General features: G+C 45.3%; 3 protein-coding genes across 3 annotated transcripts; 1 reads left to right on the forward strand and 2 right to left on the reverse strand.

The window, feature by feature from the left end:
* Positions 1-33,354: 33,354 nt before the first annotated feature.
* On the forward strand, positions 33,355-37,125 carry LOC123101820 (uncharacterized). The gene is made up of 6 exons (XM_044523098.1): positions 33,355-33,757; positions 33,841-33,896; positions 34,853-34,978; positions 35,371-35,514; positions 35,849-36,112; positions 36,274-37,125. The coding sequence occupies exons 1-6, from the start codon at positions 33,355-33,357 to the stop codon at positions 36,622-36,624; spliced, it is 1,344 nt and encodes a 447-aa protein (XP_044379033.1). The 3' UTR covers positions 36,625-37,125.
* A 3,057-nt stretch (positions 37,126-40,182) lies between these two features.
* LOC123106070 (tubulin beta-2 chain) lies at positions 40,183-42,164 on the reverse strand. Its single transcript, XM_044528277.1, has 3 exons — positions 41,667-42,164; positions 41,260-41,529; positions 40,183-41,149 (listed from the first exon to the last, which is right to left on the reverse strand). Exons 1-3 carry the CDS (start codon positions 42,058-42,060, stop codon positions 40,470-40,472), a joined length of 1,344 nt encoding a protein of 447 aa, XP_044384212.1. The 5' UTR covers positions 42,061-42,164; the 3' UTR covers positions 40,183-40,469.
* A 5,576-nt stretch (positions 42,165-47,740) lies between these two features.
* LOC123106071 (transcription factor RAX2-like) lies at positions 47,741-49,019 on the reverse strand. Its single transcript, XM_044528278.1, has 3 exons — positions 48,884-49,019; positions 48,369-48,498; positions 47,741-48,281 (listed from the first exon to the last, which is right to left on the reverse strand). Exons 1-3 carry the CDS (start codon positions 49,017-49,019, stop codon positions 47,741-47,743), a joined length of 807 nt encoding a protein of 268 aa, XP_044384213.1.
* Between the last annotated feature and the right edge of the window lie 14,520 nt (positions 49,020-63,539).

The following is a 63,539-nucleotide window of genomic DNA, read 5'->3' on the forward strand; positions in this document are numbered from 1 at the left end:
GAACTCTCCCCCCCCTCCTCTGCTTCCTCTCTCCCTCACTCGCCCGAACGGAGCCGCCGCCACCGACGAGCTCCCTCGCGGCCACCGCCACCCCTAGCCTCGCCGATGCGCTCAAAGGCTCCGCCTCGACCCCCTCTTCCTCCCCACCGATCCACGGCCCTCCGGAAGCCCTGGATGCTGCCAGCTTCGCCGTTCCCCTCCTCGGCCACCGCGGATCGCCGCCGTCAAATCCGCCCCCGTCCGGCCTCCCTCAAGCTCGCCGTCCACCTCTACAGGGTCTACGTGAGCTCTCCATCCGTTTCCCCCTCTCTGTTTCGTTGTTCGCGCGCCGTAGCTAGGTTATCCACCGCGGCCGAGAGCTTCTCGCCGCCGGCCATGGCGTGGCCGTGGCCACAGCCACCGCAGCTCGCTCCCGAGCCCACCGTCGTGCTCACCGCAACCCCAGGAGGCCGCAGCGCCCTTCCGTTTCCCCTCTTGTGCACCGTAGCGCCGTTCCCGCCAACGCCCGAGGTCCGGCAGCCGCTGAGCTCGACGCCGGCGAGGATTACGGCCGCCCTAGCTTCTCCCGTTTGCCCTGTTAGATGCGCGCGAGCCTGGGCATTCCGTAGATGCCCTCCGCCGGCCATTTGGTCGCCGGAGCAAGAAACCCGAAGGCCTCCGCCGCCTCGGCCTCGCCGGCGACTCAACGCTGGCGGGATTGAGTCGTTTGACCAGGGGTTTGACCTCCCCTGGGTCTATGACAGGTGGGCCCCCACCATCAGGTGATTAGTTTAAGCTAATCACCACCTAATCTAACCCCCTGACACTGACATGTGGGCCCTAGTGCCCCTAATCTTTAATTAAACTAAACTAACCCCCCCTGTCTAACCTGTGTCACTGACGTGTGGCTCCCACACGTCAGGTTTGACCCGAGCCAGCCCAGTTGACCCTGCTGACGTCACAGTGACGTGGTGCTGGCGCCATAATTCATTTCTGGATTTATTATTATTCAGGAAATTCAGAAAATGCCCTAAACTTCAATAAATCATAGAAAATTAACCGTAACTCCAAATTAAATAATTTATATATGAAAAATTATCAGAAAAATTCAAGGAATCCATCTGTACCATTTTCATGCATGTTTGAACAATGTTTGTCCTCTGTTTTGGACAAAACAAATAAAGGGCATTTAAATAATCATATATGGAGTTGGAGTTTGAATCATGTATTCAAACCAACTTCATTTAAATCATAGCTAGGTGCATTAGCCCAAAACACATTCATATTGCCATGTCATAGCATGCATCATATTGTGCATTGCATTGATCGTGTTTCCTCTGTGTTTGCCAGTGTTGTTCCCCCTCGATAGACGTTGTACCAATGACGTGATCGTTGACACTGATGAAGACTCAATGTTATCTTCAGAAGTGCCAGGCAAGCAAAAACCCCTTGTTCATTCCGATACAATCCTACTCTCTCGCTCTTGCTCTCTTTTAATGCATTAGGACAACACCGATTCATCTGTTACTTGCTGCGGTAGCTGAACCCCTTTATCCTTTGCATGACCTGTCATTGCCACAGTAAATAGATGAAACCCACTAGCATGAGTAGGAGTTGTTTGAGCCCTATTGTGCCTACTCATTCATGCTTGTTTGTCATGCCTGCTACTGCTTAGAGTTGAGTCAGGTCTGATTCATCGGGGATGAAACAGAGGTGTGTGAACACGTCCTACTGTGTGTGAGCTAAGTGTGTGAACACGATTTGGTAAAGGTAGCGGTGAGAGGCCATGTAGGAGTACATGGTGGGTTGTCTCATTGCAGCCGTCCTCAGGAACTGAGTTCTGTGTTTGTGATCCATGATTCAGCTACTACCACGCATTGGGCCCGAAACCAATGGACCCTCTCGGCTTCTTAATCACCCTTGTCCTCTGTCCAGGAGTTGCAAGTAGTTTCTGGTGTTTGTAGTATGCTGGAGGCCGTGGGCAGCGCTGACCGGAGGGGTGGGCTGTGATGCGGTAGGCACGTGGCCGGGTATACCGGGCGCCCGTTTGGTGTCACGGAACCCTGCACACATCGTTTGGGGCTGTGAGCGAAACTCCGGTCGGATCTCCTCATGGATGGAACCCGAATAGGCGATAAACCTGGACTAGAGACTTGAGTGTTTAGGTAGGCCGTGGCCGACACCCACGTTGGGCTTCCGCTTGAAGGGTGCCGAGTACATGTCGTGTAAACGGCGGTAAGTGGTGAGAGTGTGTGTGAAGAAGTACACCCCTGCAGGGTTAACATCATCTATTCGAATAGCCGTGTCCGCGGAAAAGGACTTCTGGGTTGCTTATATCAGTTCATAGACAAGTGAAAGTGGATACTCTAAAATACGCAAGATAAGCGTGAGTGCTATGGATGGCGTTCTCGTAGGGAGACGGGAGCGGATCCATAGTGGTGTATTGCTATGGTGAATATGTGGACTCGTGTGCGCCACCTCAAAGAGTTACTTGCAGTCGTAGTTCAGGATAGCCACCGAGTCAAAGCTGGCTTGCTACAGTTAAACCCCACCATCCCCTTTGTTGATAATGATGCATATGTAGTTAGTTCTGATGTAAGTCTTGCTGGGTACATTTGTACTCACGTTTGCCTATTTTATGTTTTTGTAGAGAGACTTCGGTCTCACTAGTAGTTTCGCGTGGACTTCGACGTTTAGCTTGTTACCTCAGCTACGATCTTGTGCCCCGGCAGGATCTGGTAGATAGTCAGGCTTCTTAGCCTTTTTCAGTTATAGATGTCTGTACCCAGACATGATAGCTTCCGCTTGTGCTTTGATTTGTATGCTCTGATTGTTGGGTCATGAGACCCATGTTTGTAATATCTCGCTCCTCGGAGCCTATTGAATAAATTACTTGAGTCGTAGAGTCATGTTGTGATGCCATGTTGTATTTGCACATATCGAGCATATTGTGTGTATGTTATTGAAATGCTTGGTATGTGTGGGATCTGACCATCTAGTTGTTTATCTTTGGTAGCCTCTCTTACGGGGAAATGTCTCCTAGTGTTTCACTGAGCCATGGTAGCTTGCTACTGCTCCGGAACACTTAGGCTGGCCGGCATGTGTCCTTCTTCGTTCCTGTGTCTGTCCCTTCGGGGAAATGTCACGCGATGAATACCGGAGTCCTGTTAGCCCGCTACAGCCCGGTTCACCGGAGTCCTGCTAGCCCAGTGCTACAGCCTGGATTCACTCGCTGATGACCGACACGTTCGATGCTGGGTCATGGATGCCTGTCCCTGTAAGTCTGTGCCACTTTGGGTTTACGACTAGTCATGTCAGCCCGGGCTCTTTATCATATGGATGCTAGCGACATCATCATATACGTGAGCCAAAAGGCGCAAACGGTCCCGGGCAAAGGTAAGGCGACACCCGTGGGAATACCGTGCGTGAGGCCGCAAAGTGATATGAGGTGTTACAGGCTAGATCGATGTGACATTGAGTCGGGGTCCTGACACACAAGGCAGGGGGCGCGCCCCAGGGGGGTGGGCGCACCCCCTACCCTCGTGAGCTCCTCCTTCATCTTCTGGCGTAGGGTCCAAGTCTATCCGGTAGGTTTCCTTCCAAAAATAACTCCTCCGGTTGATTTTGTTTAGTTTCGACTCCGTTTGATATTCCTTTTCTTCGGAACACCGAAATATGCATAAAACAGCAAATCTGGGATGGGCCTCCGGTTAATAGGTTAGTCCCAAAAATAATATAAAAGTGGAAAATAAAGCCCAATATTGCCCAAAACAGTAGATAATATAGCATGGAGCGAACAAAAATTATATATACGTTGGAGACGTATCACTCGAGCTCCATCTTCTATGCCGCCTCCCAGCGAGAGGAGCTCGCTGCTCGAGCATGCACGAAGAACCATGGCGCCCTCCCGAGCACCTCCCGTGCGTGCCTCCACTCGTCCTTGTCGGCCATCCGCGAGAAGTTTTGGCATGGCCATGACCGAGAACCCCGAGCATTTTGTTGCCTCTGTGCACCTTCGTTCCTGGAGTTTTGGACCGTCAAGACTTGCTGCCGAGACATGAACCCCCACAAGACATTTCAAGGATCGCCAAGTACCTCGACACAATGATACGTCTCCGTCGTATCTAATTTTCTAAACACTTTTGCCCTTATTTTGGACTCTAACTTGTATGATTTGAGTGAAACTAACCCGGACTGACGCTGTTTTCAGCAAAATTGCCATGATGTTGTTTTATGTGCAGAAAATAAAAGTTCTCGGAATGACCTGAAACTCCACGGAATATCTTACAATAAATAATAAAAAATCCTCGCCAAAGATAAAGACCAGGGGGCCCACACCCTTTCCACGAGGGTGGGGGCGCCCCCTCCTAGGGCACGCCCCCTACCTCGTGGGCCCCCTGGAGACCTCCCGACTCCAACTCCAACTCTATATATCTGCTTTCGGGGAGAAAAAACTAAGAGGGAAGATTTCATCGCGTTTTACGATACGGAGCCGCCGCCAAGCCCTAAAACCTCTCGGGAGGGCTGATCTGGAGTCCGTTCGGGGCTCTAGAGAGGGGGCTTCCTCGCCGTCGTCATCATCAACCATCCTCCATCACCAATTTCATGATGCTCACCGCCGTGCGTGAGTAATTCCATCATAGGCTTGCTGGACGGTGATGGGTTGGATGAGATTTATCATGTAGTCGAGTTAGTTTTGTTAGGGTTTGATTCCTAGTATCCACTATGTTCTGAGATTGATGCTGCTATGACTTTGCTATGCTTAATGCTTGTCACTAGGGCCCGAATGCCCTGATTTCAGATCTGAACCTATTATGTTTTCATTAATATATGAGAGTTCTTGATCCTATCTTGCAAGTCTATAGTCACCTATTATGTGTTATGATCCGTTAACCCCGAAGTGACAATAATCGGGATACTTACCGGTGATGACCGTAGTTTGAGGAGTTCATGTATTCATTATGTGCTAATGCTTTGTTCCGGTTCTCTATTAAAAGCAGGCCTTAATATCCCTTAGTTTCTATTAGGACCCCGCTGCCACGGGAGGGTAGGACAAAAGATGTCATGCAAGTTCTTTTCCATAAGCACGTATGACTATATTCGGAATACATGCCTACATTACATTGATGAATTGGAGCTAGTTCTGTGTCACCCTATGTTATGAATGTTACAATGTGAACCGCATCCAGCATAATTATCCATCACTGATCTGATGCCTACGAGCTTTCCATATATTGGTTTACGCTTATTTACTTTCCCGTTGCTATTGTTACAATCACTACAAAATACCAAAAACATTATTTTGCTTTCGTTACTCTTTTGTTACCGTTACCATCACTATCATATTACTTTGCTACTAAACACTTTGCTGCAGATACTAAGTTTCCAGGTGTGTTTGAATTGACAACTCGGCTGCTAATAGTTGAGAATATTCTTTGGCTCCCCTTGTGTCGAATCAATAAATTTTGGTTGAATACTCTACCCTCGAAAGCTGTTGCGATCCCCTATACTTGTGGGTCATCAAGACTAATTACTGGCGTCGTTGCCGAGGAGCATAGCTCTATTCTTTGAGTCACTTGGGATTTATATCTGATGGACACTATGAAGAATTTGAAAGACGCTAAGACAACAATTTATCTCTCAACTACGAGGGGAGGTAAGGAACTACCATCTAGCTCTACACTTGATTCACCTTCTGTTATGAGTAAGCTTGCAACACCTAAACCTGCTTCTGCTATTCGTTCTGATATGTCGCATGTTATTGACAATGCTACTTCTGCTATACATGATACTTATGATGAAACTACTTCTATGCTTGATACTACTGTGCCACTTGGTGATTTTCTCGAGGAACGACTTGCTAGGGCTAGAGAGATTGAAAATATTGAATCTGATTATGATGATGAAAGTGATGATGAAGAATCACTTGTTATTCCTGAGGGTTATTTATTTGATCAAGAAGCTTCTTTAGCTATTTTAGCTTGCAAAGATAGATATGAACTCAAAAGGTTATTAGCTAAATGGAATAAGCAATCTCTAAATGCTAGGATGAAACCTGACCCTGCTTTTGCTACTTCACATATCTGTGTTACTGATAAGGATTATGAATTCTCTGTTGATCCTGATATAATTACTTTAGTTGAATCTGATCCTTTTCATGGCTATGAATCTGAAACTGTTGTGGCACATCTTACTAAATTAAATGATATAGCCATCCTGTTCACTAATGATGAGAGATCTCGCTACTTTTATATCCTCAAAATATTTCCGTTCTCATTAAAGGGTGATGCTAAGATATGGTTTGATTCTCTTGATCCTGGTTGTGTGCGTAGTCCCCAGGATATGATTTACTACTTCTCTGCTAAATATTTCCCTGCTCATAAGAAACAAACTGCTTTAAAGGAAATATACAACTTTGTGCGAATTAAAGAAGAGATTCTCCCACAAGCTTGGGGGACGCTTCTCAAGTTACTTAATGCTTTGCCTAATCATCCTCTTAAGAAAAATGAAATACTTGATATCTTTTACAATGGACTAACCGATGCTTCCAGAGATTACCTGGATAGTTGTGCTGGTTCTCTTTTCAGGGAAAGAACACCGGGTGAAGCTGAAATCTTATTGAATAATATGTTGACAAATGAAAATAATTGGGCACCTCCTGAGCCAGCTCCTGCTCCAATTAATGATCCTATTCCTAAACCAACTCCGAAGAAGAGAGGTGTTCTATTTCTCAGTCCCGAAGATATGCAAGAGGCAAAGAAATCTATGAAAGAAAAAGGTATTAAACCTGAAGATGTCAAGAATTTACCTCCTATGAAGAAATACATGGTCTTAATTTACCGCCTGCTGAAGAAACATATGATCTTGATCCTTTACTTATTGAAGAACCTTTAGACCTCGATAACCTGACACAGGTAGTAAAGGTAAATTCTCTCTATAGATATGATAAAGTTGAAATCCCTCCTACTAAAATTGCTAGTCAATGCTTGGATGAGTTTGATAATTTTATGTTTAAGCAAGAAGACTTCAATGCTTATTTTGGTAGACAACTAAAACAAGATGTTGATATGATTAAATACTTGGGTGATTATATGGCTAATATTACAGGTGAACTTAAACTTGTTAGCAAACATGCTTCTATGGTTACCACTCAAGTAGAACAAGTACTTAAAGCTCAAAAAGAATTGCTCAATGAGATGAATAGTAAGAAAAATGATTATGCTGTTAAAGTGGCTACTAGAACTGGTAGAATGACTCAGGAACCTTTATATCCTGAAGGCCACCCTAAGAGAATTGAGCAAGATTCTCAGAGAAATAATATTGATGCACCTAGTTCTTCTAAAAGGAAGAAAAAGAAAAATGATAGAACTGTGCAAACTTCTAGTGAACCTATTGCTGAACCACCTGATAATCCAAATGATATCTCTATGTCTGATGTTGAAACACAATCTGGCAATGAACATGAACCTAATGAAAATGTTAATGATGATGTTCATAATAATGCTCAACCTAGTAATGATAATGATGTAAAAATTGAACCTGCTATTGATCTTGATAACCCATAATCAAAGAATCAACGTTATGATAAGAAAGATTTTCTTGCAAGGAAACATGGTAAAGAAAGAGAACCTTGGGTTCAGAAACCCATGCCTTTTCCTCCCAAACCATCCAAGAAAAAGGATGATGAGGATTTTGAGCGCTTTGCTGAAATGATTAGACCTATCTTTTTGCATATGTGATTAACTGATATGCTCAAAATGAATCCTTATGCTAAGTACATGAAAGATATTGTTACAAATAAAAGAAAGATACTAGAAGCTGAAATTTCCACCATTCTTGCTAATTATACTTTTAAGGGTGGAATACCAAAGAAACTTGGAGATCCAGGAGTACCCACTATACCATGCTCCATTAAAAACAACTATGTTAAAACTGATTTATGTGATCTTGGAGCCGGTGTTAGTGTTATGCCTCTCTCTTTATATCGTAGACTTGACTTGAATAAGTTGACACCCACTGAAATATCTTTGCAAATGGCGGATAAATCAACTGCTATACCTGTCGGTATTTGTGAGGATGTGCCTATTGTAGTTGCAAATGTTACTATTTTAACGGACTTTGTTATTCTTGATATTCCCGAGGACGATAGTATGTCTATTATTCTTGGAAGACCTTTTCTTAATATTGCAGGGGCTGTTATTGATTGCAACAAAGGCAATGTCACTTTTCATGTTAATGGTAATGAGCATACGGTACACTTCCCGAGGAAACAACCTCAAGTTCATAGTATCAACTCTATTGGAAAAATTCCATCGATTATATTTGGAGGTTTTGAATTTCCTCTTCCTACTGTCAAGAAGAAATATGATATTCTTATTATTGGGGATGTGCATATCCCCGTTGAGGTAACCTAGTGTTATTCGAAATTTCTCCGGTTTCATGTTAATCGGAATGAGTTTGTTAAGAAGACTTGATCAACCTTGTTAGTGGATTCCTTTTGATGAGCATGAGATGGATGAAACTAGAAGCACAACCTTCTGTACCCTCTCTATACTTTCTGTTATTTAGTTGAAATAAAGTAAAAATAAATAATTTTCTGTCTATTATTTGATTATCCGTGCAATATAAAAATACCTCGAAAATAAAAGTTCTCCAAATGCCTGAAAATTAAATATGATTTTTTCTAGAATATTTGAGGATTTATGGAACAAAGAACACACCAGGGGGGCCAACCACCTTGCCACGAGGGTGGAGGGCGTGCCCACCCCCCTAGGGCGCGCCCCCTGCCTCGTGGGCCCACGGTGGCCCTCCTCCACTTATTCCTGCACCCATCCTCTTCTTCTTCCTCCCACAAACACAAAAACCCAACGCAGGCACGAGTTCCAACCCTCTTTGCTGTAATTTTCGATCTCCTTGCTCAAAACACCTCTCACAAAACTGCTTGGGGAGATTGTTCCTTGGTATGTGACTCCTCCATTGGTCCAATTAGTTTTTGTTCTAGTGCTTTATTCATTGCAAAATTTTGCTGCTTGGGTGACCCTGTTCTTGAGCTTGCATGTCAAATTTATATGGTCAAAAGTAGTTTTGATGCATGATATAGGCCCTAGGCACTTGTAGGAGTAGTTGCTATCAATATTATTGAGTTTGGTTTACTTTTATTTTGAAGTTACTAAAAAAATTCAGAATTTTTCAGAGGAAGAAATATGCTTAGGAAAATGTTCCAAGGTGGTTCTTCAAAGAAGCAAGGACCCAGGCTTGCAATGCGTGATGCTGACGAAGAGCCACCAAGAGACGCTCCAGTGCGTCCTTGTGAGTGGCCTTCTGAAAATTTTATGGATCGAGCGGGAATTAAAGAAGAATTTAACGCATATTTGCGTAATGCCAGTCTTGAGGACTTTGAGGCAGACAAATGCCCCCAGTATCATGATCTCACAAGCTCTTTTGTGAGGAGGTTTGAGTATTCATCTTCGCGTAATTCTCCTTCAGTCATGTTTGATCTTTATGACAAATCTTATACCATGGACTTAGAGGATTTCACTTTTGCTTGCAAACTTCCACAATGGGGTAGTGTTAGGGATCCCCCTAAATCTGAATTTAGAAACTTTCTTGCTAGTATAACTGTAGGGGAATCTAGAGATATAACGCAAGCTACCATAGGGAGCATTCACTTTCCTGCTATACATTATTTTGCTCTCTTCATAGGTAGGTGCATAAAGGCTAAGGATGAAGCATGTCACATGTGTGTCCCTGACCTTAGCATTCTCAGGAGTGCTGTGTCAGGAGACCAATCTTATCATATGGGAGCCATTGTAGCTCGTAGGTTGCATCATTATAGATATAATGGAGATTTCTTTGGAGGAATTTATGCAATCTGCTTAGCTAAATTTCTTGAGATAGAAGTTCGTGAAGGAGACATGGACTTGCCTCCTGCTTATTTAGATTTTGATTCTATGGTTTCTCACCATTTTGTCGAGAGGAACGAATCGCCTCTCCAGTACCGACTAATCTTTGACAGACACCATGCTGTCCGTATTACTCTCCCTGCTCCTGCTTTCTTTGATTATCAGGCAAGAGGAGGATATACTATTACCAGAGAGGAGGCAGATGAGTACGAGAGGAGAGCGGAGGCCGCTCGTCGCCACACTGCAGCTCAGGAGGGGATAGCCGCTGCATCACAGTACGATCCCAACAACTATTATTATGGATATCAGCCAGGCCAGCCGTGGCCATAAACCAACTTAGGCCAAAAGCCTAAGCTTGGGGGAGTACGTATTTCTCACCGACATTACATTTATGTTCACACACACTCATTGCTAGATGTCGGTGCTCATACTCTTTCATTGTATCATCCATGCTAGTTTATTTCCTTTTATGCTTTCTTCTTGTGTGTTTAATAAACCTTAAGAAAAAACCAAAAAATAAGTTGTAGCTTTTAATTAATTTACTTTCCATGCTTGTAGCAGTAATTAAAAAGAAAACCCAAAAATATTTCATGTTCTTCTTTTGCTTGTTGGGAGCTTTCCCGTGTAAATAGTTTTATTTCTTTTCTTTCTTTGGGGGTCGATAGGAGAAGACCATGATTAAATTGTTGAAGTGGCTCTTATATGCTTTATTGTTGATTTAACCAAGAGCCCATATTGCTTTGTCTTCTCCTGTTTATTGAATGCTCGCAGATTCCAGCTTAGTCCAATGCACGTGCACTCATATTATTATTCAGATCGTTTGGTCGTGCAAGTGAAAGGCAATTATGATGATATATGATGGACTAACTGAGATGAGAAAAGCTGGTATGAACTCGACCTCTTTTGTTTTTGTAAATATGATGAGTTCATTGTTCTTGATTTAGCTTGTTATGAATAAACATGTTTGCAATGACAATTAGAGATCATAGTTACTTGTGCCATGCTTGATTAGCTATGAGTTATAATGGTTTACCTTGCGTGCCAACATGCTATTGAGATGGTTATGATGTGGTATGATGGGGTGGTATCCTCCTTTGAATGATTTAAGTGACTTGCACATGTTCACGCATGTAGTTGAAACAAATCAACATAGCCTTCACGATATTTATGTTCATGGTGGATTATAGCCTACTCATGCTTGCATCCAATGTTTATTAATTTTAATGCATGTACATGGCTGTTGTCGCTCTCTAGTTGGTCGCTTCCCAGTCTTTTGCTAGCCTTCACCTATACTAAGCGGGAATACTGCTTGTGCATCCAATCCCTTAAACCCCAAAGTTATTCTAGATAAGTCCACTATACCTTCCTATATGTGGTATCTACCTGCCGTTTCAAGTAAATTTGTATGTGCCAAACTCTAAACCTTCAAATAATCATCATGTTTTGTATGCTCGACTAGCTCATGTATCAACTAGGGCTGCATATATCTTCCATGCTAGGCGGGTTATTCTCAAGAGGAGTGGACTCCGCTCCTCACTCACGAGAAAATGGCTGGTCACCAGGATGCCCAGTCCCATGCTTTATGCAAACTAAATCAAAAATAATTGCAAAACAAAACTCCCCCTGGGACCTGATGTATGTTGGAGACACTCGTTGTTTCGAGCAAGCCATGGATTGATGTTTGTTGGTGGAGGGGGAGTATAAACTTTACCATTCTGTTTGGGAACCGCCTATAATGTGTGTAGCATGGAAGATATCGCCATCTCTTGGTTGTTATGTTGACAATGAAAGTATACCGCTCAAAATATTATTCACCTCTATTTCAAAACCGAGCTCTGGCACCTCTACAAATCCCTGCTTCCCTCTGCGAAGGGCCTATCTATTTACTTTTGTGTTGAGTCATCACCCTCTTATTAAAAGCACTAGCTGGAGAGCGCGGCTGTCATTTGCATTCATCATTGTTAATTTATATTGGGTGTGACTATGATTGGATCTCTTTTACCATGAATTACAATGTCTAGTCAGTCCTTGATCTTTAAAGGTGCTCTGCATTTAGGTTTTGCGGTCTCAGAAAGGGCTAGCGAGATACCATCTTGTTATATCATATTATGATTGTTTTGAGAAAGTGTTGTCATCTGAGATTTATTATTATGGCTTGCTAGTTGATTATGCTATTGATATGGGTAATCATGAGACCTGAGAATTATTGCAAATATGGTTAGTTATAATCTTTGCTGAAAACTTGAATGCTAGCTTGACATATTTACAACAACAAGAGCAAACAAAGTTTGTAAAAGTTTTTCTTTATTTCTTTCAGTTTGTCAACTGAACTGCTTGAGGACAAGCAAGGGTTTAAGCTTGGGGGAGTTGATACGTCTCTGTTGTATCTACTTTTCCAAACACTTTTGCCCTTGTTTTGGACTCTAACTTGTATGATTTGAATGAAACTAACCTGGACTGACGTTCTTTTCAGCAGAATTGCCATGATGTTGTTTTATGTGCAGAAAAAAAAGTTCTCGGAATGACTTGAAACTCCACGGAATATCTTACAATAAATAATAAAAAATCCTCGCCAAAGATGAAGACCAGGGGGGCACACCCTTTCCATGAGGGTGCCCCCCCCCCCCCCGCGCTAGGGCGCGCCCCCCTACCTCATGGGCCCCCTGGAGACCTCCCGACTCCAATTCCAACTCTATATATCTGCTTTCGGGGAGAAAAAAATAAGAGAGAAGATTTCATCACGTTTTACGATACGGAGCCACCGCCAAGCCCTAAAACCTCTCAGGAGGGCTGATCTGGAGTCCGTTCAGGGCTCCGGAGAGGGGGATTCGTCGCCGTCGTCATCATCAACCATCCTCCATCACCAATTTCATGATGCTCACCGCTGTGCGTGAGTAATTCCATCGTAGGCTTGCTGGACGGTGATGGGTTGGATGAGATTTATCATGTAATCGAGCTAGTTTTGTTAGGGTTTGATTCCTAGTATCCACTATGTTCTGAGATTGATGTTGCTATGACTTTGCTATGCTTAATGCTTGTCACTAGGGCTCAAGTGCCATGATTTCAGATCTGAACCTATTATGTTTTCATTAATATATGGGAGTTCTTGATCCTATCTTGCAAGTCTATAGTCACCTACTATGTGTTATGATCCGTTAACCCCGAAGTGACAATAATCGGGATACTTACCGGTGATGACCGTAGTTTGAGGAGTTCATGTATTCACTATGTGCTAATGCTTTGTTCCAGTTCTCTATTAAAAGGAGGCCTTAATATCCCTTATTTTCCATTAGGACCCCGCTGCCACGGGAGGGTAGGACAAAAGATGTCATGCAAGTTCTTTTCCATAAGCACGTATGACTATATTCGGAATACATGCCTACATTACATTGATGAATTGGAGCTAGTTCTGTGTCACCCTATGTTATGATTGTTACATGATGAACCGCATCCGGCATAATTATCCATCACTGATCCGATGCCTACGAGCTTTCCATATATTGGTTTATGCTTATTTACTTTCCCATTGCTATTGTTACAATCACTACAAAATACCAAAAACATTACTTTGCTTTCGTTACTCTTTTGTTACCATTACCATCACTATCATATTACTTTGCTACTAAACACTTTGCTGCAGATACTATGTTTCCAGGTGTGGTTGAATTGACAACTTGGCTGCTAATACTTGAGAATATTCTTTGGCTCCCCTTGTGGTGAATCAATAAATTTGGGTTGAATACTCTACCCTCGAAAGCTGTTGCGATCCCCTATACTTGTGGGTCATCACCCAACGGTCCCGAATATACGGACGTGTACGACTATCGTTGCCCGAAGCACCATGGGTCACAAGCACCGCGAACGACTACCGCCGCCGAAGTCCGCGAGTACAACTACTTCCACAATGCGTCGTGTGTACGACTACCGTCGCTTGGGTTTGACAAAACACCGAGTACCACTAAGTTTGCCATGTACAACTACACCAAGTCCGGACCGACAAGTGCCTTGAGAACGTCTACACCTCTTCCGTCGTCGAGGACCGAAAGTACCACTATGTCCCATCGAACCCGTCCGCCTTGAAACGCTCGCTTCGAAGGTATAACCATCGAGAACGACCGTCCGAGAACGAATGCATGTTGTTTGAGATGCACCCCTGTTCGCCTCGAGTCCGAATTGTCGGTGCATGTCGCCCCTCTTTTGCCTTGTCACCGACATGTGGGAACCCGGTATCCGGGAGCACCCCACCATCCTTGCATGACATGCTCCCATCACTTTTCCTTTCGCATCGGTATCTCCCTGAGCTACCGGAAATGGAATGTTGTCGTGGCACCGTTTCATTATCGTTACCGTGGCACCCCTTTCGTTTCCGCCATGATGACAAATGCTTCGTAATGCTCTTGTCAACTTTTAATAAAAATTGCATAAACTTGCACATGTCATCCGCATCATGATAATACCATCAAGAGTGTTTAAATTGTTGTTTGCTTTAATTTGCTAAATGCATATGGGATTTTACCGGAATTGTTGTTGTTGTTGTTTCCGGCCTCATTTAAAATGCCTAACTATGTTTTCTACTCATGTTTCACCTCTTGCCATGTTTAACATCATTTAATATTGTTGGGTACCTAAACGAGAGTGAACTAAATAATTGACGTGGTATTCCGTCAATATGCAACTCGTTGCATATTGAGCTTCACTTAACTTGTAGTATTTGTTTGTGCACTTTGCCATGCCATGCCTCATTAAACCGGACATGCATCATACTTGTTTGCACATCGTGCCATGCTTATGTGATGATTGTTTACTATGTTGCTTGCTTCTTTCCGAGTTGCCTCACTCGTTAGCTTCGGTTTCATTCCGACGTTGTGAGGATCCGTTCGGCTACGTTCGTTTGTCTTCTTCATGGACTCATTCTTCTTCCTTGCGGGATCTCAGGCAAGATGACTATACCCTCGAAATCACTTCTATCTTTGCTTGCTAGTTGTTCGCTCTATTGCTATGCCGCGATACCTACCACTTGCTATATCATGCCTCCCATATTGCCTTGTCAAGCCTCTAACCCACCTTTCCTAGCAAACCGTTGTTTGGCTATGTTACCGCTTTGCTCAGCCCCTCTTATAGTGTTGCTAGTTGCAGGTGAAGATGGAGTTCGTTCCTTATTGGATCATAGATGTTGTTGGGATATCATTATTATATCTTGTTTACTTAATGCACATATATACTTGGTAAAGGGTGGAAGGCTCGGCCTTATGCCTGGTGTTTTGTTCCACTCTTGCCGCCCTAGTTTCCGTCATACCGGTGTTATGTTCCTTGATTTTGCGTTCCATACGCGGTTGGGTGTTATGGGAACCCCTCGATAGTTCGCCTTGAATAAAACTCCTCCAGCAAGGTCCAACCTTGGTTTTACCATTTGCCACCTAAGCCTTTTTCCCTTTAGTTCTGCAGACTCAAGGGTCATCTTTATTTTAAACCCACGGGCCAGTGCTCCTTTGAGTGTTGGTCCAAAATAGAGCCACTTGCAGTGCCACCTCGGGGAAACTTGAGGGTTGGTTTTAGTTGTACGTAGTGTTCATCCGGTGTGCCCTGAGAACGAGATATGTGCAGCTCCTATCGGGATTTGTCGGCACATTCGGGCGGCTTTGGTGGTCTTGTTTTACCATTGTCGAAATGTCTTGTAACCGGGATTCTGAGTCTGATCGGGTCGTCCTGGGAGAAGGAATATCCTTCGTTGACCATGAGAGTTTGTGATGGGCTAAGTTGGGACACCCCTGCAGGGTTTTGAACTTTCGAAAGCCATGCCCGTTGTTACGGGCAGATGGGAATTTGTTAATATCCGATTGTAGAGAACTTGACACTTAACTTAATTAAAATGCATCAACTGCGTGTATAGCCGTGATGATCTCTTTCTAGCGGAGTCCGGGAAGTGAACACGGTTTTGGTGTTATGTTTGAACGTAAGTAGTTTCAGGATCACTTCTTGATCACTTCTAGTTTCACGACTGTTGCTTTGCTGCTCTTCTCGCTCTCATTTGCGTATGTTAGCCACCATATATGCTAGTGCTTGTTGCAGCTCCACCTCACTACCTTTTCCTACCCATAAGCTTAAATAGTCTTGATCGCGAGGGTGTGAGATTGCTGAGTCCCCGTGGGTCACAGATACTTTCAAACAGTTGCAGGTGCTGATGATACCAGTGTAGGTGACGCAACCCAACTCGAGTGAGAGCTCAATGAAGATCTTGTTCGTTGTGTTGTTTCGTTGCTGTTTGATCAGTAGAGGAGCCCAGTTGGGACGATCGGGGATCTATGCAATTGGGGTTGTCTTTCTTTATTTGGTTCCGTAGTCGGACCTTGATTGTATTCTGGTTGATGTATGCTATATTTATGTATTGTGTGAAGTGGCGATTGTAAGCCAACTCTTTATCCCTTTCATATTCAGTACATGGGATGTGTAAAGATTACCCCTCTTGCGACATGCCTACTATGCGGTTATGCCTCTAAGTCGTTCTCCGACATGTGGGAGATATAGCCGCATCCTGGGTGTTACAAGTTGGTAATCAGAGCCTTCCCCGATTTAGGAGCCCCCTGCTTGATCGAATCGCTGGCGTTGTTGTGTCTAGAAAAAACTTTTGAGTCTTATAGGATTTTATATATATATATATATATATATATCAGAGAGTAGGATTCTTTTTACTCCTCAGTCCCTTCGTCGCTCTGGTGAGGCCTCCTGACGTAGAATTTTGACTCTTCTCTCCTCAAATTTCATGAAATATTTTTTTAGGATCACGCGGGTATCTTGGAATCGTTCCGATAGTCTTGTGATGAGAACATTGTTCTTGGTGCCTCCTGACATTTAGGGGTTGTGGCAGTGTCCCAGGGAGTTGAGCTCCGAGGTGTTGTCGTCACAATTTTATCGTTGCAGTTCTAGAATACCTGAGTTTCGCCGACATTGAAAATCTCTTTTATGCTATTGTTGGTGAGATAACCTCGATGCCACCCAGTACTGGGGCGGGAGTTCAGGAGTATTGCCATAACTCGTATAACGGATGCTTTTCGAAGGTTGAGGTAAATGGTTTCCGAAGGTTTCTTGGTTATGTGTTGAGGGATGGATACAGCTGGATGTAGGATTTGTTAGTTTGGGTGAGATATTATGCTTCCCCTGTATCCCCAACACCTGATTGCATAACCAGAAAGTTTCAGAAGTTTATAAGTGGGAATTCAAATATCACGTAAGAATTCTTTCCAACAGACACATGATATGATATGGGATCTATCATATGTTTGTTTCCGGCTTATTCTTCAAGCCAAATCCTTTGTTTTGGTTTGGTTTTTGGTATTCGAGTTGCTTCGAAGTCAAATGTGTTTCCATACCTTTTTCCAAGCGGTATTCTCATACTTCTATGTGAATACCAATCCTTCAAGATAGTCGAGTTTGTCATGTCAATTCTTTCCAACCAGTGTGTTTCTCTTCAAGTGGATCCTATCATTTCAACATCTGCAAGATCAACTCAGTTTTCGTCAACGGTGTTTGCTTCATCCGTCCCAAGTTGCTTTTGTTTTTCCCGCCCTCCCAACCCTTTTTATTCAAGGACTCAGATTTCTTAATCAAGTATCCATCTTGTTGATGTGAAGTCTCTCCATTTTTTTCTTCCAATGTTCTTATCTGGTGATTCTCAGGAAGATCCTAATGGAGCTTCAAGTTCATCATTCTCCGTTCTCTTTCTTCTCCGGTGATTCAAGTCAAGCTTTGTTGATCATATCCTTTCCTCGTTTCAAATGTCTTCTCTTGCCGGTGCACCTCTTAATCTTTCACTTCTCGCTATTCATTTGGTCTGGAGTGTTGAAGATATCTCAGAAGATTCGTGTTTCCTTTGCTAATTCGTTTAAGCTATCTCGAGGTTGTTGTCTCATTCAAGCAACTTAATTCAACCAGCGCAATCTCAATTTCAAGTAATCGTTTAACGGTGTTTCTTTTGAGTGGGCCCTAACCCACAAGTATTTTCCCAGGATCTTACCTGACCCTTCTAATCTTTTTCGGAGTTATTCTCAAATTCATTTCAAAGTTTGACACAAGAATGAATTATCATCAGTCATATGTATTTCTCCAAGATCTGCCTAATTCTTTTCATCGTTGGCTCAACCTTTCTATTCTTCATTCCGGAGTGCCTCTATAATTCATGGTTGTGTTTCTCATCGTCATTCTCGGATTTTGAAGACCGAAGAAGAGTTTTTCCTCCAAATCTTATCCGTTCTCTCAGAGATGCATAGTTCAAGCTTGATACCATCCTCTCATAATTGTTTTTGATTGTGAGAATTCTTTTCACCCATCCGGAGCAATTCAAGAGTCTTTTCAGTGTGATCATCCGGAGCCCATCATCTCAGATTTATTCATTCCATCAACTCTCGTTCTCCAAATCATACCGGTGCATCAAACAAATATTCTCTAATCAAGCATCTTCGTTCATGTGCTAATTCTTCCCGATGTTCGCTATCTTTTCCTTGATCGTTTTTTAGTTCTTACAGTGGTTCGTTCAAGAGTTCTCGTCATTCGTTATCATATCAATTCATTCGTTCTTTCCAATCCTACCGGTGGTTCGTTGAAGACCTTCTCAAGTTTGCGCTATATCTATCTTAACCCTTTCTACGAGAATAAGTAGTATGCCAAATCCATTGCTTGTCATCAATTTAAATTGGTGAAGGATACGCATAATGTAATTCTTATTCTTGTTTCATCAAAGCGATTAAATTCCTTATTCCGGAGGTTCATCAAATTCTCGGTTTCAATTGTTTCATCTTTCTTTTCCGGAGTTCCAAGGTTTTCCGCTTTATCTCGTCACGAAGCTCCATCTAAATCATTACAAGGCTTCACCTTGTGTTTTCAACTTTCCTTTCTTTTTATCATCATTTTGTTACCGGAGTTCTTCATGGAGGCTCTACATGGTGGTTCATCAAGGATTCCTTTCATTCTTCAATTGTTCGTCAAGATTTCTCTCGAAGCTATGATCCGCCAAGCTATACTTCAAGTGTTCTTCATCTTGCATTTCGAAGTGCAATTCTTTTATATCTCATCTTTTGAGGTGCTGTTATGTCATTCTTGATAATTTCCCTTCGTGTTTCATGATTCACAAGTTATCAAGAATGAGGTATTTTAAATCCATTAATCTCTTCGTTGGAGTTGTCTTGTGTCATATTTCACCTAAAGCCTTCCCTAAGGAATGTTGCTATTGTAGTGCTTATCAATGATTCAAGTTATCTCTCTATCTTCTTGGTGGAAGAAGTTTTCATCTCTTCTTTATTCCCGATCAATCATTGTTTTTCGTTAGTGGCAGAATTTCACCTTGTCTTGTGTCATATTTCACCTAAAGCCTTCCCTAAGGAATGTTGCTATTGTGGTGCTTATCAATGATTCAAGTTATCTCTCTATCTTCTTGGTGGAAGAAGTTTTCATCTCTTCTTTATTCCCGATCAATCATTGTTTTTCGTTAGTGGCAGAATTTCACCTCAGTTTTGAGATGTTCTCCATAAGCCCACTACAAGCTTACTCTTTTCGTTGTTGGTTTTCCAACAACTCTGTTATAACCCTCTTGGAAGGGTGCCTTCCAAGATCATTTGTTGCAGAAGTTGTCATTTTCTTCTCAATTCTTTCCTTTCAACGATCCAACTTCTATTCTTTCATTCTGGGGGCATTGTGATGTTGCTCTTTTCACTCATCATCTCGGATTGTGAAGATCATGTTCTTTCCTTTGCTTATACATTCAACCGGTGTGTCATCCCTTCAATTTCTTTTCATCTTATCAAGTTTTCTTCTCTTTTCTACCGGAGTGCTCTCCAAATTATATCATTATTATGCCTTCTCTGTCTTATTTTAACCGGAGTGTTGTGTCATCTGCTCAAGTTCTTTTCGTCTTATAAAGTCTTGCATCTTGCTTCAATCGGAGTGCTTGCATCTACTTCTTGTCCATTGTAACCTTTTCTTATGCCGTTCAACCCACAAGGTTCCCGTAATGTTCCTCCTTTCTAATGGAGTGTTCTCAATCCCGTTCATCTTCGTTGTATTCTTTCTTTCAATTTGTTCAACCTCTCAAGGTTCTTTGGTTTCTCTCGTTTCTCAAAGAAGCAACTTAGTTTTACCTCTTCTCTTCCCCTCCCGCTTCTCTCTGGTGCCATTCTAGATCTCGGGACGAGATCCTCTCGTAGTGGTGGAGTGTTGTGACGCCCCGAGACCGACGCTCCAGTCGGCTTTCATGTTTTTCGTTGTTGTCATGTGTTTCGATTGCTTTGTTTCATTCATCATGGCATCTCTTACATTGCATCATGTCATCATGCACCCCCTTTTTAAAACTCAACTAAATAAATTTCATGGATCTTCGATCCATTTAAATCGAGGGAAATGCACATGGTGATTTCTCTTTACAACATATAAAAGTCTCCCAATATTATTAGGGAGCTATAATAAATATTCTAACACACTTGTAAAATAATTTCATGTTTTTATACTTCAAGTTTGGTCCCCAAACTTTGCCCATAATTTCTTTCACTGCTTTCTCGTTCTCCACACAATTCCGAACATTTTTGGACCTAATTCAAACTTATTTGGTTCACATTCAAATGTGTTCGAATGCAATCCTTCCAAACGGTGCCAAATATATTTTTCTTGGATCAAGCTCATTTTTATGAGTCTAAGAAAATTGGCGCCCTGCTCCAATTCTTCTCCTATCTCTCTCTACATTTCTTATTTCTCGGTTTATTTGTTAAATCAGGAAATAAAGAAGTAAATAAGAAGAGGGGGAGAGAGCCCAGCCTTGCCACTTGGGCCTCCTGGGGCCCATTTGGCCCAAGGGGCTGGGCCTCCTGGGGCCCATTTGGCCCAAGGCTTCCCGCAGCCCAACCTGCGCTAACCCTAGGCGCCCGAGCCACCTCTCCCGATCCCCTCTCCCTCCGCCGCCAGGAGAACCTACGCTCGACCACTCCTCTCGCCCGTACCCCTTTCTCCCTCTCGATCTCTCCCTCACCCGCTACCTCTCCTCTCCCTCTCTCTGGCACCCGCGCCCGCATCCATCTCCGCCGCCACAGCTCCCGGTTCCTGCATCGCCGGCTCCCCATGCTAGTTCCTCCCGTGGCGCCTCTCCTCCCGCTTATCCTTGCCGCCACCTCCCTCTGCTGCCCTCGCACGTGCCCCTGCTGGCTCCTCCCCTCGCGTCCCGAGCTCGTAGACCCTGGGCGCCCCTGTGGGCAAGTTCACCGGAGAGCCACCCGCCGCTGCTCCCCTGCCTCGTCCTCTGCGCCTCGTCCCCGAGCTCAGAGCTTGCCGCCGCTTACTCCTCCCTCACCGTCCTCTCGCCGGTGAGAAGCACCAGCAGGTCGTGCTCGCCACCACCGCGTCCAGGAGGTGCTCGTCCGCCTCTGCTCCGCACCGGCCTCCTCTGCTTCGCGCCTCCCGAGCAGCGTCCAGGAGCCCGAGCTCCATCTTCTACGCCGCGTCCCAGCGAGAGGAGCTCGCTGCTTGAGCGTGCATGAAGAACCATGGCGCCCTCCCGAGCACCTCCCGTGCGTGCCTCCACTCGTCCTTGTCGGCCATCCGCGAGAAGTTTTGGCACGGCCATGACCGAGAACCCCGAGCATTTTGTTGCCTCTGTGCACCTTCGTTCCTGGAGTTTTGGACCGTCAAGACTTGCTGCCAAGACATGAACCCCACAAGACGTTTCAAGGATCGCCAAGTACCTCGACCCAACGGTCCCGAATATATACGGACGTGTACGACTACCATTACCCGAAGCACCATGCGTCACAAGCACCGCGAATGACTACCGCCGTCGAAGTCCGTGAGTACAACTACTTCCACAACGCGTCGTGTACGACTACCGTCGCTTGGGTTTGACAAGACGCCGAGTACCACTGCGTTTGCCATGTACAACTACACCAAGTCCGGACTGACAAGTGCCTTGAGAATGTCTGCACCTCTTCCGTTGCCGAGGACCAAAAGTACCACTACGTCCCATCGAACTTGTCCGCCTTGAAACGCTCGCTTTGAAGGTATAACCGCCGAGAACGACCGTCCGAGAACAAATGCATGTTGTTTGAGATGCACCCCTGTTCGCCTCGAGTTCGAATTGTCGGTGCACGTTGCCCCTCTTTTGCCTTGTCACCGACATGTGGAAACCCGGTATCCGGGAGCACCCCACCATCCTTGCATGACACGCTTCCATCACTTTTCCTTTTGCACCGGTATCTCCCTGAGCTACCGGAACCAGAATGTTGTCGTGGCACCATTTCGTTATCGTTGCCGTGGCACCCCTTTCGTTTCCGCCACGATGACAAATGCTTCATAATGCTCTTGTCAACTTTTAATAAAAATTGCATAAACGTGCACATGTCATCCGCGTCATGATAATAACATCAAGAGTGTTTAAATTGTTGTTTGCTTTAATTTGCTAAATGCATCTGGGGTTTTGCCAGAATTGTTGTTGCTGTTGTTGTTGTTTCCGGCCTCATTTAAAATGCCTAACTATGTTTTCTACTCATGTTTCACCTCTTGCCATGTTTAACATCATTTAATATGAGAGTGAACTAAATAATTGATGTGGTGTTCCGTCAATATACAACTCATTGCATATTGAGCTTCACTTAACTTGTAGTATTTGTTTGTGCACTTTGCCATGCCATGCCTCATTAAACCGGACATGCATCATACTTGTTTGCGCATCGTGCCATGCTTATGTGATGATTGTTTACTATATTGCTTGCTTCTTTCTAGGTTGCCTCTCTCGTTAGCTTCGGTTTCGTTCCAGAGTTGTGAGGATCCGTTCGGCTACGTTCGTTTGTCTTCTTCATGGACTCGTTCTTCTTCCTTGCGGGATCTCAGGCAAGATGACCATACCCTCGAAATCACTTCTATCTTTGCTTGCTAGTTGTTCGCTCTATTGCTATGCCGCGATACCTACCACTTGCTATATCATGCCTCCCATATTGCCTTGTCAAGCCTCTAACCCACCTTTCCTAGCAAACCGTTGTTTGGCTATGTTACCGCTTTGCTTAGCCCCTCTTATAGCGTTGCTAGTTGCAGGTGAACATGGAGTTTGTTCCTTGTTGGAACATGGATGTTGTTGGGATATCATTATTATATCTTGTTTACTTAATGCACCTATATACTTGGTAAAGGATGGAAGGCTCGGCCTTATGCCTGGTGTTTTGTTCCACTCTTGCCGCCCTAGTTTCCGTCATACCGGTGTTATGTTCCTTGATTTTGCGTTTCTTACGCGGTTGGGTGTTATGGGAACCCCTCGATAGTTCGCCTTAAATAAAACTCCTCCAGCAAGGCCCAACCTTGGTTTTACCATTTTCCACCTAAGCCTTTTTCCCTTGGGTTCTACAGACTCAAGGGTCATCTTTATTTTAAACCCCCGGGCCAGTGCTCCTCTGAGTGTTGGTCCAAAACAGAGCCACTTGCAGCGCCACCTCGGGGAAACTTGAGGGTTGGTTTTAGTTGTACGTAGTGTTCATCCGGTATTCCCTGAGAACGAGATATGTGCAGCTCCTATCGGGATTTGTCGGCACATTCAGGCGGCTTTGCTGGTCTTGTTTTACCATTGTCAAAATGTCTTGTAACCGGGATTCCGAGTCTGATCGGGTCGTCTTGGGAGAAGGAATATCCTTCGTTCACCGTGAGAGCTTGTGATGGGCTAAGTTGGGACACCCCTGCAGGGTTTAGAACTTTCGAAAGCCGTGCCCGCGGTTATGGGCAGATGGGAATTTGTTAATATCCAGTTGTAGAGAACTTGACACTTAACTTAATTAAAATGCATCAACCGCGTGTGTAGCCATGATGGTCTCTTTTCGGCGGAGTCCGGGAAGTGAACACGGTTTTGGTGTTATGTTTGAACGTAAGTAGTTTCAGGATCACTTCTAGTTTCACGACCGTTGCTTTGCTTCTCTTCTCGCTCTCATTTGCGTATGTTAGCCACCATATATGCTAGTGCTTGCTGCAGCTCCACCTCACTAACTTTTCCTACCCATAAGCTTAAATAGTCTTGATTGCGAGGGTGTGAGATTGCTGAGTCCTCGTGACTCACAGATACTTCCAAATAGTTGTAGGTGCCGATGATACCAGTGAAGGTGACGCAACCCATCTCGAGTGAGATCTCGATAAAGATCTTGTTCGTTGTGTTGTTTCGTTGCCGTTTGATCAGTAGAGGAGCCCAGTTGGGACGATCGGGGATCTGTGCAATTGGGGTTGTCTTTCTTTATTTGGTTCCGTAGTCGGACCTTGATTGTATTCTGGTTGATGTATGTTATATTTATGTATTGTGTGAAGTGGCGATTGTAAGCCAACTCTTTATCCCTTTCATATTCAGTACATGGGATGTGTAAAGATTACCCTTCTTGCGACATGCCTACTATGCGGTTATACCTCTAAGTCGTGCTCCGACACGTGGGAGATATAGCCGCATCATGGGTGTTACATTGACATGGGCTAGACGGCGATGCCAAAGCCATCCCACGTCAACTTTAGCCATTAGGCATGTCGCGGTCTTAGAGAGTCGCTCCGAAAAGTTAATCACATAGAGACCATTTTTGACAAGCCCAACAAAGGCTACTTTAAGAGTCTTGCTCCACAAGAGGGCCACGGTATCAACATCAAAGAAGGTGGCAAAAACCCATGAGTGCTAGTTGATGAACGGAACGTAAATTGTATGTAAGGGACTCAACAAGCATGACCTTCTCGATCGTAAGATCATGAGAAATGACAACCTTGCCGAGTCCCAATACCTTAGAGGACGAGGCGTCACCCCACTCGACGTTGGTGGGCATGGATGGAATCTTTTGCACGTCCACCACCAAGTCCTTGCTTCCGGTCATATGGTTAGTAGCTCCACTATCGAGCAACCATGATCCCCCACCAGAAGCAAACACCTACAAGAGATCAATGCTTGGTTTTAGGTACCCATTTTGTAATGGGTCCTTTGATGTTAGTAACAAGGGTCTTAGGAACCCAAATAGACCATTCAATGTACTCATAAGGAGAACCAACAAATTTGGCATAAACATGCCCATCACTAGCACGGCACAACACATAAGAAGGGTTAAAGTCGTCGACTTTGTTGGGAAGGGAAGCGTTGCCCTTCTTGGCATCACTACCCCTCACGGTGTTCTTCTCCTTATCCTTAGTAGCACCCTCTCCCTCCTTCACAAAGGTTTGCTTGAGAGGAGGAGGTCGTTTGGCCTTGTCACTCTTCTTCTTGTTCTTGGACTTGGGCACGTACCCAATCCCTTCTTTGGCCACAATTTCCTTTTGGTTGCTCAAAAGGTCGTTGAGGTTCTTCTCGCCTTGTATGCAAGACACAAGACCTTTCTCAAGTTACACCTTCAACTTAGCGTTCTCCTCAACAAGATGCACATGCTCACAACATGAGTAGCATTTGCATTATCAATTAACATCATACGAGGAAAAGTGGCTTTCTCCTTGGTTAACTTTACTTGAAGTTGATCATGAGACTCTTTGAGGCTAGCATGAGCACCCTTCAAGACCTTGTGAGCCTTGTCAAGTAGGTCAAATTCCTCTTTGAGTCTAGCAAGATCAACCCCAAGCTTGGCCTTCTCGAAGTTTAGCACACGAGAAACAACAAGAGCATGATCAAAATCTTTCTTTAACTTAGCGTGATCAACGTTGTGTGACTCCTCAAGATCCAAACGAAGACCACGCTCTTCCTCAAGAGCATTGGAAAGATCCGAAATCTCATCGGCATAGTCACGACTATGTCCCTCCATCTTGGAGATAGTATCTTCGTGAGCCTCGATCATGTCATTGGCTTCACCAAGTTGTTCCAAGAGAGCAACAAAATGCTTCTTGGATTTACCCTTGAGTTTACCCATAAAGGACTCAAACTCATTTTCCTCCACATTATATCCCTCATATTCATCAATGCAATCCGTCAAGGAAGGATTATTAATGATGGTAGTTTTGATGTTGGGGTTACCTTGTTGGTGGCTTTAGCCATGAGGCACTTGGCAGTGATGTTCTCATTGCGTGAGTCAAAGAGAGACACTCTTGGAGTTGTTGTAATGGCAACGGAGGCCATGGCAACCGACTCACCATCATCATCATCATCATCATCCTCATGGTACTCTTCTTGAACCACCAACGCCTTGTGAGGGGTCTTCTTGGTGAAGTTGCTCTTGTTTGGAAAAGACTTGGCTTTCTCCTTTCGGATGAGCATGCCACCATTGTCTTCCCTCTTCTCATACGGGCACTCCGCAACAAAATGGCTCACGCCACAATTATAGCAAGTCCTCACACGTTGCTTGCTCTTCGTGCCACTTGAGTTGTTCTTGTTGAAGTTTGGCCTTGAGTTTTTCTTGCTCCAAAATTGCCTTGAAGCAAGTGCCATGTGTTCATGATAGGCATACTTTGTATCTTAGGGGTTGCTTTCCTCTTCTTCCTCTTCTTCTTCTTCAACACAAACCTTGGCCTTCAATGCAAGGTTGGGCTTCTTTGCCCTTTGAGAGCGAAGCACCGCATTGTCGGCGGTCTTGTCCAAGATGCTCATAGCCACAAACTCATCCAACACTTCACTTGAGGACAAGGTGTGGAAGTCCGGCCTTTGACGAATGACAGAGGACATAGCCTTGTGGTAAGGCATCATTGCCTTGAGGAATTTGCGCTTGATCCAATTGTCATCTGTGTCCTTGCTCCCATGATCCCGGAGTGAAACCATGAGTTTGGTTACTCTTCGATAAAGCTCACGAGGTTCTTCATCTTCCTTCATTGCAAACTCATCGGCTTCATCTTGCACCACTTCATAGTTGGAGCGTTGAATGCTTGCGCTTCCCCGGTAGAGAGAAACAACTTCGTGCCATGCATCTTTGGCTATGGCGTAGGGCCGGAGGTGAGGAAGATCTTCGGGAGGAATTGCATCTTGGATGATGAAGAGAGCATTCTCATTGAATTGATTATCCGCGGCTTCTCTTGGAGTGAAGTTGCTTCGGTCATGTGGATAGAAACCTTCTTCAATGATTCTCCAAAGATTAGTATTCACATGATTTAAATGACGCTTAAACCGATAGACCTAAGAATCAAAGTCCTCATTTTTCACAATCTTAGGGGGAGGCTGACATGATTCAAATGAGTGGAAGGAATCGGTCCACCATAAACAAGTGGAGGTTCCACATGGGCCAAGATGCCGGTGCCATTTTTTTACCACTAGAAGAAGGAGCCTTTTCACTAGTAACTTCCCCCTTGTCGGAGTTAGCATCTGTCACCTTGTTAGTGGGATCACCCACTTTCAACGGTGTGGTGGATCGTTTAAGCCCTTCAATGAATTTAGTAAACATGTTTTCAACCTCGGTCGTCATGGAGGTTTTCAATGTCTCTGAGGCCACATTGAATTCCTCATGAGAGACCGAGGTTCCCCCGTCGCCCGTAGATGAGATCGGATTCACACCGGAGTGCTCCTCCACACTGTCTATGGTGTCAACCATACTCTTCGGATGGCAAAGTCCTTAGTAAAGAGACGAGGCTCTGATACCAATTGAAAGGATCGATATAGTTGACTAGAGGGGGTGAATAGGCAACTAACAATTTTTAACTTTTCTTTACCAAATTAAACTTTGCATCAAAGTAGGTTGTCTAGACAAGCAACTATGTGAGCAACCTATATGATGCAACAACAACAATCACACAAGCAAGCAAGGGAAATAACACAAATAATCTTGCACAAGTAAAGGTACGAGATAACCAAGAGTGGAGCCGATGGAGACGAGGATGTGTTACCGAAGTTCCTTCCTTTTGAGGGGAAGTACATCTCCGTTGGAGCGGTGTGGAGGCACAATGCTCCCCAAGAAGGCACTAGGGCCACCATATTCTCCTCACGCCCTCACACAATGCGAGATGACGTGATTCCACTATTGGCGCCCTTGGAGGCGGCGACCGGACCTTTACAAACAAGGTTGGGGCAATCTCCACAACTTAATTGGGGGCTCCCAACAACACCACGAAGCTTCACCACAATGGAATATGGCTCCGCGGTGACCTCAACCGTCTAGGGTGCTCAAACACCCAAGAGTAACAAGATCTGCAAGGGATTAGTGGGGGGAATCGAAATTCTCTTTGTGGAAGTGTAGATCGAGGCCTTCTCAACCAATCCCTAAAAAATCAACAAGTTTGATTGGCTAGGGAGAGAGATCGGGCGAAAATGGAGCTTGGAGCAACAATGGAGCTTAGGGTTGGAAGAGGTGGTCAACTTGGAGAAGAAGATACCCCTTATATAGTGGAGAGAGAAATCCAACCGTTATCCACTTAACGAGCCCACGACATGCGGTAATATCACGCCTGCCAAGCGGTGCTACCGCAAGTCCTCACGGTACTACTGCACCCCCTTGCGGTACTACCGCAAGGTAGGGTTGGACCAACCTGGGAAGGTCGTGGACAAGTAAACGTCGTGGCTAGTTCCGCTGATTTTCAAATAGTGCAAAAGTCCGACACGGTACTACCGCTGAAGGCAAGCGGTACTACCACGCGAAGAGCGGATGTAAAAAATTACATCTGCTCCTACTTCCGCTACTGGTGTTGTGCCGGACCAGGGCTCATGGTACTACGGCTCCCAAGGAGCGGTACTACCGTGACCACCTGCGGTACTACCGCAAAGGCGGTACTATCGCAGGGGCTTGCAGTACTACCGCTCCGAAGAGCAGTACTACCGCAAGCCTCAGAATAGCAACAATAGGAAAACTTCTTTTTGCACAAACACGAAGAAACGGAGGATGCTCCAAAGTGCTAAGGGAAAGGTGGTGCAAAGAGGAGTAAACGTGTACGTGACGATTCCACCCAAACCTTTCCAAAACGGATCCCCTCTTAATAGTACGGCTTTCCTACGACTCAAATCCACCAAAAAAGGAACGTAGAAAAAACGCCGTCTTCAATAATCTTCGAGGGGCTCCTAACCGTCTTGTGCCTAGTCATGAAATATCTGAAATACTCGAGACACACGATTAGTCCGCAAATGCATTGTCATCAATCACCAAAACACCTTAGGGATAAATATGCCCTTACAACTGTTCTCCTCCATTTTGCAGCTATAGAACTTATTGGAGACTTTACATCTCTTAATCCGGGCATTTGCTTGAAATATTAACTTCAATTCTAGCATGACTAATAAACATTTATCATGATATGTAAGGAAATATAAATAACAATTTTATTATTGCCTCTAGGGCATATTTCCTTCACATGGTTTTTTTTCTTTAGCGTGTGTCGCTACTCGAAGGGAAGCTTGGCTTGGCTGCCTAAGGGGAGGCAGTGTAGCTTCGTGTCAATGTCCATTGTTTCTTTCTTCGGCATGTGTCGCTGTTGGAAGGGAAGGTGTGGAGGTCCCGTCGTCCCAAGTGTCATAATCCCTAGCAACGACATTTTCTTCCACTATTTGGGGTCCTCTTGGCATAAGTCAAGGAGTTATCTATAGTCTTTGTTTTTATTTGGGATCTGATATAAACAATCACGTGCCACCGCTTCTGGGGCCTTCGAGATCCTTCCGAAGAAAAAGAAAACGCATGGCATTTGTATTTGTATAAATGCTACTTTTATTTGGGATCTAGTGCAAATTGTCGTGTACGGTGTATCGCTGCTTCCGGGTCCTTCAAGACCCTTCCTCGCGAAGAAAAAAGAAAACGCATGGCATTTACATTTGTATAAATATAATATATATTAGTTTAATCCAAGCATTTATACCCTTCTTGGTATATGCATTCCTTATAATAAAATAAAATAAATCCCAAACAAGTTCCAATAAGCGGAACAAACTTCAACATCAGCACGAATATTTTTAAAAATTAAAGAAACGGAAGCGGCTGTGTCAGCCGAGGAGGACTCTGTGGCAGCCACCTGCTTGTCGCCTCCTCCTTCTCCGTCGCCATCGCTGTCGCCTGCCTCTAGGCCTCAGGCCGCCTCCCAGGAGCGGCCTATGGAGGCGCCGATGGGCCTGCACAGGCTGTAGGGCCCGTCCCCTATCGTGTGGGCCATGCGCACCCGCGTTGCCTCGCTGCCGCGGCTCGCCGAGCCGATCCCCCGCCCGGTCTACCCTCCCCTCCCCAGGAGTCGATCACTGGTAGGAACTATCCTAGGACTCCACAGGAGCTGTTTAATCTCAGACACTCTAGCCTTAGAGTTGTTGTTGAGGGGGCATTTGGAGCTCTGAAGAATGGATTTAAGATCCTAGATTAGAAGTCATTCCACACTTTCCTCTCTCGGGTCAAGCTTGTGCTTGCTTGTTGCATTCTACATCACTGGATTCTGCAATGGGGTTGTGATGAACTGATGTCTGAGGAGGAAGATGTGACGCGTGACAATGTTGTCAGCTCCGACCATGGTGTGGAAGCATTTGACAACGAAGCCTCGAAGAACAAAAGGATAGAGTGGGCACAGGCAATGTGGAATAACAGAGGTTGGACAAAGATCTGAGGAAGAAGAAGAGAAAGAGCAACAGCAGAAGAGAAGAAGAAGTAGATGAGGAGAAGAAGAAAAATAAGCCGAAGAAGAAGAAACAACAATGACAGAAAAAGAGGAAGAGGAAGAGGAAAGGATGGACTTCCACCTAGTTAGCATCGATGAACTTTTCCCTATTCAGTCATATGGCTCTTAATAATTTTTACTGTCATTTGATAGTAGCTAGAATGAACTGCCATTTGTTTCCTAGCTAGGACTGAAACTATGTTCAGATCGTGTGTGGTAAGGTCACCACTAATGAGAAGTGATGAGAACATCTTATACAGTTTACAACCAAACAACGTGTGATATGTGCGGCTACTACGCGGCCAACCAAACGGTGGGTCAATATTAGTTCTCTCGTGCAACCAGCCTAGATGCTGACAACCAAACTATACACAGATGCTAATTTTTGGACCGTTTTACCTCAGCCTTGCCCATCAGAGAAACACATGCAATCCAGGCAAAATTGGTGGAGACAACCAAACACGCCCCTAGGTAATGAGACGGTAGAACCGCTCGCCTCATGCAGCCTCCGAAGTGGGCCGACCCAGTTGCTCGGAACACATATGTTTGTTTGCTTCGTTTGGTTTCTTTCATATTTTTATATTTTTTTCTATTGTTTTTATTTTTAAATATCCTAAGTACATCTATTTCAAAATTTTATTTACTACAATTTTAAAAGTGTTCATGCACATTAAAAAATGCTCATGTTGTGAGAAAAAATCGCACAATTTCAAAAACTATTCCTGACATTTAAGAAATATTAACATGTTTCAAAAATAATTTAGTGATATTTTAAAAGGAAATATATTACAAACAATCATGTAGTTTTTTTCTAAAAAAACATACAACTCCAACAATTAACTGGGCATTTCAAAATATGTTTCTGATATTTAAAAGAATATTTATACAATGTGCAAAGATGTTCTTGTAATTTATAAAAATGTTTCATACAATTCAGAAGAATGTTCGTGACACTTAGAAAATGTCCACGCATATCAAAAATATTTTTGAGACTTACTTTTGAAAGAAAATCATACAATGTAGAAAATGTTCGCTTAATTTAAAAAAACCGTACCACTAAAAAAAGTCGTGACATTTCAAAATGTGCTAACACTTAGAAAATGTCCGCATGTTTAAAAATATTGTTAATGGAATTTCAGAAAACTGTTCAATGTGTGTATAAAAATATTCATTATGTATTTAGAAAATGTTTAATGCATATTTGAAAAATGTTCAACATGTATTCAAACAATGTTCGGCGTGTATTCGGAAAATGCTCGATGTGTGCCTGAAAAATGGTCATCGTCTATTCCAAAACTGTTTGAAGTGTATTCAATTTTTTTAAATGTGTCTAAAAAATAGACAAAAAGGGAAAAGAAAGAAGAAAAGCGCAAAAGAAATAGGGAAAATGTGAAAACAGAAAACCATAAAAAACCGGTGATGAAAACACAAATGAAACAAACAAAAATGCGTAAAAGCTTCCCAAAACTGGAAAGAAGGGAACACAACTGTGCTTTCTAAGTAAACTAACGTGTGCTTTCCATGGGGTGAAGAACAGATGTGCTCCACGCAAGAGCACAACACACTGGTGCTTCCATTCTAAGCACACATGTGCTCCATGCAGAAGCACACTTGTGCTCCGTGCGGGAGTGCAGGACACCCTATTCCTATCAGAGAAAAACTGAGAAAAACAAAAATAATAAAAAGTAAAAAACAAAGAACTAAAAATAAATAAACCCAAAAAAAACCTAGGGAAAACGAAACCCAAAAAAACTGCCTCGATGGGGGGATGCATCCCGCGCCTGAAACGTGGCGGCATCCATGATCAAAGACGGATAAGGAGCAGCGAAGTGGCAGATAGTTGGACCCCATGAAAGAGGATGGAGCCCATGATCATAGACGAGGTCTGATAAGAAGCTTTGGTGGCAACCGTTGATTGTTGGCCTTCATGGCATGACGTTTGATCCTTCTGACCGAAGGGCTGCTGATATCATTCCTCTCTACTTGGCTATTTAAGGAGAGACAGTATAACTTCGTCTCAAAGTTTATGGTTTCTTTTCTTGGTGTGCATCACTAGTGGAAGGGAGGCTTGGCTTGCCTGCCTAAGGGGAGACAATGTAGCTTCCTCTCAACTTTCATGGTTTTTGTCTTAGGTGTGTGCCCCTGCTGAAAGGGGTGTTGTGGAGGACCCGTCGTCTCAACTGGCCTATCCCTAGCAACGGCAAGATTACAAATGTGGAGAAGCTAATTTAGACCGCTCATATTTTCTTCCATTGTCTGGGGTCTTCTTTGCGTAAGTCAAGGAGTTATTGTCTCTAATATTTATTTTTATTTGGGACCTGATGTAAACAATCGTGTGCCACCGCTTCAGTGTCCTTCCAGCACCTTTCTGTGAAAGAAAAAGAAAACATGTGGCATTTATATTTGGGGAGGAGGGTAGGTGGATTGATATAAATTACCGTGTACCGCCTGCTTCTAGGTCCTTCGAGACCCATCCTCCGGAAAAAAAGGAAAAAGTGAGACATTTATTTGTATAAAAATTTCTTTTGGGATATGGCGTAAACTGCCGTGTACCGCCGCTTCCGGATCCTTCGAGACCCTTCCTCGAGAAGAAAAAGAAAAATACGTGGCACTTATATTTGGGGAGGGGGGGCTCATATAAATTACCATGTACCCCCCGCCCTGGGTCCTTCGAGACCCTTCCTGCGAAAGAAAAGGAAAAAGTGGGACATTTATATTTGTATAAAAGTTTCTTTTAGGACATGACGCAAACTGCCGTGTACCGCCGTTTTCGGGTCCTTTGAGACCCTTCCTCGGGAAGAAAACAGAAAATGCGTGGCATTTATATTTGTATAAATATAATGGATCAAGCATTTATACCCTTCTTGGTATATGCATTTCTTATACTAAAATAGATTCTTATACTAAAATAGAATAAATCCCAAACAAGTTCCAATAAGCGGAACAAACTTCAACATCAGCACGAATATTTTAAAAAATGAAAGAAACGGAAGCGGCGGTGTCAACCGGGGAGGACTCTGTGGCAGCCACCTCCTCGCCGTCTCCTCCGCCGCCGTCGGCTGCCTCTAGGCCTCAGGCCGCCTCCCAGACGCGGCCAATGGAGGCGCCGACGGGCCTGCACAGGCTGCGGGGCCCGTCGCCCATCGTGTGGGCCATGCGCACCCGCGTCGCCCCGCCGCCGCGGCTCGCCGAGCCGATCCCCCGCCCCGTCTACCCTCCCCCTCCCCCGCCGCGGGCGCCGCTGCCGCCTCCGGCGGAGAAGAGGCGCCGCGGGCGCCCCCGCAAGGTCGCCTGCCTGCCGCCAACGCCGGGGCTCGGGCCGCCGCCGGGGTTCGCGCCCTCGCCGGCTGCGCGGCCGAATCCGGCGCCGACCGCCCACGGTGAGCCTTCTCGTCCCGATGCATGCTCATGGATGCTTGACCTCCTAGTGTTTGCTGACATCCTCGCTTGTGGCCGTGGACAGGGCAAGGGGACTTGGGCGGGCTCCAGCCGCACGTGCTCACCATTGCTGCGGGAGAGGTATGCTGCTCGACTCTCTGTTCATTCATGTACAATTACAACTGAACCAAAAAGCTCTGAATGACTATGCCCTGCTGATACTCTGAACCCAAACAAGCCACATATGTTTCATTTCGATGATGCAAAGGCTCGCTTTCGCCGCCCCCTCAATGGAAATTGTGTGCAGAGAGCTTGTCTTGATTTCCTATGCCCCTCAATGGAGAAGAAATTCTTGTTAAAGAGCCTTGGAATGTGCAACCGTCCATAGAAACCACTCCCGCAGTTCACAAACAGAAGATGCTCTAACCTTTTTTCTGAATCGGATGTATATAGACACGTTTTAGTGTGTTTGTTCACTCATTTCAGTATGTATGTGGTCCATATTGAAATATCCAAAACATCTTAATTTTTGTGAACGGAGGGAGCATGTGCAGAGTGTTGTGTGTGGCACTATGAGCTGTTCATTGCTCTAGTTGCAGCTTAGTTGGACTTCTATTGCAGCATAGGACCTCGGTCGCGATCTGTAATCTTCAAAAAAAGGCTAATCTTTAGAAGTTTATTATTGCTTTGACGTAAAATTGCAAACGAGGCCAATGCTTACTGTTTTAACCTATTGATGCAAATGAACCTATTAGCTGAACCAAACACTGATGACAAGTTGGATGGGGTGAAGTCAGTACCCAATTTCAGCACAAGTGAATCTTTATTTTAATTGGCACAAGTTATACAGTCATATCTCTAGAAGGAAAGAGAATATAATGGTCAATAGGGCCAGAACACTGCACAGAAGAACATGTGTTTGTCTTAGCCCGTGGGTTTCCTTTTGCTGTGAAACCCCCCTGTTTCTATATACATGATATGCAAAGGTCTTAACATTTGGATGAACCTCATAACAGAGGGGCAATGTTTGGTCACTGAACATACTCTCTCCAATTAAATGTGGCAAGAAATTTCATCATCTGAAAATTGTTCTGCAGGATATCATATCAAGGGTCATGGCGGTCTCACAGCTGAATTCGAAGGCCATCTGCATTCTTTCAGCTCTTGGGTCTGTTAGGGAAGCAGTTCTACTCCAGCCATCTGGTGTCATTCTAAATCACAAGGTTTGACCTTAGCTCCTCAAGATTTAACATATTCTTTTTACAGTTATTCAACATCGCAAACATCATTAGCATGAAATTCTAAAGATGGAAATGTGGGTCAAGTGATTGTTTTGAACAAGTGTCAGTGTCAAATTACATGAAGAAGGCCTGTGGGGAACGTTGCAGTTTTTGTCTCAGTTATACTCCCTCCATTCCAAATTATTCGTCGCAGAAATGGATGCATCTAGAACTAAAATACATCTAGATACATCCAAACCTGCGACAAGTAATTCGGAACGGAGGGAGTATTTGTGATTACAGAGGTCCATTTTTCCGTGTGAGCACAGTTTTCTTACGAGTTCTATTCATCCATTGAAATTTGGTTTCCATAACTCTTAATTCAATTTCTGCAGGGTCCTTTAGAAATCATCCGGCTTTCTGGATCCATTTTGACATCTAATGACCATCGATCTCTGCGTATTACCCTTGCTTCTGTCAATAGTTTTGTGATCAGTGGCATTATAGCTGGACCTCTCATAGCTGAAACTCCTGTCCAGGTATGTAAAGATGTTAGAACGTGTAAAAATGTTCATTTCATTGCTGTAAACAGTTATTTAGTGTTCAAACTTCCTCCATATTTGTCGTAGGAGAAATATGTTAATGAGCAAGTGTTATCTGCTACAAAATAGATTTGCTTCTTTCAAGAATATAAGAAACCGCGTTCTTCTAGGAGAAATATGTTAATGAGCAAGTGTTATCTGCTACAAAATAGATTTGCTTCTTTCAAGAATATAAGAAACCGTGTTCTTCTATTTCAGCCCTTTGTTATATGCCTACATGAAACAGACAAAGTGATAACAGCACATAACTTATTTAATATGCTTCTTTCAGGCAATTCTTGGAAGCTTTCACAACAGTGCATTCTTGCCAAACAACGCACCTAGGGCAGACATTGCGTGTTATCCTAACACGCAAGGTGCCATCGCAAATGGCAGCACTCTACCCAGTGAGCGTTCCAATCCAGTATATGCTTCTCGTACTTCCATGGAACAAAATGAATCAAGTGAGGTTGATGTCAAGCCCTTTGTTGGACTGGTTAATCTAAATCCAGAATATGCATCTCGTACTCCCGTGGTACAGCGTGAATCATATCAGGTTGGTGTCAAGCCCTCAATCCAAAATAGTTTGCTTCTTTCTAGAATATAAGGAACTGCATTCTTCTATTTCAGTCCTTTGTTATATGCCTACATGAAACTGACGAGTGATGAGACAGCAGACCTTGATCCAGTTACTAAGTTAAAATGTGCTTCTTTCAGGCACTTCTCGGAAGCTTTCACAACAATTTGTTCTCTCCAAACAACGCACCTAGGGCAGCCATTCCGTGTTATCCTAACACGCAAGGTGCCACCGGAAATGGCAGCACTCTACCCAGTGATCGCTCCAAGCCACAATATGCATCTCGTACTTCCGTGGAGCAGAACGAATCAGATGAGGTTGATGTCAAGCCCTTTGTTGGATTGCTGAATCCAAATCCAGAATATGCATCTCGTACCCCCGTGGAACGGAACGAATCAAGCGAGATTGATGTCAAGCCCTTTGTCGGACTGGTTATTCCGAATCCAGAATATGCACCTCATACCCCTGTGGAACGGAACGAATCAAGCTAGATTGATGTCAAGCCCTTTGTCAGACTGGTTAATCTGAATCCAGAATATGCACCTCGTACTTCCGTGGAGCAGAACGAATCAGATGGGGTTGATGCCAAGCCCTTTGTTGGAGTAGTTAATCTGAATCCAGAATATGCGTCGTTTACTTCAGCAGAACGGAATGAATCAAGCAAGATCGATGTCGAGCCCTCTGTTGGAGTGGCTTAACAACTTCGCGTCACTGTATTTGATTGAACTCAATCCTGTGATACATTTGCCTCTCAAGGTGGTACAGAAGCACATGCATTAGATAGTTGCGCTTCTGTGACCACCGTGTAACTGAGTTTAGTCTTAGTTTTTCTCTTCTTCTGTTGATAGAGTGAACATTGTACTCTTGGTTCTTTCCTGTTGATAACTATGTTGGTCAGCTGCATATAGACTGAGTGGCACCAGTGCCTCTTTCGTCATCAAATCTATCGATATGCATCCGGCGCTCTTGAGCTGAACCATTCCCTTACATGATTTAGAAGGCAGTTTGTGGGAACCTGGGAGTGTGCTGCCATAGGAAGGCAAGAACGGTCTGAAGATTCAATCAAGGTCTGCCGGCGCTCGAACTTGACGCCATGATCGGTCTGGGCGTTGTTCCATTCTCATCCAGCGAAGATCGATCTCCGCGCGCACAATGATGCCTTTTGAATCTTAGCGTTGCTTCGGATGTAACAGAGTCATTTGTGACATTAGTAGTAGTGTAGTACAGATGAAGAAACTCCATTGCTACATCTCCAAGCTATCTCAAACTTTTCTTCTTCTTCAGATCAGGCTAGTGGATCTGGAGTAGGTGAATGAAGAGGTGGCAATGCTAGTGGATCTGGAGTAGGTTGAATGAAGAGGTGGCAATGCATAGGAGGAATCTTGATGGCCTCTCTCTACCGCTCCTTTCATCTCAAAATAAGTGTCTCAACTTTGTACTAACTTTAGTGTAAAGTTATACTTTTTTTGGAAAAGGAGGTTAAGACCCCGGGCCTCTGCATCAATCGATGCATACGACCATCTTTATTTATTATTCAACAAAGGTCTAACAAGAACATACATCAAGCCACCCGAAGCCATCACTCACACCTACAAAAATCGATAATGTGGAGTGCTCTCACTCCCCATATCTAAACCCAGTATTGTCGTCGATCCATCCACATAACATATCGGAACCAACAGCCGGTGCAGCAGACCTAAAGTGTACACCACATGCAAACATTCTAGACGCTGCCATCTTCATCGGACCGCTGACCCATCTTCAGGAGAGAGATCTGCATCATCCTTACCGGTCCCTCCATCCGCCGACGCCACCACGCCGCCCAACGGTGCCACCGCCCCGCGCTCGTCCATCCAGACGCGAAGATTCTGGAAGATCTGTCGGGTGTAGCACGTGCCGACAAGGCATGACACAGCGTAGCACCTGTCGGCCAGGCATGACTTGACATCTCCACCGAAGGCTTCGTGCAAAACGAAGCCGCTCCACCTCCTGCCTCCGTCTTCCAGCGCTGCTCCACAAACGATGCTTCCATGAGAGAAAACGACACCGTAGTACCGCCATCGTCCGATCTGGAAGACCGGATCCTAGGGTTTCCCCCGGAGCAGCACGAGTTGGTCGACAGTAGTTACACGACGATGCCTTCATCAAGGTAACGATGCAGAACGCCGCCATCGCCTGCCATCAGCTCGGTTTTCACCAGCAACTACGTCTTGTCGACTCCCAACCGGAGCTAAATGACGGATCTCGAGATCTGACCATCCAGCGTCAGGCCGACCACCTCCGATGGAGGAGATGGCCACAACAGATCTGACCGGAGGCGCTGGCGACCAGTCCACCATGGCGAGGAAGGGAGAGACGCGAGTAGGGTCGAGTGGCAGCGGCTAGGGTTTACTCTCGGGTCACCCATGGGGACGACACGGGGTCGAGGATCGATCAGTTGAGACACTTACTTTGGGACAGAGGGAGTATGTCTGTGTGCATGATTCTCGAAAGCGGTGGTAAAAACTACTCCCTCCGTCTCATAATATAGTGTCAAAAAAACGTCTTACATTAAATGTCAAAAATGTCTTACATTATGGGAGGGAGGGACTAGTGCTGTTACCTTGATGGAGATGAAACCAATAATCCAATGGCACATGAGATAAGATAGAAGAAGAGAACAAGATGATGGCGATCCTCGAAGGCCGTGGTAAAAACTGCCCCCTCCTTCTCATAATGTAAGATGTTTTCCGACACTAATGTAGTAGTGTCAAAAATGTCTTAGGGAGGGAGAGAGTAGTGCTGTTACCTTAATGCAGATGAAACCAATCCAATGGCACACCAGATAAGATAGTAGAAGAATCAGAAAACAGATATACGATCTGTCCAACAGATGTAATCTGTCAGCGGGTTGAGATACGACCGGTCAAACGTAGGACAGCCTCATCTCATCTCATGGCTCAACACTGCAGTGGCAGGGACATAACTGTTGAGTGAGCAGCACTAAACTGTAGCCTACTCCAGTGCTCCTAGTAATGATAGATGAGGGATCTATTCTACTCCATACACTTTGCTGTGCTGCACCTGCACATGGCGTCCATGTGATGTGATCTGCCTCTCCATCCATTGGTCTAGTGTGGCAGGCAGAGAACAAGATCCATGAACAAGATAACTCCATCCATTGCTGCATCTCCAAGTCATCTCGTCGAGATCGCGTCAGTGGATCTAGAGTGGATGGCCACATGCATATGCAGAATCTTGCTTGATGGCCTCAGTCTCTGTAGTGTGTCTGTGTGCATGATCCTCGAAGGCAGCAGCATAAACTAGTGCTGTTGAAAGAATATATAAATAGATCAACTTGAGATAAGATAAGACGAATCGCAAGGTAGATATATAAATTACTAGCTCAGAAACAGAGCAGCGAGAGGAACAAGATGATGACCGGTCAAACAGACAGAATCTCACAAGCAACTTGAGATAAGACCGGTCCAACGTAGCACAATTTATTATATATATATATATATATATATATCCGATCTAGACAAATCTAAGACAAGTAATTTGGGACGGAGGTAATTTATTATATATATATCCGATCTAGACAAATCTAAGACAAGTAATTTGGGACGGAGGTAATAGTAAATGATACATAGATCTATCCCATGCACAGGGGGGTTTGTAAACCAATGCAGAATGGGAAAAAGGAGCAACTTTGCTGTCCGGCAAAGTGTGCTGTGCTGCTACACATGCGTCCATGTGATGCGATCTGCCCAAGCAACTACAGCCAGTCAATGCTGGCATGGCCATCACCAACTGTGGTGCAGCATGCAGAGAACAAGATCCATGGATGGACAACTACAACCAGACAATGCTGGCATATGTGCACTGCAACCAATAATATGTAAACACTGGAACAGCAAGATGGTGTACAATCTGTCATCGCCATTTGCAGATCGACAGCAACAACGTTGAGAGGAGAAGAAGCTCCCTAGCAGTGCTAGCTAACATTTCATTTCACAGCATGAAACAGAACAAGATCAAGAGCATACCACAAATCATGAACTGAAATCAGACGCAAGCAACTTCAAATTACATTAGATTTGAACATGATAGTTAGACACTGGACACCAGACAACACACACCACTACCAGTAGAACGCAACAGGGCGTTGCTTGCACACAGCAATTGTGCCAGAGGTTATACCAAGCTATCTCACCAGCAACCACCCTTCCATGAGTTTTCTGCTCCTCAACAACAGCACCCACCAAGAAAGACAGAAACAGCACTACACAAGCCTAAAGCAATCATCAAATTAACATAAGAAAACCAATAATCATACGCGGTACTCGGTTGATCTCTAGTCCTGGAGGTCGGCATCGTCCTCCTCGTCCTCGTACTCGCCCTCCTCGTCGGCGGTGGCGTCCTGGTACTGCTGGTACTCGGACACGAGGTCGTTCATGTTGCTCTCGGCCTCGGTGAACTCCATCTCGTCCATGCCCTCCCCCGTGTACCAGTGCAGGAAGGCCTTGCGCCGGAACATGGCCGTGAACTGCTCGCTCACGCGCCGGAACATCTCCTGGATGGACGTCGAGTTGCCGATGAAGGTGGAGGCCATCTTGAGGCCTGTGGGCGGGATGTCGCACACCGTCGACTTGACGTTGTTGGGGATCCACTCCACGAAGTAGCTCGAGTTCTTGTTCTGCACGTTCAGCATCTGCTCGTCCACCTCCTTGGTGCTCATCTTGCCCCGGAACATGGCCGAGGCCGTCAGGTAGCGCCCGTGGCGCGGGTCGGCCGCGCACATCATGTTCTTGGCGTCCCACATCTGCTGGGTGAGCTCGGGCACGGTGAGCGCGCGGTACTGCTGGCTGCCGCGCGAGGTGAGCGGCGCGAAGCCCACCATGAAGAAGTGCAGCCGCGGGAACGGGATGAGGTTCACGGCCAGCTTGCGGAGGTCCGAGTTGAGCTGCCCCGGGAAGCGCAGGCAGCAGGTGACCCCGCTCATGGTGGCCGAGATGAGGTGGTTCAGGTCGCCGACTGTTGGATTGTTTGATCAGTGGACATCAGGCATCAGCAATCATCAAACGGTAATAAGAATGCAAAGGCTGCAGAGATGATGGAGGAATTGGGTCTGTTTGGACGCTTACAGCTCGGGGTTGTGAGCTTGAGGGTGCGGAAGCAGATGTCGTAGAGCGCCTCGTTGTCGAGCACCATGCACTCGTCGGCGTTCTCGACGAGCTGGTGGACGGAGAGGGTGGCGTTGTAGGGCTCGACGACGGTGTCGGAGACCTTGGGCGAGGGGAAGACGGAGAAGGTGAGCATCATGCGGTCCGGGTACTCCTCCCGGATCTTGGAGATGAGCAGCGTGCCCATGCCGGAGCCGGTGCCGCCGCCCAGCGAGTGGCACACCTGGAAACCTGCCATGCCCGCACAGATCCGTCAGCCAACGCTTCCCTTCCGCTCCAGATCCAACTACGCCGAGGGCGCGGAGGGCGGACGGGTGAACGTAACAGAGGAACGGGGAAGAAACAGGGGGAGAAGAAAAAGCAGAGACCTTGGAGGCAGTCGCAATTCTCGGCCTCCTTGCGGACGACGTCGAGGACGGAGTCGATGAGCTCGGCGCCCTCGGTGTAGTGGCCCTTGGCCCAGTTGTTGCCGGCGCCGGACTGGCCAAAGACGAAGTTGTCGGGGCGGAAGATGCCGCCGTAGGGGCCGGAGCGGACGGAGTCCATGGTCCCCGGCTCGAGGTCCATGAGGACGGCGCGGGGCACGAAGCGGCCGCAGGAGGCCTCGTTGTAGTAGACGTTGACGCGCTCGAGCTGGAGGTCGGTGTCGCCGGCGTAGCGGCCGGTGGGGTCGATCCCGTGCTCCGCGCACACCACCTCCCAGAACTTGGCCCCGATCTGGTTCCCGCACTGCCCGCCCTGGATGTGCAGGATCTCCCTCATCTTCCCTTCGTTTCGGAGGACGGGCGGGCGAACGGCGGCGAGGTGCGGTGCGGCGGCGCCGGTGGTGGGGTGGGGAATTGGGGGATGGCGTTAGTGGGGTGGTAGGGTTTGGTGGGGCGGGATTTATAGAGGGGGGAGGGGTGGGGCTGACGGCGTTGGTGGATCGTTAGTTTGAGGGGGAGTTCGAATTTTGAAATTTTGGGGGGGAGAAAAGAAGCGATTTTTGCGTGGGGCGGCCGCCGGCATGGTCCCTCGTGGTAACGGTTACTTCTTTCTTGGGTGGGCGGCGCCGAGGGGAGGTGAATTTTGTTGACGGCTTCATCATGGTGAAACTCAACAAAGTCAAGAGGTCCGCCACCCTCTTGCGTACTCCTACGCCGTCATAGCGCTTCGGGGCGACCAACACCCGCCGCCTCTGCCAAGGTACTGGAGAATACGACCGCGCGCCATTGTTGTGATCGCATTGGATAGGAGCGGCGGCGTGTAGCGCTCCTCCTCGACGCGCCGGGGCGGCGGAGGCAACCGCTCTTCCTTGACGTGTCGGGGTGGCGGCAAGAGGCGCTCCTCCTTGACACGTCGGCGCAGCGGCGAGAGGCGCTCTTCCTTCACGCGAGGTTCAATTTGGACGCCGCGGTCGCGCGACGGAGAGCGCAGAGCGAATGCCGGTTCCTGCTGCACGGGGAGGAGCGTCCCTGGTGGCGGAGCAGGGCCGTTCAGGTGGAGCACGGAGCGACGGAGCATCACCTCGATCTATTCCTCGTACTCCGCATCGGTGCCAGCGTACATCAGGCCCGTCGCCACTAGCGCGGACTGTTGCGGCGGCGGCTGGTCATCCACATTGCTGGATGAGATGACAATCTCTGACTTCGTCGAGGAGCCGCCCGCCGATGAGGACAGCGCCCCGGAGTTCGAGGGCGATGTTGCCACGATCCGCTGGAGCCCGTCCCGGAACTGCCGCCTGTCGGCACCGAAGCCCATGATTTTGCACATCCCGCAGTTGTGGAGGGAGATGGGCGGGGAGAGGGAAGGAGGAGGAGGAGGAAGAGCAGATAGATTGCGATGTGGATGGCGCCAGAGCGCTGCTTATATAGCCGAGGCCAGGCCATGTGAAGGGCCGGCCAGCCTCTTTAATGGGGCGCAACGGCAGACTTGGTTCATCGGGAAGCGGCATTGAAGATGCGGCTCCCGAGAGGTCGCGTCGACCAGTGTCTCCCTCCCTCTAGTCACATCACGGCATCAATGTCGGGTGCTGCGTGCTCTGGGCCGACATGAATGCGGAGCAATAAGCGGCGCGTGCATCGAAAAGAAAACCGGGAGGGATAGGTGGAGGGTTTGGGTGGGCCAGGGCGGTCAGAAGCGGGTGTGTCTGCTGTTCGGATGCCCAGAAAGCTCCCCCACGTTTATCTCCGTTTTACCGAAAAAAGTACGCCCGAATCGCGTCGCGGACCGATACAAGATCGTGTTGAATGACTTCCGCGGTCCAGACAACGTGGTCCAAACATATGCGGACGGTTTAAGGATCAGTGTTGGAGATATCCTAAGGAGATAATTACTACTTATGCCAACCAAAAAAAATTAAGGGATTTGGAATATGCTAGCTAGTGCTTATTAATTCTACAAACCCAAAAAATTCCCTATACATAAAACCTTTTGGGATCTTTAGAGCATCTATAGCTGGATTTGGCCAATTTGTCCTTCAAATGCCCGCAGACATGCCCAGACGCGTCCGCAAATAATGACCGGGCACGTCTTAAAATAGCCACTCTGCATCCGTCTCTCTCATATTTCATTCCCTAGGTCCATACAAAGCTTGCAAAGAAATCTTGCATACTACATACTACGTACTTCCCTAACTAGTCTTCGTCCTCGAAGATGTCCACGCCGACGGTGCCGGGCGCCGGCTGGAAGGGCGGGGAGGAGGGCCCCGACTCATCCTCCTCCTGCTCGACCTCATCCATGTAGGTGAGCGTCTCCGCCTCCTCCGTGGCCTGCTGCGCCTCCATCTCCTGCCGCCGACAGTGTCTTGCCTCCGCAGCCGACTCCGACCGAAAGGAATCGATGATGGCCTGCTGCTCCGCCTGCAGATCCCCGACGCCAACATCCCCCACATCCTCCTCCTCCGGCTCATCCTCCTCCTCCTCCTCCTCAAAGTCGTTCTCCTATCGTCCTCCTCCACCTCCACCTCCTCCTCCTCCGGATCCACTGCATCCGGAGGTAGCCCTGCGGCGATCCGGGCTTCGCGCCTAGCCTGGATCTGCTCAACGAGCTCCGGCGTCAGAAATGACTCGCTTCTCATCCGGTGGCGTGGAGGTATGGCTACTAGACGGACGGGTGGAGTGGGAAGTGGCGGCGGCGGCGGACATGAGTGTGGATGGATGGTACGGTTTCGGTGTCGCTGGTCGACTTAAATAGCCGGGCAAGGCACTACGCGACCCGCCAGAGCTGCGCTACGCGGCGTCACCGGTCCGACAGAGAAGACGAGCTTCGGACCGCCAGATTTGAGGGCATTTCTGGCTAAGACCCCTTCGTCAGTCCGACGTGACGGGCATGCCCGGACGCCCCCATATCCGCTTCATATTTGGGCTAGACATGAGAAATGCCGGTCAGTTCGGACGTTTGAGGCGTTCGTCTGGGTCGAAAAAATATGATTGGGCGGCCTGCTGGATGTAGGAAGCAGGTTTGAGGCGCCCGGCTGCAGGTGCTCTTAGCAACCAAGTAAAACAAATTATCTGCTAGCCATAGAGAATTTACTTAAGTAGCACATGAACTAGCTTTAATCCTCCAATGTTTGGTTAGAAGATGCCTCTGAGGCTACTGTCTCCAGGCTTGGAAATGATTCTACGTACTATTCTCGTGATTGAATAAAGGAGATTTTCATTGCAAAAAAAAAAAGAATAAAGGAGATTTTGAACTGTCAAAAGAAAGTAAAACATACTATGTTAAACACAGAATCATACGAGTACAACACCGAGTGCTTTACACCATCTATAGCTGGACGTCTCGAATGCGCGAGCGCGCTCACCGGTCAAAACGATCGACCCGTTCACGCACCTTAAACTTGTCTTAAATGTTCGAACTGTCCGTCGTCCTTCATATCAGGCCCAAATATAAGGCGGATATAAAGTGGCCCGAGTAGGTCTGTCACGTCAGCCTGACCCATCGTCGACCCTAATCCGTCCCCACAAAACACCCCAATCGAGAAACCCCATGCTCTCTTTGCTCCGTTCAAGCTCCGTCTTTTCTCCTCCCCTTCTCCAATTCGATCCAATCTAGTCTCTGGCGAGCATGTCAAGATCCGGCAGCCGGCCGACGATGGCATCGATGTCGACAAGGAGCTGGCCCTCGGCATTGCACTAGAAGATCGCCGGTGGGCATGGTGCAGTTCTAGATCTGCTTCGTCGTCGCTCGTCTGTTGAAGCTGGCCTCTCCCGGCCTGCGCACAGCTCCATGAGGGCTGCTCAATCCACGCCGCCCTCTGTCGTCTACTTTCTCCGCCGGCCGCTGCTCCACATGAGCAGTGGTGGGTTCAAATGCCTGCTCCGCCGTCCCACGGACGCTCATACCCGTCTACTACTCTTGTTGGGATTCTTCCTCTTTGTGCCGCCACCGCCAGCTCCATGTGCAAGTGCGGCCAGCTGCATGCATGCTCTGCCTCTTCTCATTTGGCTGGCTGAGATGTTCCTCACGCCACGCATCAAACACTTTCACGTGCCTGTTCGGTCCATCTCTGACGACGAGCTGAAAGAAACCACGCAAGAAAAAGCTGACAAGATCATCGATCATATTCATTCATGCACAAGCGCTCCTACTGTCAGCTGATTGAGTGACGAATCCCGAATCATGTTCAGCAGCACGATGCCGGTCCTTTGCTGCAGCTAATTTCCCCCCTTTTCTAGTGGAACGCTGCTGGCTAATCCAATGGCTGATTTGCTTTAGCACAATACAATCGCAAACGTTTACATACATTTTTCTTTATGGACGACATACACCCGACCTCTAGGAGCACATATGAGACACTGAGCCAGCACAACATGTTGAGATGGACAGAGTCATCACAAGCGTTTTGTAGTCGACTGAATGAACATTGCCGGAAAGATGAAATAAATCTAAGAAATACGAGCATCAGTGCCAAATTTAGAACTCAAACCCTGGCGGACTGGTTCCACCACAAGAAACCTAACTATCGAAGTTATGATCAGTTCACATCAATCGGCTAATCTTTTCCGGATTTACTGGACCCCTTGTATTTTGAGTTAAACTTTGATCAACTAAATATGATTTATGCTCCCTCCATTCCATTTTATAGTGCGTATGATTTCTAGCACCAAGACCAATGTATGACGTGGAGATGCGGTTTATACCAAACTAGCCCTGCATGCAGGGTCTGGCTGACACCCATGTGCGCCGGGCAGCTGTTTCTCGCATGGTGCAGCCGAGAGCTAATTCGCCAATACCAGCCTGGAGCTGCATGCACGCACTACAATTCGGAATTCTAGCACAAAGCTAATGCGCACTACAAAAAGGAACAGAGGGAGTATGCTAAAATATAAGCATGCAGTTGAATTCATATTTGAAAGGGGATCAGTTCACATTTTAAAATTATTGACCCTAACTACTCCCACCATTTTTATATACAAGGCCACAAACTCATATTACAGGTGTCAAGATAAAATTTAATGCCTTGCTTCGTAAATCAGCTTTTCTTTTTGTTTACTGGGATCATTAATACGTCGCATGAATTCAAGGAAGGGATAGAAAGCTGATTGAAGTGTCATTATAATTGCATGCATGCAGTATTCAATATGCTGCTAGTTCAAGATAATATCATTAACTTTTATCTCGATTACAGTTGATGGCCTTGTATAGATGTAAAGTGTATTTTTCATTATGGCCTTGTATAAGTAAATGGAGGGAATACGAGTCAAGTAAACCCTCGCTTGCAGATAATAGAAGCATTCATGCTGCATGCAACGGAAAACTATTTTCCACAACCATCGACCTCTTTATATGATTTAGATATAAAACGCAGTAATGTTCATTTAAAATGTACTCCCTCCGTCTCATAATATAAGAGTATTTTTGATACTAACATAGTGTAAAAAAACGTTCTTATATTATAGGACGGAGGGAGTAGTAGATGCGTCAATCGGCCCTTCCTGGCGTGGTGGTCGGCCGCGGCATGGAGAGGTAGCTCGCATGGTGTGTCAGGAGGGAGGTGGCTTGCCGGCCAGTCACGAGGCGGCGGCATGATGCACCGGCGTGAGGCCCAAGGTGCATCACGCCGAGGAGAGACAACGTTGGTGCTTTTTTTTCTAGGAATGACATGTGGGCCCAAATTGTCATAACGGTCAACATAATGATGCAACTTAATGGGTTGACTTCGTGTCATGTCAGCCCTAATGAGCGCGCCATATGTCATAATCACCCTTAGTTTGAGCTTACATCGGTCATTAACTTGAAGTGGTAGTTTTTAGCAAAAAAAAGGAGAATCTTGGTAATTTTTAAGCTAAAATTGTAAAATGATAGTTTTGGAGGACGGTTGCAGAATTGTGGTAGTTTTTTTTGTTATATACTCCTCTTGTATATGATGACTTAGAAATAACAAATATACTGTCCTTATATACAACGGTTCAGTGGTTTTATCACGCGCTAGTTCAGAACCTAGAACCCCAATTCGTTCCTAGTAGTAGAGCAACCCTTCCGTCCCTATGATCTCGTCATAAGATGAGGCCAGCAAGTCTTGGAAAGACGTCGCACCGAATGCGTGAGCAGCGCAAGGATCGTGAAGGTCAACGACCATGCTGCTCCCGCTAGACTCCGGCAAGAATTCTTCGTCGTCTACGGACCACGCAGCGTTGCTGACCCCGGCAGAACTTGCACCAGCCGTCGGTGTCGATGACAACGACGACGACGATGAAGACCTCACGTCCCCGGTCATGGGCTGCTGCTGGATGAGCCCCATGAGCTCGGCGTACAGCTCCTCCGATCTGTGCTTGAGCTCTCCGCCGTCGTCAACCGTGGCGAGGGCTTCTTCGTCGAGAGGTGGAGGGGGGAGGGAGGATTCGTCGGCCTCGGAGGCGGAAGGGCTGTCGGTGGCCGGGGTAGGAGGAGTTGGTGACGGCGCCATGGCCAGCAGGTGCCTCTTCTTGAGCTTGGTGTTCCAGTGGTTCTTGACGTCGTTGTCCGTTCGGCCGGGGAGCTTGGCGGCGATCACGGACCACCTGGTGACATAAGTTTTAGCTGCCAGACTAATGTTTCGAGGAACAAAGAGATGCATGCAGCGCATGCAGCTAGCTAGCTATATATACTTGCTTCCGATGTCGGCGTAGAGGGACAATATGAGGCTGTCCTCCTCGTCGGTGAACTGACCGTGCCGGAGCGCCGGGCGGAGGTAGTTGAGCCACCGCAGGCGGCAGCTCTTGCCGCAGCGGTTAAGCCCTGATGATCCATCATCCATGCAGGCATACACAGACAATTTGATTAATCAGAAAGGGAAGATGATGTAATTTCTGTTATGTTTGAGTTTGAGATGCTTTGTACTTCTGTGAACTTTTATAATACATCCAAATCACTTTCACACACATACAAAAATCATCCATGCCAATCTAGGCAGTGAGCAAACATTCTCATGATGTCAGGACATGCTTAACTAAATTCAAGTGGAAATTTTTGTCCTTGGGCTGAAATGGAAACCGAAATAACCGAATTTCAGTGTGATTTTTGGTAATGGCTGAAATATTTCTCAGACTGAAATTCAAAACCGTCAATGCACGCGCACAAATTAGTAGGAGTAGTACTAGCTAGGGGAGAGCAAGTTAACCACCTGCTTTGTGTGGTAGCGTCATCCAGTTGCCGGCATTGGCGAACCTCTGGACGAAGCCGGTGAGGATGGCGTCCTCCTCCCGCGACCACGCCCCCCGCTTCACGCTCCGCCTGTCGCAGCACGGCGACCTCACCATCCCCTCCCCGGAGGAGGCACACCGGCACAATGCACGGGCCGGCTGAGGTGAGAGTTTCAGGTCGTCTCGGTGTGTCTTCTCACGGCCGGCAGGGAAATGAACGCCAACGGGTTATATATATAGACATGTATCGATCCATCGAGCACCAACGGCCCTGCTGCACCGAGCAAGTTGACCAAGCATATTTTGTATAGGTATATATATATGACCCTGGAATGCACAAGACCTAATTAACAATCATCCCAAGCTAGGCTTTCATTCACATCCACCGATTAATCAATCACGTTTATACAAAAAGAGTTCAGGAAGCGACATTTCTTGCCGATGCCCGGGAGGCACAACACATGCTTGCTTACACTTGACAATTTGTGCTTAAAACTAGATTGAACTGACGTGTGTATGGTGCCAGCAAGGCCTCTTGCATTATCTAAAAGAATATGAGGTCATCAGCTACATGAACATCATTCCCTTCCCTCTAGTTAACAGGCAAGTCCATGCCACATGTTCTTTTTGTACTTCAGTACTGGAGTTTGATACTCGAACTTTAATAAATATATGATCCTTCTTTTCCAAAATACTCTAATAATTGTTGAGTTTGTGTCGAATATTTTGTATGAGTTGGGACTTGGTGTTGTAGTGTGGGTAGGATACGTGCAGTGTCGGAGTCGGACACGTTGTACTCTTGGCCTCTTATATATAAGGAGGCACCCCACGTTGTAACCCATGACGGCTAGATGGCAACAGGCACGCAAGGGCAAGCCGGCGGATTGTGCCGGCGCCCAGGTGGCCGGTGTTGTGATATCTCGGGGAGGAGGGTCGTAGTCATTGCCCTGGGGAGTAGGCGAGTTCGCCGAACCTCGTTAACAAATCTCGATGTCGTCATTGTGCTATGATTGCTTGTTTCTCGGTGGGTCGACTACGTGCCTCGGATTAATTCTAACAATAATATTAAGTCCATACCACACTTTCATGGATGGTGGTGTGTCCATACTTTAGTATGTGGGTGATAGCACCATTTTCATCGTACATGACATGGAGAAAGCAATTCATATGAAGTTGCTTATCCGAACAACTTTCTGACCTCAAGATTAATTCATAAGAGCAAGCTCTTTTGCTTTGGCAAGGCCAAAGAGGTTGAGGACCGGTATAAGTAACCTTTTTGTTGCAGGCCTGGCTCGTCCCTTTCCGGTATCTTGGTATCCTTATCCATCATCGTAAGCTGCTGAATAAGGACTGGAAGAGTATTGAGGTCCTCTTTGAGAAAAAGCTAAGCAGTTGGATGGGCAATCTACTATCTTACACAGGTTGTCTTGTCCTCATTTACATTGTCCTCACTATCCTACCGATGTTTAGGTTATCCTTTTTCAAAATACCCAAGGGGTACAAAAAGTTTAGATTAAAATTATAGATCCTGCTTATTTTGACAATGTGATGAACATAAACAGAAATACCGACTAGCTAAATAGGTTCTTATTTGTAGGCCAAAGGATCATGTTAGCCTCGGAGTTGAGGGTGTTAAACTAAAAAAATAGATGTTTTATTAGTACATCCATATCTATACCTCTATTACGAATATAAAAAGAGCGATTCACGGAGATTTAACACATCTCACCAGTTCATGCATCTATCCAATGGTCTATGTTACTCCGGTGTTTAGCGTGTAACTAATATCATACTACCTCCGTCTCGGTGAATAAGTCATTCGCGTAGTTCTAGGTTGACGATTTAACTATCTAAATATGTATTATATGTGACAAAAAATATGTATTTAGAAACTACATCATTATAGAAATCTAGTGATATACTTTTCATGACATATAACACATATTTAATTCCTTAAATCGATGACCTAGAACTACGCGAATGACTTATTCACTTAGACGGAGGTAGTACCTAATATAAACCTTACTGCTAACCATGTAATTCTGTCTTACTTAATATCAACATGCAATCAATATATTTCCCAATGTAAATGTGCAATGCAATTAATATATTTTATAATATAATATGTAATTATATTCTACCTAATATCAACCTGCAATCAATATCTTTTTAATAAAGTTGACGTTAGCCCATAATTATAATTGAAGATATTTTTACTAAAACTCATTCCTAGAAACTTGTGAAAATAGAGGAACATCAACGGAAGTCCTGGTCGATTGGTCAATGTGAAATTGAGTCAAATATCATCCACGGTGAGTATTTGACTTGTACTATTCATGAGCCAAAGATGAGGCGCATGGCTCTACACAAGTATGATATATTTGATGTATGTGATGTGGTGTTGTTTATTCTGCTCATCAAATATCATTTGTACCATGGTAAGAATAACTCTGCTAAGGACCATCAGAAAGACTCGCATTTATTGCCCAAAACAATAAGAACAGAAAACAGCTACACTTAGCGCAAGTTAAGTTTTTTAAACAATGGCAAAAGCTTTGCTAGATTTGATTATTTAAGAAAGAAGACTGTAGGAAAAGGCCAAAGTCTTAAAACAGGTGGAGTACTCTTCAGGTATCAGAACCCCTAGGGGTTTCACACTCGCAATATTCCACAACGTCACCCCTCTTTTGATGTTGGAGAAAATAGTTGACGGCATGGTTGAGACATTCTCGCACACTAGCGTTATGTTCATTCCAAATTGTTCAAGAGACAATCATGAAAAGCGAAGCCGTGGCCTTTTAATTGGTAAGTTAAGAGAAGGGAGACAAATTAACATATGGCTCCTTTCATGCATGTCGGTATCCATGGCATGACTAGGTCAGCCGATTATAGTTGGTTAATAATGCAATAAATTATGTACAAGTTTTAGAGTGGTTGGGCTTTTTTAGAACCGTTCGTTGATGTCGATCTAACGGCAGACAAATACGAAGTACTGGGTAGTACTCCGATGAAAGTACGCGAAAGTATTAAAACGAGTGGGGCCGGTACTCGTGACAAGGTGGGGACGCGTTTTAATCTAGGGGCAGTTTAGTCCTAGGAAAATTTGCACACGCCGCCCCTCTCATCGAATGCATAACCGCCGCCATGGTGCTACACATTCCACAATTACTCATCGGCGGCCATCTCCTCCCTCTCCTCCAAGTCCACCCCAGTCATCTCCTCCTTCTTGCCGTTGCAACTTCGCTCCACTCAGGCAACCCCCCCCACCCACCCCCACCCCCTCTTCCACGGCAGATCGAGCTGATGGCCGGCGGTGAGAACACCGACTTCGTGCAGATCGCCGGCGGCGACCAGGTCAAGTTGGCCAGGTTGAGGGAGATCCGTTCTTGGTTTGACAACACAAGGCAGATGAGTTGGGCGGCAATGGCCACTCTCAATAATTTGACGAAGAAGGAGAGGGCAAAGCTTTGCCCCCCGCCCGCACAACCGATTCACAAGATCGAGATCCTCCTCTGGGCGATGGAGCAGGCCAATTCGTCCAGCGAGTGGACCAGGCGGAGGTGGTGGCGTTCAGATCCAGGGTAGAGCATCCACTGGATCAGGAACCCACCGTGCACGAGGTGCCGTTGCAGATTGTGCAACCTCCAACCGAGTCACCGGAGACTCCGAAGCGCAAGATGAGGAGGACAGTGGTCGCGACCTCGCTTCCCCGCCGTTCTCCACGCTTCCCTCGCCGCTCTCCTCGTCTGAACGGCGGCGGTAGCTATGTTTAGAGTAAGCTTACCCACTCCTCATCTTCCTACTGCTCGTGCTTACATCGTGGTGATACTGATCGTAATAGCTCAGAGAGGGAATGCTAGATGGCATTTTAATCTCAATGAATTGCATGAACATTTGAGTACATGGATTTGAAGGATGGATTATGATGTATGTGAACCCTAGGCATCATATGAACCCTAGGAAAAATTAGTAATGTTCTAGTGGTAGAAACTGAAATATTTCGGTACACATCGGTAGGCACTGAAATATTTCGGAACTGCCCTAGGGAAAATTTGTAATGTTGTAGTGGTGGACACTGAAATATTTCGGTACACACCGGTAGGCACTGAAATATTTCGGTACTTCCCTAGGCAAAATTTGTAATGTTGTAGTGGTAGACACTGAAATATTTCGGTACATATCGGTAGGCACTGAAATATTTCGTTACTACAATTTCAGTACACACCGATGCACACTGAATTATTTCACTACTGCAGTTTCAGTACACACCGGTACACACTGAAATATTTCAGTACTGCAAATTCTATACAAAGTTGGCATTTTGTCATTTATGTGTGAATTAATCCATGCATCATATGGCCTAACTTTGTACATGAGTTTGGGTCAATTTCATGTCTATTTATTGTTAAAATTATTGTCATGCCATGAAACACAAGACAAGTCACTGACCCAAGCTTGCAAAGATGCCATATCAATGTTGCTGATATGAATATGCATGTTTTCACCAAGTCTTGTGTCTGAATTAAAACTGAGCATTTTTTCTTGATGGTATCCATGGATCTAGAACTCCTATGAATTTGCTCATGTTGGATGTTTTGTTCTCCATCATTTGTACTAGCATTCCGTGCGATTAGATGCCATGACAAGACCCCTGGCATATTTATTTTCTTGCCTCCAACATCACATGTGTGTTTTGCAGGAAAAAACCTTGAGTTCACCAGGCTGGCTGAAGTTGTGAGGCTGGGAGGCTGATGGTGCTGCTACTGGCTAATCCTTCTTCTTTCAGTTTTTGTTCGTCATTTCTCAAGCCGTTGGACCAGGGCTACTTCCCTATGTGCTGTTAATGTATTAAGTAGTTCCTTCGAATTTGTAGTATTAGTTAGTTTGAATGTGGAAGTACCTTAATTTTTAGGAACGAAATGTTGCTATGTATGACCAAGGGTTTCATACCTTAATCTTTGGATAATTAATTATGTGAACTGTTGGATGTGGCGCACAACGAAATGCCTCTACCATTGATACTAGTTCAACATGTCGGTCCAATTAGAGACCAGCCACTACCATATAGAACAGTTAGCATTTCATACTACAACCTGACACGTACAAAACATCACACAGTGGAAGCACATCCCTAAGCACCTTGCATTGTACAAGGTCTTAGAGACAAGCCTCTATCATATATAATAGTTACCATGTCACACTACAGCCTATAAAACATCACACAGTGGAATAATCATAGCTAGTAGAGCATTAGTTACCAGTTAATAATAGTTGCAATCCATCACAAGCAATAGTAGCTAGATATGAGTAGATATAGGTACGGTAATACACGACAAGTACTCGCAAACAAGAGCTAACATAACAAGTTCATTTCACATTGATACATGGCCCACCCCAGTTCTAAATGAGGTGGATGGTGATCATCATCCTCAAGTCATGGCGACGGGTGTTCGCAACAGTGAGTAGGATGGCTTGTCCTACCCGAAGATTCTTGGCACGAAGGAACTTCTTCCACCCTGCCCTGCTCAAGACAGTGCGACCGCCCGTGTCCACTACATAGGCACAGCTGGTGATGGAGCCCGTTCTGGTAAGGCGTAGTCCAGCAGCCATGCCTTCTTCATCCGGGTCGATGCCACAACTATCAAGTAACCTCTTAGTTAATTTCTGAAAACAGTTGACATGATATATGATCATGTCACGTGCAATTATCAACAAAGAATACACCTCAAGACACATATATCATTGGATTCAACACTGAGCATATATATCATCACATCACTACACTATACGCCAAGCATCAAATTACTATAGTAATTAGGCATATCATTAGATTACTGCGTACACTAAGCATATCATCGCATATTACTACACTACACACATGTCATAAAATTCTTCACTAAATGAATTCTAAACTAGGCCTCTCATCACAGTACTACAACATGCATATCATATGAACTACTACACTAACTAAGCATGCATATCATGTAATTACCACACTAAGTAACATACCATGATATGCCGTTTAACATTCGTCCTTGTGAGGCGGGTCACGAATGGCTTCCCTAGGTAGTCTTCACGTAGCGGAAGCATGTCCCGGAGGTTGCCGATTTCCTCGTCGCCCAGTCTGAGTCCTTGGGCATACAGGTATTCAACAAGTGGGTTCTCATCATCATCTGAATCGTCATCATCTGAATCAGCACCATCTTCCTCCTCATGAACTTCATCCTCACTATCCGGAATCAAATTTAGATAGATAACAGAAACCCTGGGCTTATCTCTTCTGAAGGAGAAGCTGATCAATTCACCCCCACTAAGACGCATGTGGGCGATGAAACGATCCCAATCATCTCCTCCTGTCTGGGTTATCTTTCGCCCCTTCTCAACCTGCATAGTGTATGGGCCCCCAAGAGCGTCGAAGGTCACGGTGTCTGCGAAGAGCTCATTGAATGCCAATCTCACATTGCATGGTACGATCTGTGTAAGATAAAAACAAATAACAGACACAATACATTAGTGGAAATAGCAAAAAAACAAAAAGAATGTACTGTCAGAAGGTTCATATAAATTGTTACCGCTACAAAAACAAAAGAAGGCTGGAAGTACATGCCGAACAGCGTGGCAGTAGAAAGGCTGGTCCGGCACCGTGAGTTGCAGCGTCCACATTGTGCTTCCTCCATTCTACATAGAACATGTTGAACTCTAAGTTGAATTGTACATAGTACAATACAAAGATCATACATATAATAAATCATAGTGATAACCTATACTGGCGATGGACAATCAATCTATTTTCTATCATCTACGTAATAAAGCAATGCCAATGACAATGGCAATGCCCGTCTCATCTAAACCTGGGAATAGTTCGGCATCCAAACTAAAACCAGTCCAATCCACGGCACACATCAAAACCAAACCAATCCAGATATTTTCATTTAGAATCTAGACCAAACCAAACTATACATGCTCGTCATCCAACCCAGTCCAAACCATTTTCAACTTTTGGATTGAATCCAAAGGTTCAAACCGTGGACAAAGCCATATGCGAGGGCACGTCATGAATCTAGATCAGACATGGCGTCAAAGCTCGAGAGAGCCGACAAGCTCCGGCCAGCAACAACGGCTCTTTGATTTGAGGCAGTAGTAGGTGGTAGTGGCGGCTCAAACTAATTGATTGATTTGGTCTCAAACCATAGAAACCAAATCAAGATCCAATCCAAAAACTAAGTTTCAGTCCAAACCAATCGGCTCAGATCCGCCTCCGTAGGGAGACGCGGTTGGGGAAGGGAAGAAGAGGGGAGATCTCACGTACTTGCCGGAGTTGGCGGCGGCCGCGCACCGGCAGCGAAGAGAGGGGTCGTCGGGAGATGACGGCGGCGGCCCTGGTCGAGAAGGGGAGAAAGAAAGATGTGGAGTGGTCGAGACGGGAAGAAACAAAAATGTGGTACATGTGGTGGCTCGGTTGTGTGGATGACAAGGGGACCCACTTGTGAGACCGATAGCAATTGATGGCAAACCGCAGGAGGTGCACGACCGCGTGCATGACCGCCACGTCCCCACGTGGAATGGGGATGGCCGGGTGGGTGTGTCAAGTCAAATCGGCACTCGCGGCTTCTCGGTAACTCCAAGAGGCAGGAGCAGTGCATTTCTTCCCCAAATCAGGTAGAAAACCCTCGTCCTCTCCCCACCCTCTCTTCCTTCCTCACCACCTCACCACCCTCTCCTCCTTCCTCACCACCCTCCTCCCTTCCTACGCCTCCCTCCTCCTGTCTTCGACCGACGATGAAGCGCGGACGTGAAGATGCGGCAGATGAGCCGGAGGCAACCATCGGAGTAGAGCAGTCTGCTGCCGTGGCTACAGCCGTAGGTGGAGCGGCTGAGTCCGCCGTAGCGGCGGAAGCTGGCGGTGCAGCGACCGTTGTGCCTGCTCCCGCTGCCATCGCAGCTGTCGAGGCACCCGTCGGCGAGCACAAGGTCGGGGAAGATCTGGAGGAGGAGGAGATGAGAAGGCTTAAGCGCAAGGTGCATGACGAAATCGAAGAGCTCTTTGAGGAGAACGCCATAAAGGAGTTCGGCGTAGATTGCAGGAAGGGCAGCGACTTCGACGAGGATGCCATCGACGAGCTATCTGAGGTAGTACTCTGTTTTTTGCTCTGTGTTTTTCATGACAATGGGGTTTTTCTTGTTAACTAGATGAGCATCAATTTCACTTGGGCGTGCTAGTTCTACGTATGTAGGATTGTAGGGATCTAGCATAGATCTTCATGTTGGATGTGGATTTTTAAATCTAATTCACATTCTGATTCCAGCAGATACTCTGGTTTTTTTCATGGCATTGGGGTTTGTCTTGTTAACTAGATGAGCATAAGTTTCACAAGGGATACATTAATGAAAGAAGTGGGGTAATGAACCCAAATACAAGAAAATGTTCATGGCAGGGATACATTAATGAAAAAAGTGGGTTAAACAATGGATATATGGCAGGATTCTCCATTGGATTCCCAAGGACAGTGACAAAATGCTGCAGTTCCTGATTCATTTTAGTTTATGTAGATGAATTAATTTGCACACATGTTCATAGATGATTAGTTTGCACACATGTTTATAGATGATCCATTTGCAAATTCTATACAGATTTCCATTTTGCAAAGGAAGTGATCGCTCCCTTAATAATTATGGGCTGATAGTACATATCCACTGGATACCAAAAAATCAAAACATTTCATCTAGCCAATTTTCCACAATATGCTATCTAGATGATCAGAGCCACATCTCTCATCAATATGAGCAGTGAGACACCCCATAGCTCCTTTACCAATTTCCTTTTGAAACTTATCAGGGTCTAACAATGTTGGAGAAGCAGTATTGCCGCTGTCAGAAAGAATAATGGTTTCTTCATTCCAGTAGATAGAACAAACCCCCCTTGTGTGAAACATGGAGGAGTATAATGAAGCCATTTTTCTGATTCCAATAAGAATTACACCTGTAACAAGTATCAAATATCATTAAACCAAGCCACTTCATGAAGTCTTTCATGTGTTAATTATGTACTACTTGTGCACTAATCTCTAAATGCAACTATTCCACCGTCCATATTTATGCATGTCAATTTCTTTGGCTCAATTATGTATGTGCACATACGCCTTGTTTCTAGCAAATAGATAGTTGCCATGTTACACATGTGTACTTTCAAAACATTGTAATTAAAGTCAATGTACCATAATAGATTAGCTGAGTTCTTCTATGTGTACTAATTCACTAATTCACAGGAGGATGATGACGACATGGACTACAGCATGGACAGCAGGCACAACAAGAGCCGGTACACCCTAAGGCATCTGATTGCTGGGAAGATCAAGTACCGTTTCTTTGGCAAGATTGGGTGCCCTTTCTGTTGCAAGGTGATCGGTGGCGACATAGATGGCATGATCCAGCATGCCTTCAGCACTGGCAATGGACATGGTAAGAAGCATAAAGCCAGTACTCTGGCTAAACATGCTGCCTACGCACGCTTTCTCGAGATTGTCAAAGTCAATGAGCCCTACAACATGCATTGAAGAAGGGAGAGAAGTGATGTGCTGCTAGAGTGCTGCTGCTGCCCCAGGACCGCCGTGTCCTCTTATGTTATCTATGTTTCTTTGTTGTTCGAGTATAAAACTGATGTCCTATGGTGTGTCTGAACCTATGCTGAGCGGTGGTTGATCTGCCGTTTGTGTTAAGAGTTTTCTGCTACTCTGGTTTAGTGTTCCTAGTTGTTAATACTATTTTGGTGATGCATGTTTAAGCCTTGTACAATGCTAGATGCTTCGGGTGGTGCTTAGAAAAATAAACAGGATTTTTCTGAAGCACCGGTGCCTATTTCTACAGGAGAGACGTCTAGTTATGCGTCTACCCTGTACAAATAAGCACATGTGCTTAAGAAAAGCCTGGTTTATTTCTGTAAGCAACTCCCCTAAGCACCTTGCATTGTACAAGGCCTTAGCAACTCAAGTATCGTACGGTGGTCTATGTTATGGTTGTTGTGTTATTCTGCTGTACGGTGATGCATGCTAGGAACTCTAATAATATGACTATGGTAGTTATAGCTTGGCATGACTATGTTTAGTGTATAACTTAGCATGTTCCTGCCATATCTATGAGCAGTTACAACTAAACTATGCATTAATTTTTGACAAAATTAAAGCATGCAAATGATTGCCGATTCCACCTATTGCCAAATCAAGCTTTGTACTGATGATGCATTAGATATTGCAATAAGTAGATGATGCTCATGATTTCCAAAAGTACCTATTTCCACTTTCTGATAAGAACTAAACGTGTATCAAATGATGCTAAAAGTAGAGCATGAGCATGAGAATGTATCAATGCATTAGATATTGCAATAAGTAGAGGATGCTCATGATTTCCAAAAGTACCTATTTCCACTTTATGATAAGAACTAAACGTGTATCAAATGATGCTAAAAGTAGAGCATGAGCATGCGAATGTATCAATGCATTAGATATTGCAATAAGTAGAGGATGCTCATGATTGCCAAAAGTACCTATTTCCACTTTCTGATAAGAACAAAACGTGTATCAAATGATGCTAAAAGTAGAGCATGAGCATGAGCATGTATCAATTGATGATCAATTGATGCTACCTATTTGTGTTTGAATGGGCTCAATAAAGCTGGTGCTGGTTTATGCTCTCTGCGTGACCATGATGGTAATGAAGACACTTGGTTGGCTATGGTATTGCTGTCAAATTTAAGTTTCAGTTCTTTAAGACTCTTTGTTTTTGCTGCTTCCTCGGGATCGACTAGCTTTCTTGGGCGTCCACGTGCTCTCTTCCTTTTGGGGGAGTTGGGTACACCGGTATCCTTCTGGGAGTTGGATGTGTCAGGTTCGTTGGAACCATCAGGATTGTTGACTAATTGTACATCCTCTTCTGAAGCATCAGGTAGAACTGCTTGCTGGGCATCATACACCTCCTTCTGTATAAGAGAGAGTGCTGCGTTAGTTCTAATCATGAGACTTATGAAATAAATGATATATTCTTGATGTAGCGCTAACCGTTATGGGGAACTTATATGATTCGAGACGAAGCGCATTGCAATTTGAATGCAGTAAGGCTGTACATATTTTCCACCTGAAAATATCTATCCTTGCCTATATTGGATAACCGACACTGACGTCAGCATAGCTTTCAAGCTAAACAAAGTACAAATTTAAATTAGGCATTCAATTACCTGGTTCAAAATATCGGTCATTTCATCCCCGTTCCATGACAACATGTACTGTAGTGTCCAAACCGCACGGGAAGTCCTGCGATGTTTAGTTAAAGATCAGTAATCTTATTCGTGTACGCAAATAATAATTTATGAGGCCATGCGTACCCATCGGTCTGTTGTGGTATGTTCTCATAGTGTTTTTGGTCCATTCGGCAAAATTGATGTTCTTAGCTGGTGATATCAACCCTTTCTTGACAGCTTCGTCAATGCAGAACTGAATCGAGTCCACCTAGGGTACGACGAGTTATACATAGGGTTACGGTACTTTGGGAGCTCATGTTCCATGCGGATCAAAAGAGGCAGCAAGGGAACACTTACAAGAGAATCTTCCTTGGTCTTGTCGCAATGATAATTCAGGGAGTTCAGAGTCTGAATTTCTTTTTTGTCAAAATTAAACATCATTAGGATCCAATGGTTTTGGTGTACATTCAGTGGAACATGCACCTGCAGTAAAATTTGGGATGGGTTGAGAACTGAAATTTGTCGTGTATAGTGTGTACGTAAACTATGAAAGTGTGGAAAACGTGTACCTTTCGACGCCCTACAAATTTTCCTGCTACACAAGCTAACCATGAGGCTGCACGTCCAACAGGAACCACCCCTTCATTTGTAACAACTTTTCGGTTTCTTGAGGGGATATGATTGAGGTAGTATCATTGTCAATTTGGCTAATGCGAGCATATGCCATAATAACCTGCCAAATTTTCAATCATACAATAATAAGACAGTTGTTGCAGTAATGATGTAGAATAGAGTATAATGGGCTTACATCACCATAAATGTATTTGTCGTCCAAATTTCGCTTCAGATTTTCTGCTATGAGGGTAATGTCTCTGATTCTAGCTATTTCAACAGGGTCATATGATGTAAACGACTGTCTCTATGTCCTCATCCGTGAACTTGTAATCATTACCAAAGATAGGCTTCATCGGAGTTAATTGTGGTCCCTCATTGTTTTCCGTCACATGTCTTGCACTTGGTACTCGAAGTCCCTGTCGTGAATTGGCTAGCCCTAGGAGTTCCTGTCAGGGATGAATTGCACACATTGACTTGATCCTACAATGAACAAATCTAGTTCATCATTAGTTTGTTACTTTTAGATATTAACGTGTTGGGCCATATTGATCACCTGCACGCCTCCTTTTTGTGACACTGATTGTCGGTTGCTTGTGAATTCGTATTTTAATTCCTGTAACAATGCAAACAATAATGAACATGAAGGAACATATTCATAAAAAAATATAAAATGCACAGTATGACATACATGGAGTTCCCTCCTTAAGTCTTTAATTTCGTCCTCGGCCTTCGACAAACTAGGATTAGTGCCAGTTTTAGTCTTCATGTCGATCAAGTCTTCACCTAGAGTCTGGTATTTGACATCAAATCTGTGCTCAATTTCCATTAACTTCCTGCCTACCTTCTTTTCGTGATCAGCAATGCGTGCATTCATGACTTCAACTACCATTTCAATCTGTGTAAACAAAATAAAACCCCGTTGATAACAATAGCTAAATGAATGAGGTTCCATGACACCTATTTGTGATATTGCAAAAACAAATAGTCTTTGGAGTACATACTTGGTGGCTACTAAATTGCTGTCCTTGTGATGGTGCTCGATACGAATCATGTTGATGCACATGTTCATCTTTTTTTCTTGGAAAATTATTAGAATTCTCGGGCGGTCGTTGAGGAGCACAAATTTCCATGACAGCCTATTTTTATAAAATATAATGAACCATTAGTACCAAATAAAAAATCGGATATAGAAAGTTCAATTGTAGATAGGTACCAGCCCGTTATGAATACCTCCTTTCTCGTAAGCATCGCTTCTTAATGTAGCCATCATGTCGTCCCATCGTGCGATCAATGGAGGGGGTCTAGAAGCATACATTAATCGGCCACTATGCACGTGCTCCCAGTACCAATACTACACAATAAATTAGTTCATCACCATACAGATATGCAACAGAATAATAATTAAAGGACATTAAGTAGTGATCTAGCACTAACCTGGAGCAGAATTAGTTTTCCTTGTAGATTTACGTGATCTCGATTTCTAAACTTGTGAACGGAATTGAAGAAGTGATTAAGTGTGAAACATCCCCAGTTAAATTTCCGAAGGTTTTCAAGATCTGTAACAAGGTTGAGAAATTTCGAGTCCATTGTGCTGTTGGTGCTAGAACAGTACCAATTGCGTATAGAATGAACCGTCTCAGGAAATCGCCGTCTGGGGCTTTGGAAGCTCGAATCGCCGTTTCAAGGTCAGAAGTCAAAATTTTCCCATTGTTTGCATAGGTGGTAAGCAATTCTGTGTCGGTTTGCATTTCCAGATGTGGCTCTATATCCTCCCCTTCTATCGGAATGCCAAATATACCTTGCACGTCCTCTTTTGTTATAGGAATTGGCGTTTTACCGATAGTAATGGATTGCGTGTCCATATCTATGCTCTTGGCTAGTCTAACCAACATTATGCGCCGTAGAGTCACTTCATGCATCTGGGTTAGACCGCCAAGACTGGTTTCTGATATGATGTACTTTTTGTGGTCTTGTCACAACAGTTTCATGGTTTTTCCGAACCTTGTCTGTGAGCACACTAACTTCATATGACCATGCTTTTTGGCGAGTTCCTGTTACATGCCATTAAATTATACTGAGTACACATGAATTATGTGTACGAAACGATTGTACACAAACAGTCAATTACTTACCGCATCGGTAATTTCGGAGATGGGCTTTTCTCCATTATGAAGGTTCGTATCTGAAACTGACATTGCTGGCTCGTATGCAATGATAAAATCCGGCTCAATTAATCTGAACAACATTGGAAAATGTATAACAAAATTAGCAGAGAATTAATTTTCACAAAATTAACTGGGTCATTTAACATATGATCCACTTATGGGTTTAAGCACAGAACCTATTTGGGTGCAAAACCTATAAGGGTTCAACTACTAAAGGAGCGGCGGACAACGATTATAAAGAGTTACGATCAAGTAATACCTTATCTCGGAGATGGTGCCACCGAGTAGATGGCGGCGGTTAGTGCGTCGGAAACTATAAGTGCCGGTATAGCGCGGTCGACGGTGCAAAGGAAAAACGGCGCGTTCACGCGAGGAGGAGGCAGCGAGAAGAACACTGACGTCCAAGCCCTCAGATCACGTTGGCGGTGGGCGGCGAGTGGTGGCCGTCGACTCCTGTATTCCGTGGGCAACCGATGTCTCCGATCTGATCTTGCAGCGGTCGTGGGAGGTGCGGACGGCCCGGGTGGTTAGAATGCGGAGCTGTAATCGCGGGATTTAAGGAGGGGTGGGCCGCGTGAGTTATGTGAGATTTGGATAAATGATATAAAGAAATAAGAAAATCTTATC

Source organism: Triticum aestivum, chromosome 5A (genome assembly GCF_018294505.1).
Source record: "Triticum aestivum cultivar Chinese Spring chromosome 5A, IWGSC CS RefSeq v2.1, whole genome shotgun sequence".
NCBI classification, from domain to species: Eukaryota; Viridiplantae; Streptophyta; class Magnoliopsida; order Poales; family Poaceae; genus Triticum; species Triticum aestivum.

Coding starts and splice junctions, on each gene's coding strand:
- LOC123101820 (XM_044523098.1), top strand. CDS start 33,355: ATGAAAGAAACGGAAGCGGCGGTGTCAACCGGGGAGGACTCTGTGGCA. Junction 33,758..33,840: donor TCCGGCGCCGACCGCCCACG/GTGAGCCTTCTC, acceptor GGCCGTGGACAG/GGCAAGGGGACTTGGGCGGG. Junction 35,515..35,848: donor TAGCTGAAACTCCTGTCCAG/GTATGTAAAGAT, acceptor TGCTTCTTTCAG/GCAATTCTTGGAAGCTTTCA.
- LOC123106070 (XM_044528277.1), bottom strand. CDS start 42,060: ATGAGGGAGATCCTGCACATCCAGGGCGGGCAGTGCGGGAACCAGATC. Junction 41,530..41,666: donor GAATTGCGACTGCCTCCAAG/GTCTCTGCTTTT, acceptor CGGGCATGGCAG/GTTTCCAGGTGTGCCACTCG. Junction 41,150..41,259: donor CAAGCTCACAACCCCGAGCT/GTAAGCGTCCAA, acceptor ACAATCCAACAG/TCGGCGACCTGAACCACCTC.
- LOC123106071 (XM_044528278.1), bottom strand. CDS start 49,019: ATGGTGAGGTCGCCGTGCTGCGACAGGCGGAGCGTGAAGCGGGGGGCG. Junction 48,499..48,883: donor GACGCTACCACACAAAGCAG/GTGGTTAACTTG, acceptor ATGGATCATCAG/GGCTTAACCGCTGCGGCAAG. Junction 48,282..48,368: donor TACGCCGACATCGGAAGCAA/GTATATATAGCT, acceptor TTATGTCACCAG/GTGGTCCGTGATCGCCGCCA.